The sequence below is a fragment of the Spermophilus citellus genome (assembly GCF_964194105.1).
Source record: "Spermophilus citellus genome assembly, contig: SCAFFOLD_263, whole genome shotgun sequence".
Classification (NCBI taxonomy): domain Eukaryota; kingdom Metazoa; phylum Chordata; class Mammalia; order Rodentia; family Sciuridae; genus Spermophilus; species Spermophilus citellus.
The window spans coordinates 219,209-291,297 of NW_027673137.1; the positions used below are offsets into that span (position 1 = coordinate 219,209).

At 38.0% G+C, this 72,089-nt stretch overlaps 1 long non-coding RNA gene across 1 annotated transcript; it reads right to left on the reverse strand.

Moving 5' to 3' along the window:
• Positions 1 to 2,721: 2,721 nt before the first annotated feature.
• On the reverse strand, positions 2,722 to 59,081 carry LOC308640064. The gene is made up of 3 exons (XR_014020163.1): positions 58,947 to 59,081; positions 3,780 to 3,899; positions 2,722 to 2,774 (listed from the first exon to the last, which is right to left on the reverse strand). It is a non-coding gene; the product is annotated as an uncharacterized lncRNA (long non-coding RNA).
• Between the last annotated feature and the right edge of the window lie 13,008 nt (positions 59,082 to 72,089).

Here is a 72,089-nt window from a genome sequence, read left to right on the forward strand (position 1 = left end):
GCAGAGGCTGGCCTCAATTTTGTGATTCTTGTGCCTTTGCCTCCTGAGTCACTGGGTTTAGAAATGTGTGACACCATGCCTGGCACAGATAGTTTCCTAATCTTACCTAGCCCATAAGCCTAGGTTTTGACCCTCTAAAACATCTTTCTTTTTATAACTATATTTGGCCTGCTGATGTGTATAGCAGATATAAAGAATTCGTGCAGCTGAATGAATGAAAGGATGTGAAGGAAAGTCAGGTACTGTCTGTAAACTTCATCAGAAGAAGCAAAACTAAAAGAGTAACCAACCTCAAGACAAAAAGTGTTTAGAGCAGAAAAATATCCTGAATGAGCAAATTATATTTAGAAAAAAATGAGAATAAGATATAAAAAAATGAGAATAAGTTTTAGGTAATCATGAATTATATTTTTCTGAGAATATAAAGAATGCATGTTTATTTCCTTGATTTAGTAAAATCAAATAGTTAATTTTCTATCATTGCATTTGCATGTTGGCTCCTAGTCTCTTGGGTCTTTCTCATCTCCCTGATTGGAAGCTTGTATAACTCTCTGGAGTTGTAGATCCCTTAGGGTGTACTACTACTCTATGAGGTGAAATGTTAAACTCATAATTCAAACTACGGATATCTGGGCATTATCTTAGTATCCCTAGGTCCTTCCTATAACTCTCTTAGTTTTCCCATAATTACAAACAAGAGAGTATATAATTTACATAAATAATATTCTCCAAATAATACTTGATTAAACATATGAAATAATTAATGAAGACATTATAGCATTATTTACCCAATAGAATGTTTTACTATTGCATCGATTCATTAGCAAAGTGAATAGTGGGAGATGTGTGACCTACTAACATCATTAAATGCATGACAAGGTTAACATTAAGAAATTCACACTTTATTTAGCAACAAATTGCATCTGAAATGAAATATAAGTAAAAACGCATGGTGGACCATGCTGTGACCCTAGGGATGTAAGAAGCTTTGAAAGTTCAAAGTCAGTCTCCATAACTTAGTGAGGCCCTATGCAACTTAGCAAACCATATCTCTAAATAAAAAAGAAAAAAAAAATCTGAGGATGTGATTTACTGATTAAGTGCCCCTAAGTTTAAGGGGCACTGAAAATTTTAAATTTTAAATTTCATATAAATCTTAAGAGACTTCTGAAATAATCAACTCTGAGTATTATTATTTCTCCAGTTGTGAAAAATGAGACTCTTTAGTAATTGTTGATTTATACTAAAATTATATCCTTTTAGGGATGCACAATTCTATACTTGTATTTCCTTATTTCTACAATATCAGCTAAAGATGTTAAGAAAAATTTCAGCAAATGTCAAAAGCAATTACGCATTTTCTACATTTAAATGATTTTTTTCCACCTAGGTCCCAAATACTTCAAGGGATGGGCTATACATAAGAAACTTACTACAATCTTTCTATTTGTCAAGATGTTTTTGTAAATATTTTGCTGTTATCCAAGGTACACACTTTGGACAAATGCTCCTCCACATTTGCTACAGATATGAGGTCAGAAATTTAAAAATGTCGGAAATTTGAATACAGTCTTGAACACATTCTTTGGGTTTCTATATGCTAAAAATCCTCCAGTGTTTTAAAAATATTTGATCAATGGCCAAAAGCTTTGCAAAAATTTTTCCGCATGTCCTCTCACTCATGTGAATTCTGAGGTGCTGAGTAGGGTGTGAACAACTATTGGAGACTCTGTCACCTATTTTACATTTATATAATTTCTGTGCTATCATGTCTCTGGTTTGAAATAGTGTTGAACTACTGTGAAATAAGGGTTGATTCATCCTTAAAGACACTGATGCATTGTTTTCATTGTAAAACTTCTCTCCAGTGTAAAATCTATAATGTTTAGTAAGATGTGATCTTCAATATTAAAAGCTTTGCCATTCTTCACATTTTTAGGACTTCTCTCTAGTATGGGTTCTCTGGTGTCGAGTAAGTGATGATTGTTGATTAAAATCTTTGCCGCATTCTCTACATTTGTAGGGCTTCTCTCCAGTGTGGATTCTCAGGGGCTGAGTAAGTACTATTTTTTGATTAAAACTTTTGCCACATTCTTTACATTTGTAGGGTTTCTCTCCAGTGTGTATTTTCTGGTGCTGAGTAAGTGATGACTTTTAACTGAAACTCTTGCCACACAATGTACATTTGTAGGGTTTCTCTCCAGTATGAATCCTGTTGTGGCAATAGAGATGTGAGTTTCTATTAAAACTCTTGCCACAACTTTACATTTGTAGGGCTTCTCTCCAGTATGAATCCTTTTGTGACAATTATGCTGTGAGATCTTATTAAAAGCTTTGCCACACTCTTTACATTTATAGGGCTTCTCTCCAGTGTGGATTTGCTGGTGCTCAGTAAGTGATGATTTTTGACTAAAACTCTTGCCAAACACGTTACATTTGTAGGGCTTCTCTCCAGTATGAATCCTGTTGTGGCGATCAAGATTTGAGATTCTATTAAAACTCCTGCCACACACTTTACATTTGTAGGGCTTCTTTCCAATTTGAATTCTCTGGTAATTTTTAGGGCTTGGTTTTTGACTGAAACCTTTGTAAAATTTTTTTACATATGTAGGGCATCACTCCAGAGTATGTCCACTGGTGACAAATAAGATTTGAACTTTTATTAGAATTTTTGTCACATTCTTTTCATTTGCATGGCATATCTTCTGTATGAGCACTGTGATGTTGAGTAAAGTTCTTGAGTGCATTGCATTCTTCACATTGGTAGGTCTTCTCTGCAGAATAAATTTTTTGGTGTTCAGTAAGGGTTGAAAAACTTTTTAAGGCTTTCCCACACTTTTTACATTTACAGGTCTTTCCTTCAGTATAAATCCTCTGATACTTAACAAGTTGTAACTTTTCACTAAAAGTTTTTTCACATTCTTTAAATTTGTAGAATTTATAACTGTCATAGTATCTGCTGTGTTTAAAATCTATATCAAAGCATTTGCTTGCTCAATATCTTCTATACTTATAGGGCTGTCTTTCTCTATAAATTCTCTTGTATTAAGAAAGCTCTGCACTGTGGTTAAGAGCCCTTTCAAATATCTACACTTGCAGGTTTTTGTCTTGGCTATGAATATTTTAATGAATACTAGTTTTTGATCACTGAAGCAAGACTTTCCTACATTTTTCATCATGGTAAATTTTCTTTAGAAAAGGACTAGGAGTTCTATATAGTCATAATTGTTATCACCAATGTAAATATACTTGTCATTACTCAGGGTAGAGACATGGCTTATTGTGTTCCTTATAGCATTATCTATATAGTGTGCTTTCCAGAAATCTGTATCAGTATTGTCAATGAACAATAGTGGGGAAGTAGAAACTTTTCTACAATTTTTAATATTGTCCATTTGGGAACAAGGAGAAATTAATCTTTGTTTCAGAAAAATGGATATTTTATAAAGAAACTCCCAAAAGGTTCACTTCGAGAAATATCTTTTCTGTGCCAATGTTTGACTGGAATTTTAACTCAGTGCTACTTTTTTAATTGGCCAAGTTAAAAACTGATGCATGGACTAGATTTCAAATTTTCCACATTGCCTTCCAGTTAAAAAATGGCTATGGATTTATTCTTAAAATACATATAAAACTCCTCAAAATAATTGGAACACATTGAATTTTTGTTTCAGATATTAATTTTCTCTGATGTCTTTTGACCATAAAATTTTTATCATAAATAGGATCTACTGATTGATTTTGTCTATTATAATACAATTTTTGAACTTTACTCTCACCTATATTTTCCCATTGTTTTCTTGGTTGTAAATAGTCAAAGTCACACTTTCCATATCTTCCCTCTCTCTCTTTTATTCCCTGCTCTGGTAAAATTTCTCAAGGATGATGAGAAGTCATGGCTGTAATAAATAAAAATAACAATCATGTTTACTTACTGTACTGGGATGAGTATATTTTGCAGACCTAAGAAATTACACAAAAAATAACAACAGTAGGACAGTGGATTATTAAATCCAAGTCTATCATTAATGTAGAAATATATAAATAAAATAAAAATACACACAGAGAATCACTTTGAAAATCTTCCTAATCATCTTTGTGTTCACAATATCCAAGATGAGTACATTACTATGGAGAGTAACATAGTAGAGAAAAATACATTGTGTTACACAAAGATTTTCCTCCTTTAGAATATATTTTCAAAATCTACCAACTTTCTTCTGTTTTATTAAAATACAAAAATATGAAACATGTGAATATTTAGGGACTGTTCAAAAAGGGGTTCCTGCTTACCAACAGAAAAAAAAACATGGCTAAATCAACTGTAAGGAAAGTTATGAATTACTCAAAGGGAATAGTCAATTATCATTTAAAAGAAGTTTACTGAACTAATCCAACACACAAAAAACAGAATAAAAATTAGTCAAGAATTGTTACTAGTAATAAGCAGAAAATGTATGTGTAAAGACTTTCTTTAGAAAATGTCTGAAAGAGTCAGGCGTGGTTGTACATAGCAACATAGGAGGTTGAGCTAGAGGATCAAAATTTGAAGACCAGACAAAGTAAAATATGCAAAGCGCTAAATCGCCCTTAAGTTCTCTTTTTAATACTAATAAACACATCTGAGAAAATAGGAAAAATGAAACATCCAAGCAGCTCAGTTTTCTCCAAGTTGTAAAGACTCAAAGTAGGTTTCAATCCAAGTTTAAAAACTCAGAATACTGAGAGCATCCAAGAGAAAAAGATGGGTCACCTAGAAATGTGTAACTATATAATTGTGAAATCCTTAGAAAAATCTTCACAACACAGGAAGTAATTTGAGTCTATCTATATTCAAGGGATGAAAGAATAAAATTATCAACCAAGACATTATATTCACAGCTACTACCTTTCAAAAGAGAAGGAAAATGAAGACTTTAAACATATAAAAATACACACACTATTCATCAACACTGGATCTTTTCTCCAAAATGTACTAAAGGTGATCCTTCATAATAAAATGTAAGTGCACAACATCATAAGTCATATGAAATTTTAAACATTTCTTGGCAAAAACAATTCTATTTTATTGTAATGACAGGTCTCCAAACGTAATTTTGCAATAGAATTTGAAAGAAAAAAGCATAACAACAATACTGTCAATAGGCATATATACCTGTAACAATAATATAATTTTAAAAGGACACATAAATATATTCAGTTTTTTAATAAAGTGAAGTCAAGTTGGTACTCATACAAAGTATGAGTAGGGGATTCTTCATTTTTAGAGTTCTTTGTTGGCAAATGCAAGATTACAAAATTCTGATCAAAACAAAACTTGGATATCTGAATTAACTCTAAATATTGCAACTGTAGGTAGTCTACAGGATACTCTAAATCTAAGAAAACACACATACTGAAAGCAAAAGTATATAATAATGACACATACAAAAGTGATTGAACAAAACCTGGGCTGTATAAATTATAGTACAGAAAACATAGTTTAAGACAGTCATAGGTCATAGAAGACGTTTTAAATTAAAAAAAAAAATTGAAAAGAGGCAAAAGAGAGAAAAGGACCCTTTCCCTAGGTTCTGAATTAAGAGTAAATACATTTGTTACTTACTTCATAGTTCCCAAACACACAAAGAAAACACTGAGGGGGTTGAATGTAAACAAAGAATCACTGCGATACTAAGAGACATCAATCCCCACTTACTGAAAAGGGAAATACAGTGAAGCAAAATGGTAATTGCAAAGCATAAGACTTTGAAAATATTTTGAAACTACTATAGATTTATAGAATTTATAGTAGGGGCAGAGCAGAGCCGCCGCCTGCACCCTGAACAGACACAGCGGCCCTCCGGCGTGGTAGTCACGTCACACCAATTGGAGTAGGGGTAGAGCAGAGCCGTTGCCCACACCCAGAACAGGCCCAGCGGGCCGCCGGTGTGGAAGTTACGTCACCTGAATTGGAGTAGGGGCAGAGAAGAGTAGAACACTTAGAAGATAGAACATCAGTCAATGAAGACATAGTATTTCAACTTGAAAAGAATATAGACAGCTCAGCAAGACTGTTAAGGAACCATGAGCAGAACATCCAAGAAATATGGGATAACATAAAGATACCAAACTTAAGAGTCATTGGGATACAGGAAGGTATAGAGGTCCAAACCAAAGGAATGAGCAATCTATTCAATGAAATAATACGAGAAAACTTCCCAGACTTGAAGAATGAGACAGAATCCCAAATCTTAGAAGCCTACAGGATGCCAAATGTGCAATATCATAAGAGATCCACACCTAGACACATTATAATGAAGATGCCCAGCATACAGAATAAGGAGAGACTTTAAAAGCTACAAGAGAAAGGAAGCAGATTACATTTAGGGGTAAACCAATCATGATAAGAGCTGATCTTTCAACACAGACTCTGAAAGCTAGAAGATCCTGGAATAACATATTTCAAACACTGAAAGAAAATGGGTTCCAACCAAGAATCATGTATCCGGCGAAATTAAACTTCAGGATGGAAGATGAAATTAAAACCTTCCACGATAAACAAAAGTTAAAATAATTTGCAGCTAGAAAACCATCTCTTCAAAACATCCTTGGCAAAACATTTCAGGAAGAGGAAGTGGAAAATAACAATGAAAACCAACAGTGGGAGGTAGGACAGTAAAGGGGGGGAAATAATCAAAGAGGAAAACAAACCATGTTTAGTAACATAAATAAACAAATATGGCTGGAAAAACAAACCATATCTCAATAATAACCCTAAATGTTAATAACTTAAACTCACCAATTAAGAGACACAGGCTAGTAGAATGGATCACAAAACAAGACCCAACAATATGCTGCCTACAGGAGACGCATTTGATAGGAAAAGATACACATAGACTGAAGGTGAAAGGTTGGGAAAAATCATACCACTCATATGGACTTCAGAAACAAGCAGGAGTGTCCATACTCATCTAATAAAATAGATTTCAAGCCAAAGTTAATCAAAAGGGATAAAGAGGGACACTACATACTGCTCAAGGGAACCATACACCAACAAGACATAACAATCATAAATATATATGCCCCAAACAACGGTGCAGCTATGTTCATCAAGCAAACTCTTCTCAAGTTCAAGAGTCTAATAGACCACCATACAATAATCATGGGAGACTTCAACACACCTCTCTCACCACTGGACAGATCTTCCAAACAAAAGTTGAATAAGGAAACTATAGAACTCAATAACACAATTAATAAACTAGATTTAATTGACATATATAGAATATACCACCCAACATCCAGCAGTTACACTTTTTTCTCAGCAGCACATGGATCCTTCTCAAAAATAGATCATATATTATGTCACAGGGCAACTCTTAGAAAATATAAAGGAGGAGAGATAATACCATGTATCTTATCTGATGATAATGGAATGAAACTCATACATCACTTGCAGAATGAACAATATAAAGGAGGAGAGATAATACCATGTATCTTATCTGATGATAATGGAATGAAACTCATACATCACTTGTAGAATGAACAATAGGTTACTGAATGATCAATGGGTTATAGAAGACATCAAGGAGGAAATTAAAAAATTCTTAGAGATAAATGAAAACACAGACACAGCATATCGGAATCTATGGGACACATTGAAAGCAGTTCTAAGAGGAAAATTCATTGCTTGGAGTTCATTCCTTAAAAAAAGAAAAAAAACAACAAATAAATGATCTCATACTTCATCTCAAAATCCTAGAAAAAGAAGAGCAAAACAACAGCAAAAGAAGTAGAAGGCAAGAAATAATTAAAATCAGAGCTGAAATTAATGAAATTGAAACAAAAGAAACAATTGAAAAAATTTACAAAACCAAAAGTAGGTTCTTTGAAAAAATAAATAAAATTGACAGACCCTTAGCCATGCTAACAAAGAGAAGAAGAGAGAGAACTCAAATTACTAGCATACGGGATGAAAAAGGCAACATCACAACAGACACTTCAGAAATACAGAAGATAATCAGAAATTATTTTGAATCCTTATACTCCAATAAAATAGAAGATAGTGAAGGCATCAATAAATTTCTTTAGTCATATGATCTGCCCAGATTGAGTCAGGAGGATATAGACAACCTAAACACACCAATAACAATAGAGAAAATAGAAGAAACCATCAAAAGACTACCCACTAAGAAAAGCCCAGGACCGGATGGGTATACAGCAGAATTTTACAAAACCATTAAAGAGGAACTAACACCAATACTTTTTAAGCTATTTCAGGAAATAGAAGAAGAGGAACTTCCAAATTTATTCTATGAGGCCAACATCACCCTGATTCCTAAACCAGACAAAGACACTTCACAGAAAGGAAATTACAGACCAATATCTCTAATGAACCTAGATGCAAAAATCCTCAATAAAATTCTGGCAAATCGGATTCAAAAACATATCAAAAAAATTGTGCACCATGATCAAGTAGGATTCATCCCTGGGATGCAAGGCTGGTTCAATATACGGAAATCAATAAATGTTATTCACCACATCAATAGACTTAAAATTGAGAACCATATGATCATCTCGATAAATGCAGAAAAAGCTTTCGACAAAGTACAGCATCGCTTTATGTTCAAAACTCTAGAAAAACTAGGGATAACAGGAACATACCTCAACATTGTAAAAGCAATCTATGCTAAGCCTCAGGCTAGCATCATTCTGAATGGAGAAAAATTGAAGGCATTCCCTCTAAAATTTGGAACAAGACAGGGATTCCCTCTCTCACCACTTCTGTTCAACATAGTTCTCGAAACACTGGCCAGAGCAATTAGACAGATGAAAGAAATTGAAGGCATAAAAATAGGAAAAGAAGAACTTAAATTATCACTATTTGCAGATGACATGATTCCATACCTAGCAGACCCAAAAGGGTCTACAAAGAAACTATTAGAGCTAATAAATGAATTTAGCAAAATGGCAGGATATAAAATCAACACACATAAATCAAAGGCATTCCTGTATATCAGCAACAAATCCTCTGAAATGGAAATGAGGAAAAACACTCCATTCACAATATCCTCAAAAAAAAAATAAAATAAAATACTTGGGAATCAACCTAACAAAAGAGGTGAAAGACTTATACAATGAAAACTACAGAACCCTAAAGAGACAAATAGAAGAAGATCTTAGAAGATGGAAAAATATACCCTGTTCATGGATAGGCAGAACTAACATCATCAAAATGACGGTATTACCAAAAGTTCTCTATAGGTTTAATGCAATGCCAATCAAAATCCCAACGGCATTTCTTGTAGAAATAGAGAAAGCAATCACGAAATTCATATGGAAAAATAAAAGATCCAGAATAGCAAAAACAATGCTAAGCAGGAAGTGTGAATCAGGTGGTATACCGATACCAGACTTCAAACTATACTACAGAGCAATAGTAACAAAAACAGCATGGTACTGGTACCAAAACAGGCGGGTGGACCAATGGTACAGAATAGAGGACACAGTGACCAATCCACAAAACTACAACTATCTTATATTTGATAAAGGGGCTAAAAGCATGCAATGGAGGAAGGATAGCATCTTCAACAAATGGTGCTGGGAAAACTGGAAATCCATATGCATCAAAATGAAACTGAATCTCTTTCTCTTGCCATGCACAAAAGTTAACTCAAAATGGATCAAGGAGCTTGATATCAAATCAGGGACACATCGTCTGATAGAAGAAAAAGTTGGCTACACTCTACATACTGTGGGGTCGGGCTCCAAATTCCTCAATAGGACACCCATAGCAGAAGAGTTAATAACTAGAATCAACAAATGGGACTTACTCAAACTAAAAAAGTTTTTTTTCTCAGCAAAAGAAACAATAAGAGAGGTAGAGAGGGAGCCTACAGCCTGGGAACAAATCTTTACTCCTCACACTTCAGATAGAGTCCTAATATCTAGAGTATACAAAGAACTCAAAAAACTAAACAATAAGATAACAAATAACCCAATCAACAAATGGGCCAAGGACCTGAACAGACACTTCTCAGAGGAGGACATACAATCAATCAACAAGTACATGAAAAAATGCTCAACATCACTAGCAGTCAGAGAAATGCAAATCAAAACCACCCTAAGATACCATCTCACTCCAGTAAGATTGGCAGCCATTAGGAAGTCAAACAACAAGTGCTGGCGAGGATGTGGGGAAAAGGGTACACTTGTTCATTGTTGGTGAGACTGCAAATTGGTGCAACCAATTTGGAAAGCAGTATGGAGATTTCTTGGAAAGCTGGGAATGGAACCACCATTTGACCCAGCTATTCCCCTTCTCGGTCTATTCCCTAAAGACCTAAAGAGAGCATGCTACAGGGACACTGCTACATCGATGTTCATAGCAGCACAATTCACAATAGCAAGACTGTGGAACCAACCTAGATGCCCTTCAACAGATGAATGGATAAAAAAATGTGGCATTTATACACAATGCAGTATTACTCTGCATTAAAAAATGACAAAATCATAGAATTTGGAGGGAAATGGATGGCATTATACCAGATTATGCTAAGTGAAGCCAGCCAATCCTTAAAAAACAAATGCCAAATGTCTTCTTTGATATAAGGAGACTAACTAAGAACAGAGTAGGGACGAAGAGCATGAGTAGAAGATTAATATTAAACAGGGATGAGAGGTGGGAGGGAAAGCGAGAGAGAAGGGAAATTGCATGGTAATGGAAGGAGACCATCAGGGTTATACAAAATTACATACAAGAGGAAGTGAGGGGAAAGGGAAAAATAGTACAAGGGGGAGAAATGAATTACAGTAGAGGGGGTAGAGAGAGAAGAGTGGAGGGGAGGGGAGGGGAGGGGGGATAGTAGAGGATAGGAAAGGCAGCAGAATACAACAGACACTAGTATGGCAATATGTAAATCAGTGGAAGTGTAACTGATGTGATTCTGCAATCTGTATATGGGGTAAAAATGGGAGTTCATAACCCACTTGAATTAAAGTGTGAAATATGATATGTCAAGATCTATGTAATGTTTTGAACAACCAACAATAAAAAAAAATAATGAAAGAAAGGTGTAAATATGAGAATTGGAACTATAAGATTCTTAGCAGAATACATGTAAACCTCTTGACCCTGCATTGGACAATAGATTCTTAGAAAAGACTATTTTCTTGTTTCTTTTTGGTACAAGGGATTGAACCCAGGGGAGCTTAACCAATGAGCAACACTCCCAGCCCTTTTAAAATTTTACTTAGAGACCAATTGCTAAGTCTGGCTTTGAACATGTGATCCTCCTGCCTCAGCCTCCCAAACTGCTGAGATTATAGGCATGTGCCAAAAGATACTGCTTATAATGTCATATATTTAGAAAGTATTACAGGATTTTAGATATGAGGTTTATGATGTGGCATAATAAATTTTGTGAAGGGTAAAGAAAAATATATTTATAATTTAGTCACTATGTTTTTTTTTAAATTATAGACTTCATCTAGGCTTCTGTATATACTATTTGAAATTTCACTGGTCCCAATGGGGACTTCTGTCTGAAATACTCCAGCTACATTTACCTTGTATAAGTCAAACCTGGACATCCATTTGTCTTAATCTATAGACTTAAATAAAATTGAAATTTCTCAAGAGTAAAGATTATTACTCTGGAGGCAAATGATCCATAGTATTGTGTGGAATCATATTAGCTGAAGGGCTGTCAAGCAAATAATATTGAGTAATTAACTTCTGACCCCAAACTAACAGCTATATACTTGTGGCTTCTTCATTTAGTCATTAATGTATTGTTGAGTCCAAAAAAGAGAAATCTTATAATTTGGTAGGCAAATTTTTTAACAAATTATGAATTATCATGAAAATGGTTAGCATTTTCACCAAACTCACAAAAGTGTAAACAGAGACAAGATTAAGCCTATTACATTCAGAAATGTCTTTGTTCCTTTAATAATTATTTGTTTGTACTGAAAATTGAACCCAGGGGTGCTTTACCTCTGAGCTACATCTCCAGTGCATTTGTTCATTTTTAAATTTCATTTTTTATTAGTGAATTTCAGTTACACATAACATTAAGGTTTATTTTGACATGAAATCATACAACTTTTAAACAGGGATTATTATAATTGAGTGCCATGATTAAAATAAATACAAAATATTAAATATCCATCACCACATCCAAAGTAACCAAAATTTGCTCAACTGTTTTTTGTGAGTTTTATGCTTCTAGCTATTAGACAATGGCCTTTGATTCTTTTTAAAAATTTTACTTTTGTATATTATGTGAGGTATGTATGCAAATACTTTTTTTTTCTTCTTGTGGATATCTAGTCATCCCAGGGCCATTTTTTCTTTAGCTTTTACTCTTGAAAAATATAAGCCGTGTGTGTGTGTGTGTGTGTGTGTGTGTGTGTGTGTGTGTGTGTGTGTGTGATCCCTCTGAACACCAGCAAATTGCCACCCCTAACCTGCACAGTGAGCTAAATTTAAGGTCACTCTTGTGAATTTACAGGGACACTAAATAAAACACAGTCACACTTTACCTTTACACAAACTTCAGGACGGCTTCTCCACTCTTGACCTCAGGCTCCCCAAAAGGGAGGCCAAGAGAAAGTCACAAGAGGCTGGTGAGAAAGTGACCACATTCAGAAGAGAGCTTTTATTGGAGGACTCTTGTTCCTAGAAAGTACTATTCAAAAAAGGCCAGAGGGGGCAGGGTTACAAGGGACACATAAGGGTAAGTCAACCCTCATAGGTAATGCCTACATCTGAAGACCCGCCTCTCTATCTGAGCTGGGACAATGCCCAAGTCACCACAAATGTAGTGACTGGTCAGAGCCTCCTGCTTCAGGACAGGAAGGCATGGGTCATTAAGAGGAGCTTCCCACATATCCATCCTTCTTTCTTTGAAAAATCAGGTGATGGGTCATTATTTAGAGTCCCTGATTTCTTCTCCTTGGGGCACAGTATCCTACTATTATAACACGAGAGAATTAGTAGCAATGAGAACAATACAAGGATATACCATGCAGAGTGATTAAGAATGTTTCCAGAGTTAAAGCTGTTTAATTCTTTAAGTATTTGATCAGCTAAAGAAGTAGGATCTGAAAAATTAATCTTACTTTTTGGTATATCTTGAATCTGATGATGCAGCTCCAAAAGATCCAAGCTGTCATCATTATTCTGTCAAATACCCAACAAATGGTTTTGAACCTTCTCCTAATGCCATTAAGAAGCATTACATTTGGCAGCAGTAACACACACATACTTATAGCTAGCATGACATTTAAGTCTTTCCTTGAATTTCAAAGTGGAAAGTTCATTATCTTTATTCATGACAGCAGCCTCTAAGGAATTTAGCTTGGTCTCAATCCTTTTATCAACATTTATTTGATGGTGAAGAGCCTTGGAATTATTCTGAGCCAAATTATTAAGAAAATTCACATGTTAAATATTTGAGATATGGCCACCAAAGCTGTGACCGTGACCACGGAAGTAATAAAAGAAAGCAAAGGAACAACCCCCACTATTATGAGTCCAAGAGTGCATTTAGGTCTCACTAGCTGGCCGTGTATTTGTTGTAAGACTTGAAAACCAGCATCAGCCTACCATGGCTCTGAAATATTTCCTGGTACTAAGACAAAAGAGGGTTGATGAAGTGTCAATGTTCCTTTTTCATTATTATTTCTGGTGAAACAATTAATTAAATTACGTTTATGACATGTAAAAAGATATCTATCATCTTCCTTTTTAACTTTTACATTTCCTGTAATTAAAACATCCTACTCGGCTTAAGGGGCCTGTTGCTATGGAAGATGTGTCACTCAGCTGCAGTATGACCTTCTGAGTCACAACTTAGAAAATTTTAAAGAAACAGAGCATGATTGAGGTTATTTTGGAGAGTCCAAGTCCGATCTCCCCCTTTTAGCTTTTGTAATTGTAGCTTAATAGATAAATGAGCTTTTTCTACAATAGATCGACCTTTCTCATTTGTAAGTTTTGAGGGTGGATTGTACGTCCTTTAATCACATGACCTAGATATTAAAAAGGAGAGGTCTTTAGCAAATTTGAGGTGCAATGCACAAACCCATTGCTGTGAGTGATGTCTCTAATTTGGCTAAAAGTTTTAAGAGTACATATGGGTAACCATGAGCTAAAAGTATGTCTTTCATAAAATGAATAATATATACTTCAGGGAATTTATCCCTCAGGGGCGTGATAGCCCATGTCACAAAACTTTGACATAGGGTAGGACTGCTACACATTCCCTGAAGCAACACTTTCTAGCAATACCTTTTAACTGGTTCTTTAAAATTAATTGCTGGGACACTGAAAGCAAATTCTTTACAGTTACCTGGGTGCAAAGGTATAGAGAAGAAGGAATCTTTCAGATCTATTATTATCAAATAACAATCTAAAAGAATAGCGGTAGGAAAAGGAAGCCAAGATTGTAATGCTCCCATAGGCTCTATAACACAATTAATAGATCTTAGGTGTTGTAATAATCTCCAGTCACCAGACATTTTCCTAAATACAAAGATGGGTGTGTTCCAGGGGCTAAGTGTAGGGGCTCTAAATGACCAGCCTGAAGTAGTTCCTCAACTAATATGTGGTCTATTTTAACTTTTCCCCTGTAAAGGGTCACTGAGAAACCCAGATTGGCTCTTCTGTGAGCCAATTGGTTTTTTTTATGGTCAGGGCCCTTTCCAAAAATTTGGGCTGGATGCATCAGTTAATCTCTGTTGGAGAGATTGGGTTACAGGTAGGTACTCTTCCTGTAAATCTCCCTCAATTTACCTAGGAGTAAACCCTTGATTAAGTCACTCAAATGACATGATAGTCTCTTTTAGAGAGCCGGATGGCATGTTCTAATTGCACAGTGATTTTAGACTATCTCAAAAATTTGAATCAATCAAACACTCCTGGCAATACCTGAATTCTGTTATTTACATTGTTTCATGCCAAAATTAGGCCTATGGTATGGGGGTAATGGCCCACGAGTCACCATAAATGTAGTGACTGGTCAGAGCCACCTGCTTCAGGACTGGAAGATGTGGACATTCAGTGTGGCTCCCCACAACATATCTTATTGTTAGGCTGAAAATTTTAAAATGCAGGAGTTCCCAATGACTCCCAAATTACAATGTACACTTTCTGTAGAAAAAATTAAAATTACTCCTCAGAACTAATTTATCATGCCTGAAATTACATGGAATGAATACAAGAGGAAAGGTAGAGGCATGACCCCTGGAAGAAAAGAGAATGACCATGATACGTCCATATCTGAAACCATAAATCAAGGATAACAGAAACATCATTACCATTACCTTGGTTTTCTTATACCTAAAACTGATCATTAGATTGTGACATTTACATATTCCAGTCAACTTAAATCAACATGTGTAGAATTTTTTTTTGAGCCAAAGCACTAACACATGAAAAAATATAGGCTAATCATGTGCTTTAACTTTTGAACAGGTTTGTACATTGTTAGCGTCTTATCTGAATAAGAATTTTGTTTTTCTCAGTGTGAGGAGAAAGATGAAAAAGGGGACAGATTTAGTTTATGTTGTCTTGTAAACAGTCTATTATAGAGAAGTTTGGGATGTCTATGCTATATACTGTCTACCCTGCCATCCCAAGTGTATAATTACCATTATATATTATAAAGTACAATAAAAGAGGTAGGAAAATACAAAGATATTTAATTAAGTAAATTATGAGGTGCCCGGCTAGCTCACTTGGTACAGCATGAGACTCTTATTAAATTATGTGGGAGGATTAAGTGCTCCATGTGTATGTCTCTTTTATATCCATATTATTGTACCCATTACTGGTTATATTTCCATGCTAGGGCTTCAAGAATAAATAGGAAGTCAATATTGGGGGAAAATATTTTCCTACATTCTTTGAAGTCAGTCAAGTATCCTCAGGGGTTACTTTTAGGGATTGCCTGACTTTTTCAGAATGTTTCTGCACATAAAGCGTCAAGAGCCAGGAAAGATCAACATGTAACCAAATTTCTCTTGAAAATATTGGGAGTATTTCTCTCCAATGACCCTCCTTTTCCCCGAAGATGTGCCAGCTGCTCTATGCCTTTGAGGTCTTTCTAATTACCCTGTTTAGGAGGTTGTGTGTCTCTCCAGAATTGCATGATAAAAATTTAAAAATTTGTTACTCAAGATACATAAATCTGGGGCTTACTTTCATATCCCCATACCTGATCTACACCTGTCTTTATTTCTCTAATGATGACAAGGAAAAAAAATGAACAAAGATATGACTAATAGGAATACTATTCTCTGAGTAAATTGAATAATTAATAATTAATAGAGATGTTATGCCATTATTTACCCAATAGTGTGTTTTTACTACTTGTTACTAAGAACATTTAATAAAGTAGAATGGTTTGATATCTGTGACATGATGATTCCATATAGAACAGTGTTAGCACATTAATACTTACTTTTATTTCCTAAAAATGCATATATAATGTGAAGAAAGTATTTAAAAGTCCATAGCATAGTCTCAACAACAACAGATTAAAATATCTGGGGCTGTGGCTGTAGCTTAGCAGTAGAGCACTCAGAGCCAGCCTCAGTGAAAGATGTACTAGGCTGCTCAGTGTGGTCCTGTCTCTACATAAAATAGTGCTAAGGATGTGGCTCAGTGGCTGAGTGTCCCTGAGTTAAATCTTCATCATCCTCCCCCCAAAAAAAGAATATCTGAGTCATTCTTTCAGGGAGGTTCTAAAATGTAGAATTAGTGTAGAATAAGTGTTATGGGCCAATCTCTGGAATGAATGTGCATGCATTTCCATCCAGGCTTTTATATATATTATACATTTGATGTTGATATACTGATGGAATATTTCCTACACAACACGTGTATGTGCTTTAATTCAAGTGTCTAAAATAGTAAAAATATATTTTGAATAATCTACAGCTACATATTGAAAAATAACAGTCATCAGAAAATCATGCATGTGAAGCTAGATCATTTCATGACTCTTTAGAACATGTAGATCTATAAGAGGAGATAGTAAGAGAAACAATAAAAGTGAAACATTCATGAATTTGGGATGCCATTTAAAAATCTGAGGTGAATGTGGGTCCAGAATCTGACTTCCATAACAAGATCCCTACAGCATAAGAATTAAAAACCAAGAATCGATAAACAGGATAGATTAAACCTAGAAGGCTATTTCTCAGCAAAAGAAACAATAATGTGAAGAGAGAACCTACAGATTTGTATAAAGTCTTTACCACACATACCTCAGATCAAGCACTAATCTCTAGGGTATACAAAGAATTCAAAAATTAACGAAAAACCCAATTAACAAATGGGCTGAGTAACTGAAAAGACACTTCACAGAAGAAATATAATCCATTACCAAAATACATGTCAAAAAACGTTCAACACATCTAGCAATTAGGAATACTTAGTCAAAATTAATTTATTTATCTCACTTCAGTCAGAATGGCAATGATTAATAATACAGGCAACAATAAATGTTGGTGAGGATGTGGGGAAAAGGAACATTCACATATTGCTCATGGGACTGACTGCAAATTTGTTCAACGACCATGGAAAGCAGTATGGAGACTCCTTGGAAAACCAGAATGGAACCACCATTTGACCCAGCTATCCCTCTCCTCGGACTATACCCAAAGGACTTAAAAACAGCATAGTACAGGGACACAGCCACACCAATGTTTACAGCACCACAATTCACATCAGCTAAACCATAAAACCAACCTAGGTGTCCTTCAACAGATGAACAAATAAATAAAATGTGATTAAATATATCCCCCCACCAATGAAATATTACTTACCTTTAAAGATGAATGAAACTATGGCATTTGGTGGTAAATTGAATTTAGTTGCAGAATATCATGCTAAGTGAAATAAGCCAACACACAAAAACACACACGCACACACACACACACACACAGAAGCACAAAGGCCAAATATTCTCTCTGATAAGTGGATGCTAATTCACAATGAGGGGTGGGGAAGAATAGTTACCTTAGATTAAGTAGAGAGGAGTGCAGGGAGGGGAGGGGATATGTGGATAGGAATGATAGTAGAGTGAAACAGACATTTCATATAATATATAATATATATGGATGCTAAACCTCTCAACAAGGGAGGGGGAGAGAATAGAAATTCAGTGGATTAGACAAAGCTGGAATGCAGGAAAGAAAAGGAAAATAGGAATACAGAGGACAGTAGAATGAATCAGACACAACATTTCAGTGTTCATATATAAATACACCACAAGTGAAGGTTCACACCATGTACACCGAAAGAATGGAATGCTAACTAAAATGAGTTTTATCCATGTATAATATGTCAAAATTTGCTCTACTGTCATATATACTTAAAAAAAGTTGTCAGAACCACCCTTCCGACAGAGGTTGAGGAGAATCACTAGAACAGCTAGTGAGTGTCTCAGGGCTGAGCGAGAGGGTAATTGTCGAGATCCAGCCCGCCACCAAGCCTGGTAAAAATCACACCAAGTCGGGAGATGATTCAGCCAAGATGGTGCAGCAACTCACTTTATTGTGGAGGGAGAGGACTAATATAGAGAGAGGAGACGGGGGGGGGGTACAAAGGCAGGGGCCAATCAGAGATTGGAGAGTCCCCCAGGTTAGGGTAGCCTAGGCACCCCAGTTACAAAAACAGAGCCACATTACCCTAGTTACAGAAACAATACCCCAATTGGTATGTGTGCCCCATTGATGGGGAGTTATTCTTTGTGTTTGCAGAAGCCATATCTTGGGGCCGTTCAGGCACGTATATGGAAGCCATTTCTCAAGGTCTAACTGTCATGTACATGGAGAATCACAAAACCAGAATCACAAGACTGAGAATTTCTTTTTTCCCAGTGATTGCACTTCCATGGTCAGCAGAGGTCCCAACAAAAAGTAAGAAATTTTAAAAATGATAAGGGAAAATTTGTATATAGAGAAGGTCTGTGAGTGAAAAACTCCTCAATAAATGCTAATGTCATTAAGGTTAAATAAAATTATAAAAGACTACCTTGAGCCCATACAAAATAATAAACAATGGCAAATAGAGTTGCCCAAGTCAGTCTGTGCAACTATCTATAATCCCAAAATTTTGGTTTGCAACTCTTTTCTATTTGTTTTACAAAGCAGCACAAGAGAAATACTTACAAGTTGAGCAGAGAGGAAACATTACATAGCAGTGTTGTGAATGCTATTAAGAATGCTGTGTGCACTCAAAGAAAGCATTCTCAATTTCCTCCCCCATGCAATAAAAAATCATGAATTTGAAAGACACACTAGTTACTGATTAGATAACACATGCATGTGTTTGTGACATTAAGCATGTGGGCAGCTGCTCATTTTGGCAGGTCAGGTCCAATAGATAAGTAAGACACTGTCTTCACACCAGACAGTGTTTCTTTGAGTAATACTATGAAAGCAAGAGAGAAAGCAAAAGTAATACACACAGGCAACTGTCTTGCCAGACTAGGACAACACCAAAACCAAACCTATGTACAAGGGAGTCCTAAACAGCTTTTCAGGGACCTTACTGAAAAGCCCTGGGAAGAGCTTCCTCTCCACAGGTGAGAGTCTGAAGTCTTGTTCTAACTTGTATTTAAAGTGTGCCTGAATCAATACAAGTTAGATCAAAGAAGGCTTCATTCTAACAGCTTGCATGACCTAGTGGTCCCATGAAGAAAACTACATCCTCCCAAGAACACATCAGATCCCAGAGGAGGCAGTGATAGCCTTGAGATGAGTAATTAAATTGGGGTTCCAACGAGTGAGCCACTGAGCCAGATTCATAGAGAAATCAGTATTCTTTAGCTGTTTAATCAAGGATATGCAGGCATAATGCAGGCACATGGAAAGGGAAGATCTTTAGTATTTTCCTTAGACTTCTAGTACTGAATCTTCCCTCAGGGCCTTATAAATAGTTAAAACTCTCATATGTAAAATTAAGAAGGTTTTCTGTGTAAAACAACATGGAGTGGAGAGAAGCATGAAAACTAGAGATTTACCCTTTGGAGTAAAAAATAGTGTGAATATTATTCTCCTAGAATTTATCATTATATTTCAATATTTATTTTCCCAAATGAAGTTCAATGACATGTTTGTGGGTGGTGTTTTGTTGACCCTAAGGGCTCACATATGAAGATAATATTGGGTTTTTACTTTTTGAACAGGACTTGTAGATGAGAATCTAGAGGTTTATTTCAATCAAAATTGTGTTTCTTCTCTGTGGTGTCATGGGGTCCTGGAGCTGTAAGATCTGAGGAAGGACAGGGTTAGTTTATAGTATCTTATAATTAGTGGGTTGTAGAGGAATCTGGGAGACCATGACACATGCTATCTATCATATAATCCAATAAGTATAGCAAGCATTATATTGTAAGTTATTAAATAGAATGAAAAAGGTCTATAAAATCAAAATATATAATGAAATAAAAAATGTGGGGGCATAAATGCTCCTATATAATGTCTTTTTCTTTTTACAGTCATCATTTTACATGTTTCTGGTTACACTTTTTTACTGAGTATCCAAGACTAAAGAGGTGGTCCTATATTGGGATGTTTTTCCTACACTTGATGTCACTCTAGTCTCCTCAGTGATGAACGTCATGGAATTCATGAGTAACTGCATGGTTTCTTCATTCCAAAAGCCAGGATGGGCCTTTGGACCACGTGGTTTCTCCAGGAAACATTGAGACTAATTCCTCCTTCAGCAACCCTCCAGAGGAAATATATTCTTTAAAAATGGCTGTGAATTTATTCTTAAAATACATATAAAACTCCTCAAAAGTAAGTGGAATACATTGAACTTTTTTCAGATAATAATTATTTTGGTGTTTTTTGACCATAAAATTTTTATCATAAATAGGGACTACTAATTGGTTTTGTCTATTTTAATAGAATTTTTGAACTTTACTCTCACCTATATTTTCCCATTTTTTTCTTAGTTGTAAAAAGGCAAGGTCATTCTTTCCATATCTTCCCAATCTCTCTTTTATTCTTTGCTCTGGTGAAATTTCTGGAGGATGATTAGAAGTCATGGCTGTAATAAATAAAAATAACAATCATGTTTACTTACTGTACTGGGCTGAATATAATTTGCAAACATAAGAAATTACAGCAATAAAGGAACATCAGCAGGCAGTGAATTATTAAATCCACGTCCATCGTTACTGCAGAAATATATAGATTAAACAAAAATTTACTTGGAAAATCACTTTGAGAACTTTCCAAATCATCTTAGTGTTCACGGTATAGAAAATGAGTACATTACTAGAGAGAGTAATATAGTAGAGAAAAATACATTGTGTTACACAAAGCCTTTCCTTCTTCACAATAGATTTAAAAAATCTACCAACTTTCTTCTGTTTCATTAAAAAATAAAATATGAAACATGTGAATATTTGGGGAATGTTCACAAAGGGGTTTCTGCTTAGCAACCAAAAAACACACAAAAAAATATGGCTAAATCAACTGTAAAAAAAAGTTATGATTTACTCAAAGAGGATAATAAATTATCATTTAAAAGAAGTTTACTGAACTAAACCGACACTCAAAAAATAAAATAAAATTAGTCCAGAATTGTTAGAAGTAATAAGCAAAAAATGTGTGTTGAAAGATTTTAGAAAATGTCTGAAAGTGTCATGTTGCTGTGTACAACCACCCCTAAGAGGTTGAGCCAGAAGAATCAAAATTTCAAGTCCAGCCAACATAAAAAATGAAAAGTGGTGAATCGCCCTTAAGTTCACTTTCCAGTACTAATAAACACACTTCAGAAAATATGAGAAATAAAACATTCAAGAAGCTCAATTATCTCCAAGTTGTAAAGACTCAAATCAGGTTTTAATCCAAATTTTAAAACTCAGAATATTGAGAGCATCCAAGAGAAAAAGATGGGTCACCTAGAAATGTGTAACTATATAATTGTAAAATCTTTAGTCAAAACTTCACAACACAGAAAGGAATTCAGGGCTGTTTTCAAGAGATGAAAGAATAAAATTATCAACCAAGACATTATATTCACAGCTACTATCTTTCAAAAGAGAAGGAAAATAAAGACTTTAAAGATATAAAATTGCATAGACTACTCATCAACACTAGATATGTTCTCCACAAAGTATGAAAGGTTATCCTTCATACTAAAATGTAAGTGTGCACAGCAACACAAGTCTATGAAATTCTAAACATGTCTTGGCACAAATAATTCTATTTTATTGTAATGATGGGCCTCAAAACATGTAGTTTTGCAATATAATTTGAAAGACAAAAGCATAAAAACAAAACTGTTAATAGGCATATATACCTGTAACAATAATATAATTTTGAAAGGACACACAAATATATTCAATTTATTGTTGATACTCATACAAAGTATGAGTAGGAGATTCTTCATTTTTAGATTTTTTTTGTTGGCAAATGCAAGATTAGAATATCTGATCAAAATAAACCTTGGCTATCTGAATTAACTTTAAATATTACAACTGTAGGTAGTCCACAGGATACTCTAAGTCTAAGGACACACACATACTGAAAGAAAAAGGATATAAGAATGTTCACATACAAAAGTGACTGAATAAAACTGGGTTGTCTAAATCATACTACACAAAACATAGTTTAAGACAGTTACATGATATAAAAGACATTTTAAATTTAAAAAAAAAAACTTTTGAAAAGAGGCAAAATAGAGAAAAGGAACCTTTCCCTAGGATTAAGAGTAAATACACTTGCAATGTACATTCTACTTGCCAAACACACAAAGAAAACACAGAGAGTTGAATAAAAACAAAGAGTCACGGTCATCCTAGGAGACATCCATCCCCACTTACTGAAAAGGGAAATACAGTGAAGCAAAATGGTAATTGCAAAGCATAAGACTATGAAAATATTTTGAAACTATTGTAGACTAATATAATCCCTGTTCTTAATCACAAGTGGGATATTATGTTGGATAGACCAATTTTATGTATTAATACAAAGGTAAATAAATATTTAAGTGATAGTTATTTTGTAACCAATATGGAATAAAAATTTGAATTGAAAAGTAAAAGGGATGTTCAAAAATCCTTAAATATGTGTCAGTTGATTGAACACTCTTGGGCATGCTGTTGTTCAAAAATTGAAAGTTAAAATTAAAAGATGCTTATTAAAATTAAAGTTAACAACAGGTTCCAGGTAATATTCATCAAACTCCCATTGTTAATTTTTTTCTTTTTTGCAGAGAAATCTATCCTTTAAATTTTAGGATTATCCCACAAAATACAAATAAAATTAGAAGAATATTTCCCTGCAAAAAATATACTAATAGTTACAGCATTCAATTGTAAATGCAGACATGGAGTTAGGTACATAGAGTTCTAAGTGAGTGTGGTAATAATCCCTCACATCAATAGCAAATTTAAAACATTGCACACCAGTGTTTTTACCCTGTTATTCAACAGAGCCATCATGGGGGATGCAAACCAAATATCCTTTGAAAAAAATGGATGAGACAATTTGGAATATAGAAAGTATAGAACTTTGAAGTCAAAGAATTTATTCTAATTATATATTTTACAATATGTATGTACACTAGGTTAACTGAAATATGTCACAGAAAGAATATCACAGAATTCTACGAATATGACATCTCTAAAAAAAGAAGCTTTCTGAACAAAAGAGAATGGTTTTGTGATGGGGAGACAGAAATGAGCCCTTGCTTTCTAGGCATTCTTTATTTTTTTTGAGATATAAACTTTGTAGAGATATGTTGCATAACAGTTTGAATTAATGATACTGAACTGTATATTTAAAATTTTGGAGGCAGTAAGTTTTATATTGTGGTTTTGATTAAAATGAAAATTAAAAGATAAAGAGAATTGCAACATTTCTCAAAGCTACATTTCAAATAATGTGGTTTTTATCCTATAAATAAGAACAAGCTCATCCATATACAAATGATGGGCATGCATGTAATCTCAGCTACTAGGAAGTCTGAGGCAAGTGAATTGCAAATTCAAGACATCCTCAATAACTTAGTGAGAACCTCTCTCCAAATATGAGTGAAAAGGAGCTTGGGGTATAGTTCATCATGAGAGTATCACTGCCATCAATCCCCATTACACTTATACATAGAAAACTTCAATTTCTATGTACATGGGCAGAATGAAAAGCCAATCAAGATAAAATACAAAAGTCATGGACAAAAGAGGCTTAATATTTAGACAAGCAAAAGCACATATAATATTATTGGCAATACAAACAAGAATCATACATATCTTAGTTTGTGAAGCAATTAACTGATATGAGGAAACCCAGTCTATAACATGGAACCTACTGTACACAATTTAAAAAACAAACAAAAAAAAACACAAATTGTAAATATCCACAGATGTATTATTTTACAAATCCTCTAACTCAAATAAAACTTACACCATCTCTCAAAACAGCAGTCTTTGTTCAACTTGACATTCATTCCATGGCAGATAATTTCACAGAAAATCCATTACACATATCAGAAAGAACACTGATAAGGAAATTTTAGTGAAAAAAAATGTACAAATAAGATTAGAGAAACTGACTTATGATAGTAATGTATTACAATGGGTGGACCTAGAGGTCTCCAGAAATGTGCAAAACTTTCCTGCAAATAATGGAAGAAGGGCTGGAGTTGTAGAGTAGTGTTAGACAGCTTGTCTAGCATGTGTGAGGCCCTGGGTTCAATTCTCAGCACCATATATAGATAAATAGGAAATTCATTAACAACTAAAAATATTTTTTTTAATTATAGAAGAGCTGTCAGATAATATTGACACTCACAAGGCAAGGGGAGTGTTTTGTTGTTAATTTGAATGTATGGAGATATTACTGGAAGAAAAGAAGGATACTACATAATTTTAAAGCACAAAACACAGGACAGGTTTTTCTATGATAACAAGAGAAAGAATTCAAAGCTTCTCAAAAATATTTTCTGCTGGATAATGTCTCAATGAACCTTTTTGAATTTAGACTTCCTCCTCTACCTCAACTATGTCCTCTACTATATGTGGGCCACAGGATTTGACATCACTGCATTCCTCTAAGTCAACCATATGTCAAGTGAAAGATATATATCATGCCACCAAATTAAAACATTAAGGATGAAAAGAAACATCATTAACATTTTCTTGTCAAAACCAAGAACTACCCCATCTTTTTTTATTGAAAGCATAAATCTGCAACACATTCTTGTGGAGAAGTTCCCAAAAGATATACTTCAAGGGAAGAAAACTAAATAGTGATAATTAGGAATTTTGAAGGAAAGTTATGCTCACCCACAAAGACTAGGTTGCTGTAGTTCTCCATCATCACTTCTCTATATAAATTCTGCTGAGCAGGATCCAGGGATTCCCATTCCTCCTTAGAGAAACTGATAGCCATATCCCCGAATGTCAATGGCTCCTGAAATAAAAATTCTTAGATCAATAGAACATGGACCAAACCATTATTCAGTTTTTAATTTGAATTAAGAGTTAGTAGAACTGACTATCATGTAGGAGAGTGACTTTAATTATGTAATAAGATACTTCCCTTTATCTAATTCAGAGGGAAATACATAAGTCTAAAAATAGTATATATATATTCCGTATCAGAGTGAAGTGAACTATATATACCATAATCCAAGCATTGAATAAAAGCCCAATTGCTAACTTTTCGACCATCAGTGAATGTGAAATTTGGCAGACATTCCAGATGCAAATCAGACATTCAAAGATATTCTCATAAGGAGATTGTGCACAAGGGAGACAAAAATACTGGTAAAAAAAGCTTTTGAAAACAGTCTGGTTCCTATTCTCTCTGCTTTCTATCCATGAGATAGATTGAGCTCCCCAATAAAATTAGTTTCAAGTATCATCCATGACACATTCCCAATGTGTAAAATATTCATAAAATATTAATGTTTGGAGACATGTAAAGTGACACTTCCACCTTGCGAAAAGACAAACTTGAAATATTTCAAGTTCTATAAGCAGTTCAATGAGTGAATCAATTTGGTACAATAGAATGAACAATGGGTTACAGAAGACTTCAAGGAGGAGATTAAAAAATTCTTAGAGGTAAACAAGAACATAGACACAACATATCAAAATCTCTTGGACACTATGAAAGCAGTATTAGGAGGAAACTTTATTGCATGGAGTTCATTCCTTAAAAGAAGAAAAAGTCAGTCATTAATCTCATACTTCATCTCAAAGCCCTAGAAGAACAAATCAACAGCAAAAGCAGTAGAAGACAAGAAATAATTAAAATTAGAACTGAAATTGAATTAAAAGAAACAATTAAACCTTGAAAAAAGTTGGTTCTCTGACAGACCCCTAGATATGCTAATGAAAAGAAGGAGAGAGAAAATTCAAATTACCAGCATACACGATGAAAAAGGTAATATCCCAACAGACACTACAGAAATAGAGAGGATATTTAGAAATTATCTTGAAAGTGTATACCCTAATAAAATAGAAGATTTTGAAGGCATCAACAAATTTCTTAAGTCATATGATATGCCCAGATTGAATCAGGAAGACATACACAATTTAAACAGATCAATACTAAATGATGAAATACAAGATGCCATCAGAAGCTTACCAACCAAGAAAAGCCCAGGCCCAGATGGATACACTGCCGAGTTAAACAAGACCTTTAAATAAGAAATTCAAAAATACCAATACTCTTCAATTTATTTCAGAAAATACAGAAAGAAGCACCACTTCCAAACGTATTCTATGAGGCCAATATCACCCTGATCCCAAAACCAGACAGGGACAAATGAAAGAAAGAAAACGTCAGACCAATATCTCTAATGAACATAGATGCAAAAATTCTGAATAAAATTCTGTCAAATTAAATACAAAAACATATTACAAAGGTCGTGCACTAAGATCAAGTGGGGTTTGTCCAGGGATACAGGGTTGGTTCAACATATAGAAATCAATAAAGCTAATTCATCACATCAATAGACTTAAAAATAAGAATCATATGATCATCTCAAGAGACACAGAAAAACCATTTGACAAATACACCACCTTTTCACGTTCAAAAAATTAGAAAAACTTGAGATAACAGGAACATACCTCAACATCATACTGGCTCTCTACATTAAGGCTCAAGCCAACATAATTCTAAAGGGAGAAAAACTAAAGGCATTCCCTCTAAAAACTGGAACAAGACAGGGATGCTCTCACTATTTCTATTCAACGTATTTCTTGAAACACTGGCCAGAGCAATTAGACAGATGAAAGAAATTAAAGGAATAAGTACAGGAAAAGAACTTAAATTAGCACTATTTGCTGACAATATGATTCTATCCCTAGAAGATCCCAAAAGCACCACCAGAAAACTTCTGGAACTAAAAAATGAATTCAGCAAAGCAGCAGGATATAAATTTAACACATATTTAAAAAAGGCATTTCTGTATATCAGTGACAAAGCCTCAAGAAGGAAATAAGAAAAACTATCCCATTTACAGTAACTTCAAAAAAAGAAAACATACGATACTTGGGAATCAACTCAACAAAAGATGTGAAAGATTTATACAAGGAAACCTACAGATCCCTAAAGAAAGAAATCAAAGAAGACCTTAGAAGATGGAAAAAATCTACCTTACTCTTGAATAGGCAGAATTAATATTATCAAAACGACCATACAACCAAAAGCACTACACTGATTTAATGCAATTGTGATCAAAATCCCAATGACATTTCTCATAGAAATAGAAAAAGCAATCATGAAATTCATCTGGAAAAATAAGAATCCCAGAATAGCTAAAGCAATTATAAGCAGGAAGAGCAAAGCAGGTGGTATCACTACAACAGACCTTAAACTATACTATAGAGCAATAGTAACAAAAACAGCATGGAATTGGCACTAAAACAGGCCAGTAGACCAATGGTCCAGAATAGAGGACACACAGACTAACTCACAAAATTAGAATTATCTTACATTCGACAAAGGTGCCAAGAACATGCATTGGAGAAAAGATAGCCTCTTCAACAAATGGTGCTGTGAAAACTGGAAATCCATTTTCAAAAAAATGAAATTAAAACCCTATCTCTCACCATGCACAAAACTCAACTCAAAGTGGATCAAGGACCTAGGATTTAAACCAGAGACTCTGCATCTAATAGAAGAAAAAGTAGGCCATAATCTTCATCACATTGGGCTAGGCCACCCCAACTTCCTTAATAAAATGCCTATAGCACAAGAATTAAAACAAAGAATCAAACATGGGATGGATTCAAACTAAAAAGTTTCTTCTCAGAAAAAAAATCTGAGGTGAAGAGAGAGCCCAAATCCTGGGAGTAGATTTTTATCCCTCACACAGATAGAGAACTAATATCTAGTATATAAAGAACTCAAAATGCTAAGCACCAAAATACCCAATAATCCAATCAACAAATTGGCCCAGGACCTGAACAGACACTTTTCAGAAAATGATGTAGAATCAATCAACAAATATTTTTTTAAAAAGTTCATCATCTCTTGCAATTAGAGAAACGCAAATCAAAACCACTCTAAGATATCATCTCACTCCAGTCAGAATGGCAGCTATCATAAAGACAAACAACAAGTGTTAGCAAAAATGTGGGGGAAAAGACACACTCATACACTGCTGGTGGGACTGCAAATTGGTGGAAACAACATGGATAACTGTATAGAGATTCCTTCGAAATCTGGGAATGAAAATACCATTTGACCCAGCTATTCCTCTTCTCGGACTATTCTCAAAGGACTTAAAAACAGCATAATACAGGGTCACAGCCATGTCAATGTTTATGGCAGCACAATGCAGAATAGCAAACTGTGGAGCCAACCCAGATGCCCTGCAGTGGATTAATGGATAAAAATATGGGGCATATTTACCCAATGCAATTTTACTCAGCAATAATAAAATCATGGCAATTGCACGTAAATGGATGGTATTGGAGAATTGAAGTTAGGCAAACCCAAAAAATAAATGTTGAATGGTTTCTCTGATATAAGGAGGCTGACTATAGTGGGAGGGGGAGCATGGGAGGAATAGATGAATTCTACATAGGGCAGAGGGGTTGGAGGGGAGGGGAGGAGGCAGGGGATTAGCAGTGATTGTGGAATGTGATGACACCATTATCCAAAGTACATGTATGAAGACACAAATTGGTGCCAACATACCTTATATACAACCAGAGATATGAAAAATTGTGATATATATGTGTATTAAGAGTTGTATTGCAGAAAGAAATGAGTACATATATAATGGCATAAATTAGCATGAATATACTCTCTATACAGAGATACGAAAAATTGTGTTCTATGTGTGTAATAAGAATTGTAATGCATTCCAATGTTGTATATTTAACAAAAATGAATTTTTAAAAAAGAAAGGTATTGAAACCCATTGTGGACAATATAAGCCTACATGGCTATATATCTCAAAACACAGAGCTGGAAGGGAAGATGCATGAACAATGTGAGAAACCAAGAATGAATGTGCCCGAAACAAAGATGCTACATTATTAGAATCCATGGTCAGAATAGCAGGATAAATGGGAGAAGGTACATAATTTTCTGTAAATTAAAGGATGATATGAGAGAAAATACAGGCAGCAAAGGATCATTTTGATAAAGAGCTACATAAACAAATACAGAAAGCAAGATTCCTTCAATAAGGAAATAGAGATTTTGAAAAAAAAAAACAACAGAGATTCTTGAAATGAAGGAAACAGTAAACCAAATTAAGAACTCAATAGGAAGCATCTCCAACAGAATAGATCACTTGGAAGACAGAACTCTGACGTTGAAGGCAAAATATATAATCTTGAAAAAATAAAGTTGACTCCAGTGAAGATGGTAAGAATCCATGAGCAGAAGATTCAAGAATTGTGAGATAATATGAAAAGACCAAATTTAACAACTATTGGGATAGATGAAGGCATAGAGGTCTAAACTACAGAAATGGACAATCTATTCAAAGAAATAATACCAGAAAAATTTCCAAACATGTAGAGTGAATTGGGAAATCAAATACAAGGATCATATAGGACACCAAATGAACAAGATCACTACAGGTCTACACCAACGCACATCATAATGAAAACACCTAGCATACAGGAGAAGCAGAGCATTTCAAAAGCCACAAGAGAAAGGAATCAAATTACATATGGGGCAAACCAATCAGGATCTCTGATTTCTGAACTGAGACCCTGAAATCTACAAGATCCTGCAACAATATAAACCAAGGTCTGAAAGAAATGGATGCCAACCAAGAATCATACCCAGCAAAATTAAATTTTGATTAGCAATTAGATTTCAATTCAGATGTTATTTTATGACAAAATAAAAACTTTCCATTATACACAAATTTAAAAGAATTTACAACCAGAAACCTGCACTACAGAACATCCTTGGCAAAATATTCCATGAGGAGGAAATGAACAACAATAAAAAATCAGAAAAGGGTAGTATCACTCTAAAGGAAAAACCTATCAAAGAGAAACTGACTTAGTTAAATACCAAAAATAAACAAAAATAACTGGGAATACAAATGTTGTCTCAATAATAACCCTGAAAGTTTAGTTCCAACTCAGCAATCAAAAGACAGGCAGACTGGATAAAAAAAAAAAAAAAAAAGACCAACAATATGCTGACTCCAAGAGACTCATCTCATAGGAAAAGACACCTACAGACTGAAGGTGACAGGTTGGAAAAAAAAAATATATCACTCAGGCTGGGACTGGTGCTCAGTGGTAGAGCACTCGCCTAGCACATGTGAGGCCCTGTATTCGATCCTCAGTACCACATAAAACTAAATAATAAAGGTATGTGTCCATATACAAAAAATAACTTATTAAAAAACCTACCACTCACATATACTGTGGAGGCAAGCAGGGGTTTCCATTCTTATATCAAATAATGTGGACTTCAAGTGAAAGTTAATCAAAAGGGACAAAGAAGGACACTACATACTGCTTACAGGAACCATACACTGCCAGGGACCAAAAGGGAGTTCTCCTTCAAAGAATAGCCTGACAGTGCCAGGGACCAAAAGGGAGTTCTCCTTCAAAGAATAGCCTGACAGTTACAAGAAACAGCCCCCTGGGAGACATCTTGCCTGGGAGACACCCTGCAGCCATCCATCTCCCTGATACATCGTGCGGCCATCTGTCTTCCTGAAACATCCTGCATTATCTCACCTTGTGAAGACTTCCAGCAACTGGCAATAAGAGAGCTTCCCCATCCCCAGCCCATAAATACCCCTGTGTGAACAATGAAAGTTTGCAGCTTGATCAGAACTTTTGTCTTGCTGTCACCTTTCATGTCTTTTGTCCCTTCATTCCTCCCCATCTAGGCTCGCTGCCCACGTTGATGTGTCCTGCCGGCCAGGACATTTGGTGCCCAATGTGGGGCTCAAGCCTTTGACTGAGGGGGACCGCCATCCTCCGGGAAGACTTGGCCAAGCGGGAGCGCGTGATCGCCTAGGCAGACACGACCGAGAGACAGATCCGGGAGGAGAGCGAGGACGACACAAGGTGAGTGACACACCATGGGACAAGCAGTTTTGTCACATGAGTTGTTTTTGTCAGGCCTCAAGGAGGCCCTCAAGACATGGGGGGGGGGGGCGCGTGTTAAGAAAAAGGACTTAAAATTATTCTTTTCATATGTAGGAGAATTGTGTCCATGGTTTCCCCTTGAAGGGACCATTGATGGTAAAAGATGGCTTAGAGTAGGAGACTGTTAAAAAGATTATTATGAATCCTTTGGCCCAGAAAAGGTGCCTGTTCCCACCTTTTCTTACTGGAACTTAATGAACTTCTTAAAAGTTCACCCTTTGATAATGGTACCTTAAAACTTGTCAGGATTGGGGAAGAGGCTATGCAAAAGACCTCTCGTCCCCCTCAGCATGCCCTTCAGTTAGTATAGACACAGATCCTTCTCAGTCTCCCCAGGACCCTGGGAACCTTCCTGGTCCCGCTCAAAACCCCACCCTAATAAATAAGGCTCCAACGGTTACCAACTACCTTTATCCTGTTTTAAATCCTGGAGACACATTGACCCCTGGAGAGGAGGCTACCTTCAAGAAGGAAGTAGCTCGCTACCATTCAAAAGACCTGCCACCTCTCAGGACCCTGCCACAGACTATAGGACTCACACATCCACCTCCCTGCTATATCCCTCCTGCCTTTTGTGCTCCGGTCCTTCAGGGGCCAACTGCCCCCTCAGATATTTTTTCTCCACTTCCCCTGCCTGACCTGGCTCCCTTGCGAGAGTCTCTCCAACATAGACGGGAACAGATCCAACTTTTAAAAGAATTAAGATCCCTTGACTCTGAGCTCCGCTCATTAGCCTTAGGCACGGAGTCAACCCGAACTGGCCCAAGGCGGTCTAATACAAAGGCTAAGCCATGCCATTGGCCTGTTCTCGCCTTCCCAGTCACCCGCAGTCAGACAGATAAGCCCGCCCAGGCTGAGGACAAAGAGGAGAAAGCGGAGGAAACAGATCTAGAGGAGGAAGCGGAGGAAACGGATCAAGGGGATGAAGGAGGGGGGAGGGCAAGAGAAAGATCAAGACTCAGAGGATGAGGAGTTCACCCCTAGGCAGGAAGTAACACAGAGTGTTTACAAAAAATTAAGCCTGCGCTTTCTTGAAAAACTTAAAAAGGCTTGTGCTCACTATGGACCCACTGCGCCCTACACATTGGCTTTACTAGAGAGTCACAGCACACAATGGCTTACTCCTAATGATTGGAAATTTTTAGCCTGAGCTACCCTCAGTGCCGGAGACTTCCTGTTATGGAATGCAGATTTCAAAGAGCACTGTCGGGAAATTGCTCAAAAAAATTTAACTAAGGCCTCCTCTAAATCCTAGACTTATGTCAAGCTAGTGGGAAATGCGCCTTTTGACATTAACCCTAAACAGGCGCATTTCCCTGCTGGACTTTTGGCGCAGATCCAGATGGCTGGCTTACATGCTTGGAGACGCCTCCCTCAAAAGGGCTCGGCTACCACTTCCCTAGCAAAAATCCGACAAGGGCCTGACGAGCCTTATAGCGACTTTGTTGCCCGGCTTAACCTAGCCGCGGAGCGCCTGCTTGGACCAAGCAAAATCAAGAGCACCTTTGTAAAACATCTTGCCTTTGAAAATGCCAACCCGGCATGTCACGATGTTCTTCAACCACATAAGGATAAAGGGGAACTTTCTGACTTTATTTGACTCTGTGCCGGGGTGGGTGCAGCCCATGCCATGGGTCTGGCCATAGGTGCTGCCTTTACCAAGGCCTTTCGCAATCCTGGCTCATGTACTTGCTTTACTTGTAAACAGCCTGGCCATTTTGCAGGCGAGTGTCCGACAGGCAAACAAAGCCTAGGGATAGTGTCTCCTCAAACTGGGGCTAAACCGCCCCCAGCCACCTTTTGCCCTAGATGTGGTAAAGGTCGTCACTGGGCCAGTGAGTGTAGATTTAAGGCAAATGCCCTTGGATAGCCTACTTCGTCCCGCTTCTCAGAAACTCCCTGCAGGGCCAGCCCCTGGGCCCGACCTCCCCCAGGACAAACCCAGGGGCAATAAGGTTTGTTCCCTCCTAAACTCCCAACCTACCTCAAAATCCTTTTCCCCCGATTGCCTCCCTCCAACGAGCCACCCCAGACAGTGCAGGATTGGACCTCTGTGCCAACACCGATACAATATTAGACTCCATGCAAGGGCCCCAGATAATACCCACTGGAATTATGGGTCCCCCTCCATCTCATACATGTGCGCTTGTTCTTGGAAGAGCCTCTACTATCTTACAAGGTGTTCAGGTCTTCCCTGGTATTATTGATAATGATTTCACTGGAGAAATAAAAATACTGGCCACAGCTATTAATGGAGTTGCGGCCATCCCAACAGGAACAAGACTTGCACAATTAATACTCCTTCCCTTAGATTCAGGAGGCACTTCCACCGCCCATACCCTACCACGGGGGACTGCCTCCTTGGGCTCCTCTGATGTGTATTGGGTTCAGCCCATTTCTCACAATAGACCCACCCTTACCCTACTTATTGAAGGAGAACTCCCTTTTGGTCCCTGGCAATACACCAACAAGACAGAACAATTATAAATATACACACCCCCAAAGCAATGGAGCATCTATGTTCAAACAGACTCTTCTCAAGTTTAAGGGACAAGTAGACCACAAGACAATAATTCTGGGTGACTTTAACAACACTTCTTTTACCACTGGATTGATCTTCCAAACAATATCCAGACAGAAACTATAGAACTCAATAATACAATCAATAACTTAGATTTAACTGACATACATAGACTATTTCATCCTTCAACAAGCAAAGACACTTTCTTCTCAGCAGCAAATGGATCCTTCTAAAATAGACCATATGTCATGCCAAAAAGGAACTCTAAGCAATACAGAAAAGTAAAGATACTACCCTGCATTCTATCAGATCATAATGGAATGAAATTAGAAATCAATGATAAAAATAGAAGCTACTCTTATACCTGGAGACTAAATAATATGCTAGTGAATGAACAATGGGCTGCAGAAAACATAAAAGAGGACATTTAAAAATTCTTAGAGGTGAATGAGGACACAGATACAACATATCAAAATATCTGGGACACTATGAAGACATTACTAAGAGGAAAGTTCACTGCATGGAGTTCATTCCTTAAAAAAAAAAGTCAAATAAATGACCTAAAATTATATCTCAAAGCCCTAGGAAAAACAATTAATCAACACCAAAAGCAGTAAAGGACAGAAAAGAATTAAAATCAGAGCTGAGATAAATGAAATTGAAACAAAAGAAGCAAATAAAAATTCAAAAAGTGACTGGGAATGGAACCACGATTTGTCCAAGCTATCCCACCCCCCGGTCTATACCCAAAGGACATAAAAACAGCATACTACAGGAACACAGTCACAATGTTTTTAGCAGCACAATTCACAAGAGTTAAACTGTGGAGCCAACATAGATGTCCTTCAGTGGATGAATGAATAAAGAAAACGTGGCATTTGTACACAATGGAATATTACTCAGCAATAAAAGAAAATAAAATCATGGCATTTGCAGGTAAATGGAAGGCATTGGAGAAGACAATGCTAAGTGAAGTTAGCCAAACCCAAAATAACAAATGCTGAATGTTTTCTCTGCTATAAGGAGGCTGACTCATAGTGGGGTAGGGAGGTGGAGCATGGGAAGAATAGATGAATTCTATTTAGAGCAAGGGATGGGAGGAATAGGGAGGGGAAAGGGATTAGCAAGGATGGTGAAATATAATAGACATCATTATCCAAAGTACACATATGAATACACGAATTGATATCAACCTACTTTATATACAGAGATATGAACAAATGTGCTGTATATGTGTAATAAGAATTGTAATATATTCCACTGCCATATATTTTAAAATTTTATTTTTAATTTTCAAAAAGAAAAGTTGGCTCTTATCCATGCTACTATATAGAAAGAGAAATACTCCAATTACTAAATCCATGATGAAAAAGGAAATATCACCAAGAACACTAGAGAAATACAGAAGATAGTTAGAAATTATTTTGAAAATTTGTACTGCAATAAAACAGAAAATATTGAAGTCATCAACAAATATCAAGAATCACATAACTTACACAAACTGAGTAAGTTAAACAGATCATTTTCAAGCAATGAAATAGAAGACACCTTCAAAAGCCTACCAACCAAAAAAAAAAACATAAGTAAACAAATCCCAGGACTCAATGGATACAAGACCTTCAAAGAAGAACTAACACCAATACACCTCAAATTATTCCATGAAATATAAAAAAGAGGGAGCACTACCAAACTCACTCTATAAGGCCAATATCTCCTTGATTCTAAAATCAGACAAACACAGAAAAGAAAGTATACTTCAGACCAAAACTCCTAAAAAGCAGAAGCAAAAATTCTGAATAAAATTCTGGCAAATCAAATACAAAAACATATCAAAAAGATGGTTCATCATGATCAAGTGGGATTCATCCCAGGGATGCAAGGTTGGTTCAACATACAGAAATCAATAAATGTAATTCATCACATCAGTAGATTTAAAGATAAGAACCTTATGATCATCTCAACAAATGAAGAAAAAGCATTTGACAAAATACAGCACCCCTTCATGTTCAAAACACTACAAAAACTAGGGATAACAAGAACTTACCTCAACATTTTAAAGGCTATCTATGCTAAATCTCAGGCCAACATCATTCTAGATGGAGAGAAACTGAAGGCATTCCCTCTAACATCAGAAACAAGACAGGGATGCCCTCTCTCACCCTTTCTATTCAATATACTTCTTGAAACACTGGCCAGAGCAATTAGACAGATGAAAGAAATTAAAAGAATATGTATAGGAAAAGAAGACCTTAAACTAGAACTATTTGCTGATGATATGACTCTGTACCTAGAAGACTCAAAAAAACTCCACTAGAAAACTTCTAGAACTAGAATTCAGGAAAGTGGAAGGATATAAAATCAACACCCACAAATCAAAGGCATTTCTGTATATCAGTGACAAATCCTCTGAGAGAGAAATGAGAAAAACTACCCCATTCACAATATCCTCAACGAATAAAAAGAAACTTGGGAATCAACAAAAGGTGAAGGATCTATACAATTAAAACTATGAGACACTAAAGAGAAATCAAAGACCTTAGAAGATGGAAAGATTTAACTTGATCTTGAATAGGCAGAACTAATATTATCAAAATGGCCCTACTACCAAAAGCACTCTACAGATTTAATGCAATTCTGATGAAAATTCCAATGGCATTCCTCAAAGAAATAGAAAAAACAATCATGAAATTTATCTGGAAAAATAAGAGACCCAGAATAGCTGAAGCAAACCTTAGCAGGAAAAGGGAGGCAGGTGGCATTGCTATACCATACCTTAAACTATACTACAGAGCCATAGTTACAAAAACAGCATGGTACTGGCATCAAAACAGGCTGGTAGACCAATAGTACAGAATAAAGGACACAGAGACCAACCCACAAAACCAAAATTATCTTATATTAGACAAAGGTGCTAAAAATATGCACTGGAAAAAAGATAGCATCTTCAACAAATGGTGATGGGAAAACTGGAAATCCATAGGCAGCAAAATAAAATTGAATCCCCCTCTCACCATGCATAAAAGTTATCTCAAAATGGATCAAGGATCTAGGAATTAAACCAGAGACTCTCCAAATAGAAGAAAAAGTAGGCCCTAATCTCCATCATGTGGGATTAGGCTACAACTTCCTTAATAACACTCCTATAGCACAGGAATTAAAACCAAGATTCAACACATGGGATGGATTGAAACTAAAGATTTTTATCAAAAAAATAGAATAGAGAGCCTACCTTCTGGGAGCAAATTTTTACCCCTGATTCATCAGATAGAGCACTAATCTCTAGGGTATATAAAGAACTCAAATGTCTTAACACCAAAAATAATAATAATAATAATAATAATAATAATAATAATAATAACCCAATCAATAAATGGGCCAAGGACCTGAAAAGACACTTCTTAGAAGAGGACATACAATCAATCAACAATTATATGAAAAAAATGCTCATCATCTCTAGCAGTCACAGAAATTCAAATTAAAACCACTCTAAGATACCATCTCACTGCAGTCAGGAGGGCAGCTATTATGAAGACAAACAACAATAAGTGTTGGTGAGGATGTGGGGAAAAGGTACACTCATACACTGCTGGTGGGACTGCAAATTGGTGCAGCCAATTTGGAAATCAGTATGGAGATTCCTTGGAAATCTGGGAATGGAACCACCATTTGACCCAACTATTTCTCTTCTCGGACTATACCAAGAAACAAAAACAGCACACTACAGGGACACAGCCAGGTCAATGTTTATAGCAGCACAATTCACAATAGCTAAACTATGGAGTCAACCTAGATGCCCTTCAGTGGATGACTGGATAAAAAAAATGTGGCTTATATACACAATGGAATATTACTCATCATTAAGAAAGAACAAAATCATGTCACTTGCATGTAAATGGATGGAGTTGGAGAAGATAATGCTAAGTGAAGTCAGCCAGTCCCCCCCCAAAAAAAAATGCCGAATGTTTTCTCTGATATAAGGAGGCTGAATCATAGTGGGTTAGGGAGCAGGAGCATGGGACCAATAGATGAATTCTAAATAGGGCAGAGGGGTGGAAGGGAAAGGGAAGGCACAGGGGATTAGCAAGGATGATGGAATGTGATGGACATCTTTATACAAAGTTCATGTATGAAGACTTGAATTGGATGTCAACATACCTTATATACAAAGAGAGATGAAAAATTGTGATATATATGTATATTAAGAGTTGTAATGCAATAAAGTACATGTATAATGGCATAAATTGATGTGAATATACTTTATATAGAGAAATATGAAAAATTCTGCTGTATGTGAAATAAGGATTATAATGCATTCCACTGTTGTCATGTATTTAAAAAAATAATAAAAACCATAAAAAATCATGATCTAAAACAATCTAGAAAGAAAGAAAGAAAGAAAGAAAGAAAGAAAGAAAGAAAGAAAGAAAGAAAGAAAGAAAGAAAGAAACTAACTGAGATAGGATGCATTTGGTGCTACATACCTGATATATCCACTGGTCTGGAGGCTGAGGCAGGGGGATCACAATTGTGAAGCTTACTCTAGCAACTGAGTGAAACCCTGCCTAAATTTAAAAATAAATAGGCAGTAGTAATTTTAAAAAATTAAGAAAAAATTAAATGTTTTAAATAAAAATTTTAAAAGGACTGAGGATAGTTTTCAGTAATAAGACACCCTGTTTCCAATCCCCAATTTCACAAAAGGAAAAAAAAAGAACGAAAAAAAGACCTTTTCAAAGTTACAGAAAAAATATTTTTAAATTTATAAATTGTATATATGAAAACAAAAATACTATTTCTCAAGTGACTCCATTAAAGAGAATAAGGAGAAGTGACAGATGAAAGAAAAAAATTGCCTCACCTTTAACCAAACTCTTCTAAGAAAGGAGAACAGAGACTACGAGAGAAACACAGGCAAGAGCCGTGAACAGCCCCTTCGAATAGCAGGTATCTAAATGTCCCTTCATCACAAAGCAATCAACGTCTTTATAAAGGAGGGACTATACCATAAGGTCAAAATGAACACAAATTGAGACAGTGTTGAAGAACATGTGGGGTTATCATGAAGGTCCACAGAAACAGATGTGGACCCTATAGCACCTGTTCATATGGGGACACAGCACGCTCCTCCAGAGTCGAGACCCAGGGCCTGGTGACAGAGAATGTCCATTTGGTAATAGATAAATAATAAACTATGGAAAATAACCATTTGTGGCAATCAGCCACATTTTGTTTGCCATATTGCATACAGTTTGACAAATACTATGAAACACTGTGTCAGTTTTACATAGTTGTCACATAAATGTCACATTTCACATATAAGCATACTTAAATAGTACATCTGCAGAATTTGAAAAAAAATACAAATTCAGATAAGCACATAAAAGACTGAATTACACATCCTGGGTATAGATGATAGGACTCCTCATTATAAAGAGGACAGCTTCCTTCAGGTTCATCTATGATAACACCCCATCAATATTTCACCGTGGTTTCCTTTTCATTGAAGAAGGGACCAAAGCAAACAGTTTGAAAATTCTCCTGGAAGGTTAAATCGATAAGAAATTAGCCACGAATTCTGAACTATAATAGCAAAAGCAGGAGCTATCATTACCAGGCACTAATGCATGTTATAAAATTATCATATTGCAGTAATTTGAGGACCAAAAAAAATCACAATGCAGAAATTTCATAGATGACTCCATATGTATGTAAATGTCAATTTTATTATGAAGTGCAATGAAAAGGCCTAGATAAATGCAACCATCTCCAGCAGAGGATTTGATGTGAATGAACAAGGCAACCCAACTTGAAGGGTGGTGTGGGAACTGGAGGCGCAGGACACTAGTAGGGCTTGGGTGCAGGACGTGCGTGGTACTGGATTACACTCCAGCATCCCAAAGAAGCACATATTGAGTAGGATTATATTTCAAAATTATACCAGAATAGGAGGATCCTGGATTCCCTTCACACATGGATACACCAAATAAACGCCTACTTCTGTTTTGAGTCCCTTTTAAATAAAGTTATAATGGACCGAGAGACCTATGCATTGGACCACTCAGAAAATCACTACTATCCAAAGGGCAGGCAAAGTTGGGGGACACGTGGGCATTAGTCCTGCCTTGAGCAATGTGCCACATAATTGGGACAAAATACCAAAATCCAGTGTCACCCAGAGTAGAGGAAAACTGATTGGCATCACAAATGGAGCACATGGGACACTAAATGACTTGTGGCTGGAAACACAATTTGTCTGGTGCTCATAGAAGAAAGAGCTGGATATACACAAGTATCAGGATGAGAGAAAGGGGGTGATTTTCGATGGCTGTGGAGGTACATGAGCTTTATCCATGGGACAATGGTAGAAGGGGAATGAGCTCAAGGGTCCCAGTTTATCCCTAGAAGGGATTTGCAACATGATCTGCAAACTGTGGTTGCTAACAGTTGAGCTCCTCCTTAGCCAGTCCCTAAGGGTAGACAGGACAAATGCAGTCCACCCAGCAGCCCTGCCTGAGCCCTCTCCCCACTACCTCAGTAATAATTCCAGGTCTAACCAGTTCTTTCTGGAAGAAGGAAATCCAAGTACTTAGGGTCCCAATATTTTTCCCTTTCCATGGACTCCATCCTAACCCACCAATCTTTGGGAGCAGTGTCAACTGTGCATGTGCATATCTCAGAAAGGAGGGGCTTCACATTAGTGCACAAGCACTTACCTGGACTATGATCCCCCCTCCCAGGAGGAAAGCAAAAGCTGTCAAAAGCACAGCTCCCTGTTTCTTTCTAGAATAGGCTCACACCACCTTCTTACAGTGAGCACAGGCAGCCTGGGTTCTAACCAATTGCATCAGGAATTCAGCCTCCAGCCAAGTAGGACAGCTTCTCAGTCTGAGTGCAGCTGTGGGAAAGGCTCCTATCAAACAGTCAAAGGAACCAGTCCTCCAATGACATGGATATGGAGAAAGACCCGCTCACACAGGGCTAGAATATAAGCTCAGTGCAGCCATTTTTGAAAACTGCATGGAGTTTTTTAAAAGCTAACAGAACAACAACAACTCTGGATGCATTCCCAGAGGAACTTGAACCAGTGTGTTAATAAATGGCTGCATGTCCATCACTGTTCCAGGATCCACAGGACCCAGGATGAGGGAACTTCTGAAGTGGCTCTGGCTAAGGAGACTCCTCCCAGCTAAAGGGCCATCACCTACACCCCTGAGAAACTACTTCCCCTAAATGCACCTGCTCATAGGTCAACAGGTGGCTGATATGCACCAGACGCTCAGGAGACCTCAGATGATCCAGGTGTGGGATCCTCATGTCAGGCAGAGCCAAAACAGGACCAGGAAAATATCACAGAGGGCATGAGAGCCCTAGGACACAGGGGGGACACTCAGCCCAAAGACATTCTGACAAGGTGTCTGGCCTGGCAGAGGAAGGTAGAATACACATGCACAAATACACACACACAAACACAAACACACACACACACACACACACTTTTTCAAATGTCAAGTGGTTTTGGTGTACTTTTCTTTCATGTGAAATGCTCATAAACAGAAAACAAAACCTTTGCTTCTTATTTTATTACAGTGGGGAGGAAAAACTGTCACTGGAAATGGGAACAGGGGACTGGAATTTGAGGAATTCATGGATACATGTTTATAGCTTTCGTCTGGGAGACGGGGTTGTGGATCTGACACTTTGCTTCCCTTACATTTAGAAAATTCAGGGGGACCCAGGAAGGAGGGCCACACCTGTAATCCCAGCCACTCCGGAGGCTGAGGCCCAAGTTCAAGGCCAGACTCAGCGTCTGTCTCAAGATAAATGATAAAAAGTAAGAGGGATGTAGCTCTGTGGGAAAGGACCTCTGTGTTCAATCCACTATGCTACCCATGCCCCCCCAAAAAGAAAGAAAACCTCAGGAAGGAGAAAACCCTGAGACCCCTGCAGATCCCAGCCCACTTGAGTAGGAAAAGGGCCCACAGTGTGGTGATTCTCATGGTCCCAACACTCTGAAATCCAGCACAGAAGAAATTCAGGGAGGAGACTTGAGCTGCCAATTTGTACAGGAGATACCCATGTGTTTTATTCTTTGAGAATAAAAGAATCCAACATCTTTAGAAATGTAAACTAAAGAGAAAATGAAATAGTATCAATGAAGATAGGAAACCATAGAATTCTAATAAACTTAAGGAGTTTAAGTGCTTCTTAACTATTTGTGGAAACTGTTTTGCCATTAAAGACACTTGATAATCCCCAACCGGAGTGCACTTACTCAAATCAGTTCACAGGATAATACATTAATAAAAATGGGATATTCAGATTAAAAAATGGTATAAAATGCCATGGGTAAGTTTTACAGGTGCCATATGCATGTGGTATTATGTATAACTCTGATGCACTAATAAACAATCCAGCATGCTTTACTCTTAATGGAAGCATTCAGTCCTAAAATTCATCTACAAAGTTAAATATATGTAAACTTAGCCAAGAAACTTTTGAATTATAAGAACATAAAATTATAAGAGAAAATAAAAGTTATTACCCAACATGTGCATTGGGAAGCTGTACTGATACAATTGTCATTGAGGAATCACGACGTCAACAGTGTCCACCCACGAACCCATGTGGAAGTGAAAATCATGCACTTAATTGCAACGGAAAAGTCATTATCAATTAAACCATAACAAGGCCAATCTCAGCAACTTAGCTACACCAGCGGGCAGAATAAAAACTAAAACGACCAGGGACATGGCTGAGTGGTAAAGCACCCTTCTGTTACCTACAAAACAAACAAACAAAAACAATAAAACAAACTCCACAAAAGTAGCTCAGGAATAAGCCAGGTCCGTGTACACCGCAGCTCCTCTCCTGCAGGAAAATCGTGTTTGGGGATTTGATTTATTATTTTTTTTTTATTTTTATTTTTCGGTACCAGGCATTGAACTCATTGGCCCTCGACCGCTGAGCTCCATATTTTGCATTTTATTTTGAGGCAGGGACACACTGAGTCTCTAAGTGCCTCCACAACTTGGAGAGGTTGGCCTTGACCTCCCAATCCTCCAGCATAACCCGCCCTCCCCCAGCCTCTGGGATGACAGGTGTGCGCCATCTCGCGGCTTGGAAATTGGATTCTGCCAGTGGTCCCACCTGTCAATCACCACAGCCCAGGAAGACGCCAGGCAGCAGCGCTCACCTGCCACATAGGACCTCACCAGGGGCTGAGGTTGCCCCCAAGGAATGGGGAGGCCGCGAGGGGTCTCCGCCACTGTCACACTCCCCATTCGGCTGGCCAGGGGGACTGAGGGGCGCTGTCCCCAATGGGCTCAGGCCTGTGTACGCAGAGAGTGCCCTGAGTCAGGGTCAGCCAGCTCAGGTTCCCACCACAGCCTGTCCTGCCAGACAGCCTCCTTGCCTCTCCTCCCTCCTGAGCCTTCCTGTCCAGGCACCAGGTGCCATTGCACACTCACCATCTCCTGGTGCCCAGCAGCCAAGCCTGCCCTGTAGAGCTTCAGCCTCTGCATGGCAAGGCCACCCAGGATTCCGGGCACGAAGCAAAGCCTGGAGTCCAACTGCAGAAGTCCTGGAACCGCGGACCTCGAAGAAATAAATCCCAAACCTCGCGCGGAGGCCCGGCCCCTGCTCACTGGCTGCGCTCATGATTGGACAGCGCTCAGCACCTGGCTTCTGATTGGACAGGGCGTCAGTCAGTCTCCGCTCCTCCCCGCCCCCCTCAGTCCAGCCAGGGAGCCTTCTTTTTGAGTGACAGCGGGCTGATATCTGTTCCAGGCAAGGAGGAGGCCAGAATGGCAGGGTTTGGGTGCAGCTTTTTTCTTTTTTTCTTTTCCTTTTGAGGTCTGGGCATTGGGTTAGGGTCAGGGAAGTTCTGTTGGGTTTTGATGTTAGGAAGTTGAAGTCATTTCTTGAAAGTTTCATCACCTGGACCTCCTCCTATAATAAGACCACCCAAAGCATCTTCGGGAGGCTGACTTGTCCACTGTTATGTGCAAAATTCTTCAAGTAGAACTGGCCTTTCGCTCAGTAGGAACTGCCCAATGCGTCATGGCCAGCGCTGGTGGAGGCTCACTGGGGGCCTGGCAGGCGCCCTGCAGGAGTTTACCACCCAATTGGCAGAGTGAGAGGTCATGTTCCTCCAGCTGAGTTGAATCTATCTGGAGCCCATTTTGAGGCTGGAGAATGAGTAAGGCGATCAGCACAGAAGAAACCCCCAGAGAGCAGACCTGGGTAAACCCCAGCTGCACCTGAGCTCCTGTACTCTCTGGCGAACTGGGGGTTGAATTCAGAGGCCTCGACCTCTGAGCCCCTTCCCCAGACCTAGCTTGAAGTTTATTTAGAGACAGGGTCTCACTGAGTTGTTTACCACCTTGCTTTGGCTGAGGCTGGCTTTGAATTTGCCATCCCTCTGCCTCAGCCTCCCTAGCCTCTGGAATGACCTGAGTGTGCCACATTTTTTTTTACCTGCCGTGGCCACAGGATAACAGCCTTGCACACATCAAGGCCACCCTGGTTCCTGACAGTCCCCTGGATTCCAGGCAATGGGATCCTGCCTCCTCCTAAAACCAGAGATACCCTGCCCAGGTGTGCATCCTTAGTATCAGCTGAATACTCTGCACTTGACAAGAAAGAAGAAACAACAAAAAGACCCTACCTGCTTGTCTTGATGCAAACAAAGTCAATGTGTTTCCAAAGACAGCTCTGGTCTTGTCCCCCCAATTCAGTGGTGCAAAAAGTCACATAATACAGAGAAAACTTCTCCTTAAGAGGGGCTCAAGGGTCTCTCTCTTTAAGGCAAAACAATTTGCGTTTGACTGGGAGTCCAGGAAAGACAACTCCAGGTTTTCCTAATTTGGTAAATAACTCCATAGACTCCAGTGCACCGGGCTCCTCTCTGCCTTTGTTAACCATAGAGGCCTCGAGATTACCGGCCCCCTGGGACCCCTGCACCTGCAGATGAATGGGGGGTCCTATCTTCTCCATGCAGCTCCCTGAACCTCCACCTTCTCACAGACTCCAACACCTTTGGCAGCATCCAATAGGGGAGTGGTTTAGTAAATTCTGGAATGTACCTAAAGACATTTCCTTATCTGGCTAAGATGCTATCAAGTTGGATCCATGGTCCTTTTAAGTACTTTTTATCTTTTTCTATTTTATTCATCCTTTTTAGTTATACATGACCATAGAGTCAATTTGATAAAATTATCCAAACATAAAATATACCTATATACCTTATTCTCCTTAGTACCCCATTTGTGTGTGTGTGCATGATGGACTGGCTCACTTAGGTATTTTCATATATTTAAATAGGAACATTACGGTTGATTCATGCTACTGTCTTTCCTGTTCTTATCTCCCCTCACTTCCTGTTGTTCCCCTTTGTCTAATCTACTGAACTTCTCTTTGTGCCCCCCCCCGTTCCTTGTGATGTAGATATCACATATCAGGGAAAACATGTGACTTTTAGATTGGGGGTATTGCCTTATTTTACTTTAGAATGATAATCCCCACATCCATTCATTTACTGGCCAATGTTATGAAGTCATTCTTTTTTAAAGCTGAGTAATATTCCACCATGTATATATACCACAATTCCTTTATCTACTCATCTGTTGATGGGCATTTATGCTGGCTCCATAGCTTAGCTATTGTGAGTTGTGCTATCATAAACATTGATGTGGCTGTGTCCCTGTAGTATGGTGATTTTATGCTGAGGAGTGGGATGACTGAGTCAGATGGTGGTTCCAGTCCGAGTTTCTTAAGGAATCTCCAACCTGCTTTCCAGAGGGGTTGCACCAACGTGTAGTTTCTGTAACAATGTGTGAACATTTCCTGTCCCCCACATCCTCACCAATTTATTGTTACTGTATTCTTGATAATTGCCATTCTGACTGGAGTGAAAGAGAAGCTCGGTGCAGTTTTAATTTGCATTTCCCTAATTGCTAGATACATTGCCTTTTAAGTATTTATTTTTAAAAATATTTTTTCTAGTTGGAGTAGGACCCAACACCTCTATTCTATCCATTTATTTTTCTGTGGTGTTGAAGATGGAACCCAGGGCCTCACACGTGGTAGGCAAGCGCTCTATGACTGACCCCCAGCCCCAGTCCCCATCTTCAGTATTTTTTACTTTTGCTTCACAGTAACAACAGCCCAGGTATTTGGGGGACCAGTTTTGCTGCATTTGTGAAATGGGAACATTTCTCTTGAAGGAAGACTGAGAAGGTCAAGGCACATGCCCAGGATTCCAGAGATGAGCAGTATCCAGTTGTCTGGCCCATGATGAGAAGATTATGTGGGTGAGAAGAAGGAAAGAGCTGGGGACACCTTGGGACCAGAACCCCTCCTTCCCCCATGAGGGATATTATTCTTGCTGTTAGTTTTCTTAAACAAAATTAAAAATTTTCCTAAGCTACCAGTGCCACTAGATATAGGTCCCTGGATGGAGCTCAGATTTGTCTTGAGAGGCAAGGAAAAGTGAATAACCAACCCAGTGGTTCCAGTAACCAACAAGCTAGACCTTGGGCTCCTTGGGGGCAAAATACTGGGGTTTACCTAATAATTAACAATTCAACAGCACCTGACACCTAATTAACAGGGGACAGAGAATTGGATCAGTGGGTGTGGGGGTCTGTGGGTGGCCAGCTGCAGGAGCTTGCCTCTGGGGTGCATTCCTTGCATCTGGGATGGTTTTCAACACCAATGAGATAAACAAAGTGGTGAGAACACTGACAAAACCCTCTGCAATATTCTAGCCAGGAAAATTCATAAGCACTTTAAAAACATCTTAATGTTTACCCTGGGTCAAATGTGCCTCAATCCGAATGAAACCATTTGAAAAGAGTTGTCAACATGAAAAGTTTCTGAAATCTTCTAGTTTGTGGATCACTGCAAATCCATATGAGTCCATGGCTAAATAAATAAGTAAAAATATAAATGTAATAATGAGCATTTTCTTAAGACTTCTGTCCTGAAAACCCTGCCCTATCTGCTTTGATAACTAAATGATCATTTAATCATTCCTCTAGCAACACTTGAGGTCCATAAAGAACTGTGGAACATTTCTGGTTGGGACAGAAATGTTGGGATCCCAACAAGAAAGTTTCACTGAACCTCAAAGGAGAAGGTTCATAAATTACCAGAATGCAGGAATGCCCACAAAACTTGAAATGAAAAACAAGGGACTGGGGTTGTGGCTCAGTGACAGAGCACCTGCCTAGCACCTGTGAGGTACTGAGTTCGATCCTTGGCACCACATAAAAAATAAATATATAAAATAAAGGTATCCTGTCCAAATAAAAACTACTTTAAAAAATAAAGATCAGATTTAAAATAAAAAAGAAAAGCAACTCCCTGAAATGGAGCATTTCTCCTAGACCAGCTTCCTCGACCCCCATATATGAGCATGATGTGAGCAAGCTTAGAAAAATGGGTGAGAATGTACAGAAGTCTTATCTGGCCCCATCTCTAGTCCAGCCCAACTTAAATGTCCCTCTCCAAATAGCAACACCTCAGACGACGTATTTGCTGTCTCTCTGTTTAGGGCTTTCTCACATTTTTTTTCCTTTCTTTCTTCTTGTGGTGCTGGGGATTGAACCTGGGACCTTGTGCATGCAGGGCAAGCATGCTACCAACTTCACTGAATTCCCGGCTCCTCACTTTTTTCCCTGAATGTGCATCTGCTTTTCTAAATAGGTGTATCCATGCACCTGACAAATGAATTTCTTTTCTGCCATGAAAACCAAGGAACCTACTTTTTCTGAGCTGCTGTCCCTGTCTCTACCTGGAGTCCCTTCCCATTACACAACCTCACACAGCCAGAGTCAGACTTGAGTTTTGGAATTGTGTGGGTCTTTTATTGTTTGGGGTGTGATATCACATATACCAATGGAGGATGCTAACCAGCAGCTATGCACTTTTTTTAATAAGCAAAGGACAAGGTTTGGTAGCACATGTCTGTAAGGCCAGGAATTTGGGAGGCTGCTTCAGGAGGATCTCAAGTCAGAGGCCACAGTTGGCCTCTTAGCAAGACCCTGCCTCAAAATAAAACATTCAAAGTTCTGACACTGGGTGAGTCTTCATGAAAAATGAAGGGTCAGAATTCCTGTTTCAACAGTCTCCCCTTAGGATGCTGTGTGTAGGTATGTGACGGTTACCTTCCAACAGGAGCTAGAGCTGTTGCTGTGTCCACCTATATTAATAAATAGACTAAATGAAGTGAGTAAATAAGTAAAGCAATAAAAAAATCTGACATTGTTGCTGGTTGTGATCCCAGAGATACAAAGGTTATGTTGTGTTACTTGGATCTTTTGTTCTTGCAAGAGTGAATTTTAGATAATACATAAAATGTAATCAAAGTAGAGCAAAGTTTATTGGCCCGCACGTCCTCTCCCTTGTATGAATTCTGAGGTGCTGAGTAGGGTGTGAACAACTGTTGGAGACTCTGACACCTATTTTACACTTGTATGTTTTCTGTGCTATCATATCTCTGGTGTGAAATAGTGTTGAACTACTTTGAAATAAGGGTTGATTCATCCTTAAAGACCCTGATGCAATGTTTTCATTGTAAAACTTCTCTTCATTTTAAAACATATAATGTTTTGTAAGATATGATCTTCAATTCGAAAAGGTTTGCCATTCTTCACATTTATAGGACTTCTCTCTAGTATGGGTTCTCTGGTGTCGAGTAAGTATTGATTTTTGATTAAAAGCTTTGCCACATTCTCTACATTTGTAGGGCTTCTCTCCAGTGTGGATTCTCTGGTGCTGAGTAAGTGATGTTTTGTGATGAAAACTTTTGCCACATTCTTTACAGTTGTAGGGCTTCTCTCCAGTGTGGATTCTCAGGTGCCGAGTAAGTACTATTTTTTGATTAAAACTTTTTCCACATTCTTTACATTTGTAGGGCTTCTCTCCAGTGTGGATTCTCTGGTGCTGAGTAAGTGATGTTTTGTGATGAAAACTTTTGCCACATTCTTTACATTTGTAGGGCTTCTCTCCAGTGTGGATTCTCTGGTGCTAAGTAAGTGATGTTTTGTGATGAAAACTTTTGCCACATTCTTTACACTTGTAGGGCTTCTCTCCAGTGTGGATTCGCTGGTGATGAGTAAGTGATGATATGTGATTAAAACTCTTGCCACACAATTTACATTTGTAAGGCTTCTCTCCAGTATGAATCCTGTTGTGGCAATAGAGATGTGAGTTTGTATTAAAACTTTTGCCACACACTTTACATTTGTAGGGCTTCTCTCCAGTATGAATACTTTTGTGCCAATTACGCTGTGAGATTCTATTAAAAGCTTTGCCACATTCTTTACAGCTGTAGGGCTTCTCTCCAGTGTGAATTCGCTGGTGCTGAGTAAGTGATGATTTTTTATTAAAACTCTTGCCACACACTTTACATTTGTAGGGCTTCTCTCCAGTGTGGATTCGCTGGTGCTGTGTAAGTGTTGATTTTTGATTAAAACTCTTGCCACACACGTTACATTTGTAGGGCTTCTCTCCAGTATGAATTCTGTTGTGGCGATCAAATTTTGACTTTGTATTAAAACTTTTGCCACACACTTTACATTTGTAGGGCTTCTCTCCAGTATTATTTCTCTGGTGATTTTTAAGGCTTGGTTTTTGACTAAAAGTTTTGCAAAGTTGTTTACATATGTGGGGCATCTCTTCAGTGTGTGTCCACTGGTGACAAATAAGATTGGAGCTTTTATTAGAAGTTTTGTCACATTCTTTGCATTTGCATGACATATCTCCTGTATGAACACTGTGATGTTGAGTAAAGTTTCTCAGTGTGTTGCATTCTTCACTTTTGTAGGTCTTCTCTGCAGAATAAATTTTTGGTGTTGAGTAAGAGTTGAAAAATTTTTGAAGCTTTGCCACACTTTTTACATTTACAGATCTTTTATTCAGTATACATCCTCTGATGCTTAACAAGTTGTAACATTTCACTAAAAGTTTTTCCACATTCTTTAAATTTATAGGGTTTATCACTGTCATAGTATCTACTGTGTTTAGAAGATGTTGAGCAAGCCGATGCTTTGATATTTTATTTAAAAGTATTGGGCTCTCATTCTCTATAAATTCTCTTGTATTGAGCAAGCTCTGCACTGTGGTTAAGAGCCCTTTCACATACCTTACACTTGCAAGTTTTGTCTTGACTAGAAATATTTGGATGAATATTAGTTTTGGAGCACTGAATCAAGACTTTTCCACATTTTTCATCTTTAAATTGTTTTTACAAAATTACTAGGAGTTTCTCTATATTCATAATTTTTATAATCAATGTAAATATCCTGGTAATTACTCAGGGTAGAGACATGGCTAATGGTGTTACTTATAGCATTATCTATATAGTGCACTTTCCAGAAATCCGTATCAGAATTGTCATTGAGCAATAGTGGGGAAGTAGAAACCTGTCTACAATTCTTAATATCATTCATTTGTTTTGTTACAGAAAAAAATGGACATTTTGTAAGGAAACTCTCAAAAAAATCACTTTTAGAAATTTGTCTTAAATATTGTCTCTGTGCAAATGTTTGATGGGAAGTTTAACTCAGTGCTACATTTATAATTGGCTAAGTTAAAAACTTATGCATGGACCAGATATCTTCTCAAATTTTCCACATTTCCTTTCAGAGGAAATATAGTCATCAAAATTGGCTGTGAATATTTTCTTAAACATATATATGTTTAAAAAAAAATATATATATATATATATCCTTAATACTAATAGAAATACATTATATAATTTTTCAGATATTAATTGTTTATGGTATATTTTGGCTATAAAATTTTTATTGCAAATACAGACGACTAATTGGTTTTGTCCATTATAATACGATTTTTGAACTTTACTCTCACCTATATTTTCCCATTGTTTTCTTAGTTGTAAATAGTCAAGGTCATACTTTCCACATCTTCTCTCCCTCTCTTTTATTCCTTGCTCTGGTAAAATTTCTCGAGGATGATGAGAAGTCATGGCGGAAATAAATAAAAATTAAATAAAAAACAATCATGTTTACTTACTGTATTTTGCAAACATAGGAAACTACAGCAATTAAGGAACATCAGCAGGGGAGTGGATTATTAAATCCAAGTCCATTGATATGGCAGAAATATATATGAATCAAAGAAAAATCTACGCAGAAAAATGCATTGAGAAATTTTCAAATCATCTTACTGTTCACAGTATCCAAGATGTGTACATTACTGTGAAGAATAATACAGTAGAGGAAAATATATTGTGTTACACATAGCCTTTCCTCCTTTACAATATATTTTAAAAATTTACCAACTTTCTTCTGCTTCATTAAAAAATATGAAACATGCAAATATTTGGGGACTGTTCAAAAAAGGGGTTCCTGCTTACCACCAGAAAAAAAAAAAACACAGCTAAGTCAACTGTAAGAAAAGTTATGAATTAATCCAAAGGAATAGTAAATTATCATTTAAATGAAGTTTACTGAACTAAACCAACACACAAAAACAGAATAAAAATTAGTCAAGAATTGTTAATAGTAATAAGCAGAAAATGTGTGTTGAAAGTATGTCTTTAGAAAATGTCTGAAAGTGTCAAGGAGGACACAGCAACATAGGAGGTTGACCAGAAGGATCAAAATTTCAAGGCCAGCCAAAGTAAAATGAAAAAAAAAAAAAAGAAAAGTGGGAAATAATCCTTAAGTTTTCTTTCTAGTACTAATAAACACATCCCAGAAAATAGGAAAAATAAAACATCCAAGCAACTCAATTTTCACCAAGTTGTAAAGACTCAAAGCAGGTATTAAACTAAGTTTTTAAACTCAGAATATTGATAGCATCCAAGAGAAAAAGATGGATCACCTAGAAATGTGTAACTATATAATTGTGAAATCCTTAGTTCAAACTTCACAACACAGAAAGGAATTCAGGGCTATTTTCAAAAAATGAAAGAATAAAATTATCAACCAAGACATTATATTCACAGCTAATATATTTCAAAAGAGAAGGAAAATGATGTCTTTAAAGATATAAAAATGCACACACTACTCATCAACACTAGCTGTTCTCTACAAGTATGGAAGTTAATCCTTCATACTGAAATGTAAGTGTGCCCAGCAACACAAGTCATATGAAATTTTAAACATGTCTTGGCACAAACAATTCTATTGTATTGTAATGATGGGTCACAAAATATGTAATTTTGCAATAGAATTTGAAAGACAAAAGCATAAAAACAAAACTGTAAATAGGCATATATATCTGTAACAATAATATAATTTTGAAAGGACAGATAAATATATTCGTTTTTTTAATAAAGTGAAGTCAAGTTGAAACTCATACAAAGTATGCGAAGGAGATAATTCAGTTTTTAGATTTTTTTGTTGACAAATGCAAGATTACAAAATTCTGATCAAAACAAACCTTGGCTATCTGAATTAACTCTAAAAATTACAACTGTTGGTAGTCCGCAGGATACTCTAAATCTAAAAACACACACATACACGGAAAGCAAGAGGATATAAGAAGGACACATACAAAGGTGACTGAACACAATCTGAGCTGTCTAAATTATTGTACACAAAACATAGTTTAAGACAGTAATAGGACACAGAAGACGTTTTAAATTTAAAAATAACCTTTGAAAGAGGCAAAATTAGAGAAAAGGAACCTATCCCTAGGTTCTGAATTAAGAGTAAATACATTCACAACAAACATCCTACTTTCCAAACACACAAAGAAAACATTGAGAGAGTTGAATGTAAACCAAGAATCACTGTCATACTAAAAGACATCAATCCCCACTTACTGAAAAGGGAAATACAGTGAAGCAAAATGGTAATTGCAAAGCATAAGACTTTACAATAGTTTCAAAATATTTTCAGACTTATATAATCCCTGTTCTTAATCACAAATGGGCTATTATGCTGGATAGACCAATTTTATGTATTAAAAAGGGTTAATAAATATTTAAGTGATAGCTATTTTTTAACCAACATGGAATAAATATTTGAAGTCAAAAGTGGTAGGGATTTTCAAAAATCACTCAATATGTGGCAGTTGATTGAACACTCTTGGGCATGCTGTTGTTCAAGAATTGAAAGATAAAAATTAAAAGATGTTTATAATACTTGAAGTTAACTAGAGGCTCCAGGTAATATTCATTAAACTCGCATTGTTAAAAAGTTTTTTTTTTTTTTTTGCAGAGAAATCTGTTAAATTCTATGAATATCCCCCCAAATACAAATAAGACTTTTCCCTGCTAAAAAAATATACTAAAAGTTACAGCATTCAATTGTAAATGCAGACATGGAGTTAGGTAAACGGAGTTCTTAGTGAGTGTGGCAATAAGCCCTCACATCAATAGCAAATTTAAAACATTAAAATCAGTGTTGTTACAATGTTATTCAACAGAGCCATCATGGGGGATGCAAACCAAATGTCCCTTGAAAAGAATGGATGAGCCAATTTGAAATATAGAAACAATAAAATTTTGAAGTCAAGGAATTTATTCTAATTATATATATTACAAAATGTATGTACACTAGGTTAACTGAAATGTCACAGAAAGAATACTGCAGAGTTCTAGAACATGACATCTCTAAACTAAAGAAGCAGTTTTCTGAACAAAAGAGAATGGTTTTGTGATGGGGAGACAGAAATCAGCCCTTGCTTCCTAGGCATTGTTGTTTTTTGTTGTTGTTGTTGTTGTTGTTGTTGTTGTTGTTGTTGTTTTTGAGATGCAAACTTTTTAAAGATATATTGCATAACAACTTGAATTAATCCTACTGAACTGTATATTTAAAATTTTGGAGGCAGTAAGATTTATTTTGTAGTTTTTATTATAATAATAATTACAAAATTTCATAAAAGAGAATTGCAATATTTCTAAAAAAGCTACATTTAAAATAATGTCTTTATTATTTATTAATGTCTTTATCCTATAAAAAAGAACAAACTAATCAATATACAAATGATGGCCATGCATGTAATCTCAGCTATTAGGAAGTCCGAGGCAGAAGAATTGCAAATTCAAGACATCCTTAATAACTTAGTGAGAACCTCTCTCCAAATATGAATGAAAAGGAGCTTGGGGTGTAGTTCAGCATTTGAGTATCACTGCCATCAATCCCATTACATTTACATATAGAAAACTTCAATTTCTAAGTACATGGGCAGAATGAAAAGCCAACCAAGATAAAATACAAAAGTCATAGACAAAAGAGGCTTAATATTTATACAAGCAAAAGCATATATAATATGATTGGCAATACAAACTAGAATCATGCATATCTTAATTTGTAAAGCAATTCACTGATATGAGGAAACCCCGTCTATAACATGGAACCCTCTGTACACAATAAAAACATACTGAAAAAATTAACCAACCAAATTGTAAATATCCACAGATGTATTATTTTACGAATCTTCTTATTCAACTACAACTTACACCATCTCTCAGAAGAGCAATCTTTGTCCATCTTGACATTCATTCTATGGCAGATAATTTCACAGAAAATCCATTACACATATTCAGAAAGAACTCTAATAAGGAAATTTTAGTGAAAAAAAATGTACAAATAAGATTAGAGAAACTGACTTATGATAGTAATGTATTACAACGGGTTGACCTAGAGGTCTTGAGAAATGTGCAAAAATTTCCTGCAAATAATGCAAGAAGGGTTGGAGTTGTAGACTAGTGGTAGAGTGCTTGCCTAGCATATATGAAGCCCTGGGTTTGATCCTCAGCACCATATATGAATAAATGGGAAATTCATTAACAACTAAAAATATTTTAAAAAGTTATGGAAGTGCTGTCAGATAATATTGACACTCACAAGGCAAGGGGAGTGTTTTGTTGTTAATTTGAATGTTCCGATACATTACTGGAGGAAAAGCAGGAGACTAGGTAATTTTAAAGCACAAAACACAGGACAGGTTTTTCTATGATAACATGAGAAAGAAATCAAGGCTTCTAAAAATCTTTTTTGTTGGGTAACTTCTCAATCAACCTTAATGAATTTAGGCTTCCTCCTCTACCTCAATTATGTCCCCTAATATATGTGGGCCACAGGATTTGACATCACTGCATTCCTCTAACGAAACCATATGTCAAGTGGTAAATTAGGCAATTAGATGTTTTCTTTTTCTATTTTTCTTTTTTTGTTTGATGCCCTCGAGATTAAACCCAGAGATATTACTACTGAGCCACATCCCCAGTCATTTTTATATTTTATTTTGAGACACAGACTCACCAGGTTGCATAAGGCCTCGCTAAGTTGCTAAGGCTGTCCTCAAATTTGCAACACTCCTGTCTCAGCCTCTGGAGCAGGAAGGATCACAGGTGTGCACCACTGTATCTGGCTGTAAGCTGGGATTTTTAACAAAAAAAAAAAGGTGGATTTTAACCCAACTCTCTCTTCTTTAATAATAGTCCATCCCATTTGGCTCTGAATAAATAAACCAGGGCCTCAGATAAGGGAGCATATCATTTCAAAGTGATACACAGAAAGCTTTGGTGCTGAGGAAGCACAGATGTGTCAGGCTAAAGGGGCAGGGAAGGTCCCTGACAGCTGGGACATGCTTCCTCCTGGTCTTGCTCATAGAAAGCATCCAGGATCACCCTCCCAGGCACCTGGACCATGACTCCAGTCTATGAGGCTTTTCAGGTTTGCACAGCTCTGTACTGGGGTGGGTGGTCCTTATGCTCTGGGAGAGGTTTTGCTCCTTCACACCATGAGAGACTAAAAGGGCAGGAGTCACTGCTCACCTTGACCCTCAGCACCAGCATCCACAGGCCGACTGTCCACCTGTCTCCAAATAATGGGAACAGAGCTTGGGGAAAACAAGGTCCCAAGGAAGTAGCTGTTTAGATGAGGCCTTTTCCAGGAGATTCCTTAGCCCAGGGCCCCCAGCAGCTTCCCTGAGAGCCTGCCCCCCACACATCAGGCTGCCCTCTAGGGGGAGCTGACCCAGGGCCTGAAATTCTGTTCACCCTGCAAGGCACAGGGCAGTTGTGGGCACTCTGTGGCAGCTCCAGGAGAGGACAGTGGCTGAGGACATGGGACTTTGGGAGGTGCCCAAAGGGAACCTCTGCCCAAGAAATCTGACATGGTATCTACACCTAAGGAAGATCAAAGAAAAAGCACAAGATTTTTACAGCTGTGAACTCAAGTTCTCTATACAGTTGCATCTACAAAGAACCTTCAGAGTACTTGACTTTGGCTAACTAGACCACCATGAGGGTGGAAAGGCAGGGTTCTGTATGGAGAGCAAACATTATCTTGGGCTATCTTAAGCCCTTGAATAGCCAATCATCTTAATTTCTGTATCAGACCACAATCTCAAAACTTCTCAGAATATATCACTAGCCTTACCAGACGTCTCCAAAATCTACCAACACTCACAATGCAATAACAGACATACAGAAGAAATTTTCTTTATTTTTTTTCTGTACCCCACCAATGTGATGTTCCTACCAATGCAATTGGTTAATGCAGTGATACACAGTTTCTTTTATAAAAGTTCATGGAGGCCAGGCACAGTGGCACACAACTGTAATCCCTGCAGCTTGAGAGGCAAAGATAAGAGGATTGCTAAATTTAAAGCCAGACTCAGCAATTTAGTGAGACCATCAGGAACTTAGTGACATCATGTCTGAAAATACAATATAAAAGGGCTGGGAATGTGGCTCAGTGTTTAAGTGCTCCTGGGTTTAATCCCTGGTATATTAAAAAAAGAGAAAAAAAAAAGAAAGAAAATTAGAAAGAAAGAAAGAGAGAGGGAAGTGATGTAATCTCTTCCAGAAAGGGACACACACATCATTCAGGGTAACTTGAATCCATGTTCCTTAGTATAATAATTAATATTTGGGTTAAAATGAACTATGTTCTGTAGCTGGGGTTGTCGATGCCTTTAATCCCAACAGATTGGGAAACTGAGGCAGGAGGATCACAACTTTCAGGCCAGGCTGGGCACCATAACCAGATCCTTTCTGAAAATCATACTGAAAAGAGCTGGGGATGAAGGACACTCAAGGAATCGGACATTATTGTGGTGGCATCCCCTCTTTTCACAAAAAAAAAAAAAAAAATTAACTAGGATTCTCCAGAAATCTTCACCATGGCTAATTTTAGGACTGTCAACAAAAGAGTGTCCACAAAAAAGTTCAGTGTAGATAAACTTCCTATTTTTGTGTTGCCCTATTTTACTGGGCTGCTAGTCTGGAAGAAATCAGCACTCCAGGTGCTGGACTCCCCCTTACTAGTTTTCTACACACTTGTATCCAGTATAATAGTTTGTAGAAATGTGCAAAAAAGGCCTCCGGCCTTGAGCAAGGTTTCACAGAGAAGTCACCAACTGGGCTCCATGGGAACAGCTGGTGGGGGAGGAAAGAAAGGGGAGAAGAAGCTCTCCCCTCCTCAGGTGCTGTCCTTGAAGGGTTAACTTGGCCAGAACAGAGAAAGAAAAACCTGCTTTTATGTGTGTGATGCGACAACTTGACTATGGTGACTCCACTTTGTGAACTCAGCCATGACACTCAAAAAGCTCATGACTGGGGCCGTTTGGATTCTTTTGTTCATGAAAATTCCCCAAGAACACAGAGTGATCTATGGGGCCAACTGGAGACTAACTGACCACAACATTCAGGCTTGCTTACGTTGCCTGGACCCCCAAACTTCCCTTTTGTGGTTTTTGTGCTTAAATATGGAGCCAACTGAAGGCAGGGGCACCACTCTGACCATCTCATTCTTTCGAGAGCAGAGTGTCTGCCACTGGCCAGCAATAAAGGCTTAACTGGAATGAGACTGTGTGGTCTGAGAGTTATTTGGGTATCCTGGTATTACAATGTGAACTTCTGAGCCCCTCCCCTTACATGCTGAGTATAAAATTCTGAAACCACCTGAACTCAGGGTTCAGGGGATGAATGGATTGATTACAGCAAAAGCATTGCCCTCTGAGTCTGGCTACAGCCAGATAAAACTGTTTCCAGCTATCTTCAGTGCCTTGCCTCCTTTGTCCCTACATTATTATTACCCAGTGTACTTACCTAACTACAGGACTGGTGTGACTCTACATCATGGACTATCAGAAAAATGAGCACTTATACTCTATTAATGTAGCCCAGAATTCCATATCCCTGGGATCTATAAACAACCCCCTTATTTCCTTTAAAGCAGTTATTCTGACCAAACACAAGGAAGTGTTAAGTGATCATTCTTTCCCCTCAGGATAATATTCACAAATAGAAAACAAGTGCTTTCAAAAGTGTTGTTCTTGCCAGGGACATTGGCACAAGCCTGTAATCCCAGATACAGGGGAGGCTGAAGCAGGAGGATCACAAATTGGAGGCCAGCCCAGACTCCAACACAAGGGGAAGGGAGGAAGGGAGGGGGGAGGGAGGGGGGAAGGAAGATTGATTGATTCTTTCCAATATTTCACTAAGCGATAATGACAATTAGCAGACAGTGTCTATTTGAAACCAGTGGGAAGAAGGAATGTCTGGCTGAGCTGCGAGGTGGAGGGAAGGTGGCCTTTTAGAAGGCAGGAGGCGCCTGCAATTTGGAGGACCTCCACTGGGTGGAGCTCCACTGGGAGAAGGAAGGTGCATTTGTGGCCCTGCTTCCTACACGTTGGGAAAAGTGAGTGCGGGCCACAGGTAGGAAGCAAAGGGGACACCTGGGACCTGAGCCTCCCTTCCAAACCCAGGGAACCAGGGGACAGGGCCCAGGGCCACCCGACAGCGGCGACTCCACGCGCCACTCAGCAGCTCACCCGCCCGCCGGGCCCCAAGGCAGGTGCTGACAACGTACCTTCAGCGAACTCACCATTTTTGGCTTCTCTGGTGACCTGGCGTCCTCTGGAGGAACCTCCGGGCACCCGAGATCCCCGGGAACACGGGCAGCGCAGTCACCCGCGTCCCTGGAGCAGAGAACACGGGGCCTGGAGCAGTAGTAGCCCAGTCGGTGAGGAAGAAAAGCCCGCCAGAGTGCGGAAGCCCGCCCTTCCCCTCCCTCTGCGCACTGATTGGACAGTTCCCCCCAGCGATCCGGATGGATGGCCTCCAGGCCCGCCTCTGGATTGTGACTGACAGCTATCGTCTTCCAATCACTGGCTGAAATTGGGTAGAGTAAGAGATTCTTGGCTCCAGCCCTTTTCAGGAGGAGCTTCCCCTCTGTGCTGGGAACTAATCCAGGTGGGAAGCCTTGGCTTAGCCTCTGGGACAGAGGTGACACTTGCCGCTGAGGAAGGCTTCAGCCATAGAGTGCTTTCCGAGCATGGCGGGGGCCCTGGGTTTAACCTCAACACAAAAACAAAGCACAGCTTCTCCAGGAGACTGAGGCTGGAGAAGCCCAACGTCAGGTCAGCACCTGCAAACAGTGAGACCCTGTCTTCAAATAAAATGAAAAGGTGGGGATGGAGCTCAGAGGACGGGGTCAAGCCCCATTGGGTTTATTCCCCAGTACCTTAAAAAAGAAAGAAGGATATTTTATTATATATTATATATATAATCTATATTTTATATATTTTTGTATATATAAAATATATATCATATTTTTTATAAAATATATATATTATATATTTATATATAAAATATGTATTTTATATAATATATTCTATATATAAAATGGATATTTTATATAATATGTTTTATATATAAAATATATTTTTATATGTAAAATATATATTTATATATATATATTATATATATATATATTTCTCACACCAAGTACATCTAATTAGAATATTATCTATAATATATTATATATATTATACATAATATATATATATATATATATATATATATATATATATTTTTTTTCCCCCCAGCTGATGCGACCTCAGGTGACTTAGAAAGACACGGTCTCCAAATTTTTGAAACACTTTTTAAAGATATCATATATATGACCCATATATAATATCTAAAAATGAAAACAATTTGAAAACTATTTAGTAATTCTTCTCACCTCCTGGCCTCTGTTGTTTTCAGGAGGCTCCTGATCTATGAAAGGAAGCAACTGGGGTTGGCTTTGATGCTCAAGGCTCCCTCCCCAGCAGAAAGGGTGGGGGAGGAAGGAAGGCAATCCTCTAGGGCAGCAATGTGCTGTGGAAATAAAATGGGTGCTTTGGGCTTAGTGTCCATGTTCTACTTCGACTGTTAGGAAGCCTTATGCAGAGATGTGACTCTGGTGACCCCACAGGTCTGGTCAGGTGTTCACCCAAAACCAAACAGAAAAGGTTATGATGCAAAGCAGGAAAGAAACTTTGACCAGTGCAGCTACACCAGGAAGACAAGGAAACCCTGTCCTTACCCTGTCTTCAGATGCTGACAAGGACTTTGAGGTTTTGTCGAATGGGTAATCATAGGCATGCATGGATAGGGGAAATTGATTCTAGGATTTAGTATTATCTGTAGGATTTAAGCTTCAGGCATCTGTGGTCTTATAACTTGTCTGTGAGCTCACGCTCACTTGCCCCCTGGATGCATGTCACTCTATTGCAAAGACTCACCTCACTTTGTCAGGAGGAAGTCCCCCTCCAGTGTATTCTTTCCATGTCAAGGTTTTCAAGAAAAGCCACAAGCCCTAGGAAGCAACATACCCCCAGGTGCTGACCCAGCACTCTCAGCATCCTGGGTTTCAACTGATAGTCCAACCAGAAAGAAACCAAAACCCTGCTCAGCTGGGCCCATTAACCCTGCATATAAACCATAAAAAATTGCCACTTGGGGCCAATACTGCCTGTCATGTCTATCCCCCTCTTGGAAATTAGGTACAATTTTTTTCTCTACTCTTAAGTTAGGCTTTGTGAAGTGTTTCACATCCTGCTCACTGTCCCAAGTTCATTCTACCTATCAATATTGCCCATGGACTAGGGGGCTATTGGGTAAAAAGTCATATTTCCACAGGTGTGGAAAATGGACACATAGTTGCCCAGGGCTGAGAACTGAATTCCAGGTGCCTTTATTGTCCCCCATGGTAGAGACTGAATGGAGGGCAGGGCACTTTGCCACTGAGCATTGCTTTTATTGTGGTTCAAAGAAGGTGGGTGTGAGCAGAACTGTAATGGGCCTGAGAGAATAACTCCAGATGGTGACTCCAAGCTACAATCAATCCAATGAAGAAGTTGACAAATCAAGGGTGAGACCAAGCATAATTGATCATGCCTGTAATCCCAGAGGCTCAGGAGGCCGAGACAGGAGGATTGCCTGTTCGAATCTAGCCATCAGCAAAAATGAGGTGCTAAGCAACTCAATGAGAGCCTGACTCTAAATAAAATACCAAACATGGATGGGTATGAGAATATAGTATTTTGCTTTAAATGTAGAATTGAGACGTAAGAAAGGCAGCCTGAGGGCAAGGAGAGCAAAATGGAGAGTCACATGTACAGCCTCAGACTGTGGATGTGGCAGATCCCGAGTCCATGCACCTGAACCACCCTGGACCCACAGGAGGTAGGGGAGGGGTCACCCTGACAAAGAGAGAAAGAAACTGTGTTGATTTAGGTAAAGTCAAAAGTGTCTAGCTCCAAGATGCACTCAATCCAAGAAGACTTTCCCGGCACAAAAGGACAAAGGGAGTTGGGGACAACTAAGGGTGTATTGCTTTATATACAAATATGTGGGGTTTTTGATACCAGGGATTTAACTGAGCACTGCCTAGCCACTGAGCCAAAGTTCCAGCTCTTTTTTACTTTTACACAGGGTCTGGCTAAGTGGCTTAGGGCCTCCCTAAGCTGCAGAGGCTGCTTCAAACTTGCAACTTTCCTGCATTAACCTCCCAAACCAGTGGGATTTCAGGCATGTGCCACTCTGCCCTGCAGCATGCTTCTTTAAACAGCCCAGTGGGACACAGTGAAACCCAGGTGAAGATCTGGAAGTTGGTGCACCCCGTAGTACTTTACCAAAGAGGAACTGGGGTGGGAAGCGGGGACCCTTGTGAACCAGAGGATAGAATGCTGACTGCAACTTGCCTGCTCGCCCACATGTTCCATCCTGAAACACTGTCAGCGAAAGCTGTGCTTTTTCTGTACCTGTGTCTCTTAGTCTTTTAGGGGACACACACAAGAATGGTGAGAACAGATGGTTAAGAGAATAATCCTGGAAAATGGGCCCACCATGCTGACCTGTACGTGCATTCTTTTCCAAAAAGCAATTTACCTGCAACTCTGCCTGGCCCAAGTGGACAGGAGATGTCACATTCCTCAGCCAACTACCTGTGATCTGCATGAGAAATGCAGGTAGGAAAACCCCTAAGAGGAACCCAAGTGGCTATGCGGGGACAGACTTTGTGACTCTTTCCACAGACCAGATTTTGGAGGAAAGGATAATTCTTTGGATAAGAATCCAATTAGAATGGCTCAGCGTGGGCCAAGGTGACATAGAGTTGCCATGACCATAGAGTCTTGAAAGTATGATGTCACCCTGCTTTCAAAAGTCAAAAAGTGCACCTGGGCAGGAGTCTCTGGAAATTTCACAAGGACTCCAATAAAACTAGAGTGCAGAAGAGGCACAGGGTCCGTCTGCTTTCTGAAAGGACCCACTCTCGCCCTTGAGAATGTCCCCTTCCCCTTCAAGAAGTTCATGCCTGTTACAGGGTGACATGTCTGAAAACTTTCTGATGTGATTGCAAAATCAAGGGTTCAAGGGGGTCTTTTCACTGCCTCAGTTTCTCAGGAGGTCCCAGCTCTATAATGAGTTTATTCTCTCTAAAAATAAAATCAGAAACCTTCATTAACAAACAGCAAAACAAAACAAACAAAAATAGATCAGTAATCTGCTAGAGCAGCCTCCGCAATTTAGCTTCACTCTGTCTCAGAATAAAACTTGCAATAGAGATGTAGTTCAGGGCATGTAGTTCAGAGGGCTGGGCTTGGTGGTGCACACTTCAAGTCACAGGAGCTTGTGAGGCTGAGGCAGGAGGACCATGAGTTCAAAGCCAGAGTCAGCCATGGTGAGGTCCTAAGCAATTTGGTGAGACCCTTTCTCTAAATAAAATACAAAATAAGGCTGGGGATGGGGCTCAGTGGTTGAGTGCCCCTGCATTCTATCCCCAGTCCCCACCCTCCCTCCAAAAAGACATAAGAAAATAGAATGTAAAAGGGCAGATATAAAACTAACGACATCAACAGTGACATTATATGGGAATTGACTGAGCGATCCTATCCAAAGGTAGAGGTCATTAGAAAAATAAAAATAAAAACAATGTCCAATTCTACGCACCTGAGACCCAGATCATAAAATGTAATGAGCAACTAGTCCCATCTTTGCCCCAGATCTCCCTCCTTGCTGCCTGATTCCTTTTTCTTTGGGTTCTATGATGTCTCCTCTGACCTTAAGGGTTCACAGAAAGAGAGAACGAGAAAGAGAGAGAGAGAGAAGAGAGAGAGAGAGAGAGAGAGAGAGAGAGAGAGAGAGAGAGAGAGAGAGTTTCAGGGGTTGATGTAGTGATCTGTCAGAGCCTCTTGCTTCAGGACTGGAAGGCAGGGAGTCACTCAGAGTCGCTCCCCACATATCTCCTCTTCCTTAATATTTGAAGGCGATTGGGAAATTGTATCTTTCAGTCACTGGATTCTTGGTCCGAGGTCATCATGATCTACTATTGAAACACAAAAGGCATTAGTAGGAAACATACTATCTCTGGGACATAGGCAACTTGGAAGATCCAGGTTAGTAGTAGTAGTAGTAGTAGTAGTAGTAGTAGTAGTAGTAGTAGTATTCTGCCAAACACTCATCAGAAGATTCTTCATCTTTTCTTGATTTTATTGGGAAGCCTTGGACTTTGCAATGGTAACATTGACATTTTCATTTGGCATGACGCTTCAGCCTCTCCACAAACCACGGAGCAGAGGGCTCAGTCACAATATTTATCACAGTGGCCTTTTAGAGCATTTTAACTCAGTTCTAGTTTTACCAACAACATTTATCTGACTATGAAAGCTCTTGGAAGGAATTTAAGCCCGATGTTAAGAGAATCCTATGTTGTAAGTTTGAAACAGAGCCATAAAGACTGTATCATAGAAGCAAGGGATAATATTTAAAGTGGTCACTTCATGAGACCAGGAGATGGCCTAGGTCTGGATAACTGGCATGCACCTGTTTCAGACCTGAATCTTAACTTCAGCAGAGTGTAGCTCTGAAATATCAGCTGGGAATAACTAAGATGAGTTGTATTCATACAGGCGACAGGATAGTCATCATCCTTTCTCTTAATTCTCACATTTAAGGAATCTGTTAGGTCTGTCAGTGATGTAGATATTCTGAAGGCAGAAGACAAACATCCTAACATCCTTTTGGGTGCCATGTCATGAGAGTTAGGGTATTACCAGTAAAACCTCCAGGTGACAGGCATCCTCCTGTAATTGTTCTTGTCCATTCTAGGAGACCAGCCTAAATGCATCCACTATTTCTAGTCCTCTTGTGTGGTCCTGACTAGATATTTGCATAATACTCAGGAATACTCAGGAATAATAATTAGGAAACATGCCAATTTCCATTGTAGAATTATCAGGGCAACCCTAGGTTGGTGGATACCTTATGGAAATAACTGGCCTGTAGAGAAAAATTCTATTTCAACAATCCTTCTCTTTGGACAATGGTCCAGATAAGGAGTCTTAATTTCCAAGGGCCAACATGATTGTCTGGTTTAGGTTTCTCGTATGGTTTCTTTTCCTCAAATATAATCCCAGACAACTTGTTTGCCATAGGATCGACATATAACTGGGCACTACAGTCAGTAGGATTAATCTAGTTTCATGGGTGGGATTTCCAGTCCACACTACAATGTACATTAAAAATGGATCTGAGTGTTGGGGTGGTGGCTCGGTGGTGGAGCGCCTGCCTAGCACTTGCGAGGCCCTGGGTTTGATCCTCAGCACCACATGAGAAAATAAACAAAATAAAGGTATTGTTTCCATCTACAACTAAAAAAATTAATTTAAAAAAAATAGATCTGAGAAATGGGTCCATAGAAGTCTCTTCATAATTTTTGCTTACCTGACAAGCTCATGATGCTGCATGGTTGGAAAATCTGCAGTTGGAAGATTTACCTTCCTGTGTCAGGTTTTTCAGTCATTTTCATGATGACAGGTTTAAATTCTATCTTTTCAAATCTGATTTAATTTACTGAATCATATTCAGCAGCAGTCAACATGATTCAGTAAATTCAGCAGCAGTCTCAATTTTTTTTTGGGGGGGGATGGTGCTGGGGATTGAACCCAGGGCCTTGTGCATGTGAGGAAAGCACCCTAACAACTGAGCTATATGACCTGAGATTCTCAATGTTTCAATTAAGAAAAAAATTAAATATTTTGTAAGATCTAGTGTGTGCCTCTGGGGTCCTGTGTTCCCCATTTTCTTTATTTAATAAAATTGAGTAAAGACTTGGCATAAGCCATAGTATCATCAGTTTAAGTTATGGATAGTAGTACAAGTATTTAAACGATCAGATTTAACTTGTATTGATTATTGTAATTTCCCAATATATATACTAGTTGATCCATTCTAACAATTTACAAGGAATCCTCAATCTCTTTCTGAGAGAAGGTCTCAAAATATCTTCATGTCTCAGAATATTATCCTTTAAATAGGTGTCTCTTGATTGTCTTTTTAAAAATGTCATTAAGCATTATATAAATCCTACCATATTTTTATGGATAATAGGTCCAGTCAGAGAACTTCTATCATGTCCATGAATTTTCAACAAGGTTTGCAACTTTTATTGCTCAAAACTAACGTACAACTTTAATTTGGAGAACCTCAGTCCTAATAAAATCCCCAGATCTCAAAATGATTCAACAAACAAAATATGCAAGAATAGACAGTCTTTGAATCAATCAAATTTAGTCTCCAAGGAGAATTGTAAAAATTAGAATCTAAGTCAGCGGTTTAATGTATTTAGTGTTTAATCAAAGATGTGAATTTATTCACCCAAATTAATCCTTGCCTTAAACAATAAGAATCATTAGGCAATAAAGACTTTGCTTAACAGAATTAAACTTAATATTTTAATACGTCTTTATCATGTCAAAATATGAACAAAAAATATTAGCTCAGTATCAGCATAGAGAGTAAAATCAGGGAAATAGCCTGAAATATCCCTGAATTAATCAGTTAAAACTTTTAGTCAGTCCAGTACATACAAATCTTTTTTTTTACATTTCTATATTATCTATCTAATTAATAATATAAATATATTTATATTTAGGAAAATATTTGTATCATAAAAACCTAGAATATAAAGATCTTGGTTTACCCAAAGATGATTTCTTTCTACTTAGGTCCTCCAGTGTGTGCTTCTCCTCTGTTGAAATTCCTTTTAGAATTTTTCCTGGTTACACTTTGAAATGATTTCTGAAAATAATTTCTGAAAAATAATTATCTTTGTACCTTGATAAAAAAGAAATATCAATGAGGGCTGGTGTTGGGGTTCAGTGGTAGCACACTTGCCTGGCATGCATGAGGCACTGGGTTCGATTCTTGGCAATGCATACAAATAAATAAAAAAGGAAAAGGCCCATCAACAACTTAAAAAATATATATATTTTTTTTTTACAAAAAAGAAAAGAAATATCAATGTAAATATAGTTAAAGTCCTTGGATATTTCTGTAGATAAGGCATAACCTATAATTAATACAGTAGAATTGATTAACTTTATGTAACCACGTGGTTCTTAAGATATTTTGGATCCATTTCAATTTGTTTTAACTAGGAGTGAACGCTTTCATGTGACGTCACGTGATGTAGCTGATGATCCTTGTGTATACATCTATTTATTTCTTGTAATTATATAGTCAGGAACAAGAAGAGGGATTCGGGGGGCCATCCCAGGAACATAGATGGCTTTGTTTCTGCGATAAGCAAATGCATCCCCGAGTTACAGCCATCTGATCTAGTAGGAGATTCAGAAAATACACACACACACACACACACACACACACACACACACACAGGCTGAACCCTTTTATTGAGGAGAAGCCATTCAAATGAGGCCAGGGGTCAGGTTTCAGGGGGCTGAGTCTAGCTTCCTGATGTCTTGTCCACAAGAGGCTTGGTTTCAGCTTTGGAGTTGTTCTGTATCCTCACTTGCAGGGAAAGCATGAATGAGAGACCCCATCATTCCTCCTCCAATTAAAAAAATCCTGCAGGAGAAGGGTGGAGTTGTGGGAAGGGCGCCCCCTGCCGGGCTCTTGCAGGGACACACAGCTGCAGAGTTCTTAGGGTCCCTGTTAGCCTCAGATTGTGTCACCTGAGCAGCAAGTGGAGACCTACTCTAAGATCCCCCAGATTTCAGAGATGGGGGTATTTGCACAGAGCATATCAATAACCTTTGGAAAACATTCATTAGTAAAATAATGTTATACTGAAGTATGCATAGATTTTGGAATGCTTCAGTCTAGAGACTGTTTTCACATTCTTTATGGTGTTTGAAGAGAAAATTCTTATCAATTTGATGAGGTACTCTTTATCAAATTTTCTGTTCTTGCTGGTGTAGTGGTTCATGCCTGTCATCCCAGCAGCTCAGGAGGCTGGCACAGGAGGACTGCGAGTTTCCAACCAGCCTTGGCAACTTAGTGAGGCCTGAAGCAACTCAATGAGATCTTCTCTCTAAATAAAATATAAAGAAGAGCTGGGCATGTGGATCAGTGGTTAAGTGTCCATAGGTTCAATCCTCCATACCAAGAAAATCAAATAAAAAATAAAAATTTTTAAAAGTGGTTTCTGATTGTACCTTCACTATGATTCTAAGACATCTATCCTCTCTCAAGATCCCCAAAATTTCCTCTTGTTTTTTGCCTTGATAATTCGAGTAATTTCAGTATTTGCATTTCTGTGTGTTCCATGACACTAGAGTATATTTTGACACATTATACATACATACAGTGTAACTTATTCTGCTTAGGATCCCAGTCTTTTAGTTGTACATAATGTGGAGTTACCCTGGTCTGTAGTTATATATGAATATAAAAAAATGTATCCCATTCAGTTTACTCTCTTTCCTATACCATTCCCCTCCCTTTCAATAAGTTCCCTTTATCTAATCCAATACACTTTTATTTTTTTCCCTCCTCAACCTCCCTGTGTGTGTGTGTGTGTGTGTGTATCACATTTTCTTTATCCATTCATCTGTTGAAGGGCAACTAGGCTGATTGCATAGTTGAGCTATTGTGAATTGAGTTGCTGTAAACATTTTTGTGGCTGATTTTTAAGTCCTTTGGATATAAATCAAGAAGTGGCATAGCTGGGTCAAATGGAGGTTCCATTTCAAGTTTTCCAAGGAATCTCCATACTGCTTTCCAGAGTGGTTGCACCAATCTGCAGTCCCACCCACAATGGGTGAGTGAACCTTTTCCCCACCTACTTGCCAATATTTAATGATACTTGTATTCCTGAGAATGGCCCTCCTGACTGGAGTGAGAGGAAATAGTTTTAACTTGCATTTCTCTAATTACTAGAGATATTGAACTTTTTTTTCATATATTTGTTAACCATGGATGACTGTATGTTTCGTGTGTCACTGGTGCTGGGGCTGCAGCTTCATCATTCTGCAGGACAACTTTTGAATTTTCTAGAATCATCTGTCCTCATTGAAATTCTTGGTCCATTTACTATAATGAATTGTTCACAGTTGTGTGCATCATTCCATCTTCAAATACTCCCTGTGGTTTATAAGAATCCAATCTCAGGTTAGAACTTTGTGGTTTGTTCACTCTAGTTTTTCAGTAAGAATTGATGTCACTGTGCTGAACCACAGAGTTTTGTCATGTATTTGAAAGAGTGGGTCATAGTTTTGGTTTTCTTCACAAATTGATGTGGGTTTTAGGGAACTTGTCAATTTCTCTCCAAGTTTGGAGAATACACTGAATCCTTATGCCAATTTGTGGTGCACTGTTTTCTTTTACTTTTTTTGGAAATTTAAAAATATATTTATAAAAACTTATGTGACTTTTACAAAACAATTATAGAATTCACAAAGATTTAACAAAATTCAAGCCCAATTGAAGTTCATTACAATAATCTTTCCTAGACTTGTTAGGCTCGAATCCAGGACCCCCCAAAGACCACCAGAGACCAAGATCCTTGTAAGCAGCAAATAATTGTTTATTGGGTGCTAGCTTGGTCCTCCATGTGCATCCAGCAACTTGTGATGCTGAGAGGCCCCTAGCCCAGGGTTTGCAGCAGTTTTATACACTCACTGGGGAAGGCAGGGACTTCACATACGTCATAGCATCTCTTGGCAAATCATCACGCACCGCGGGAAAATCATAAAACAACTCTAAAACATGATTAGCACATTCACTGGTGGGAACAAGTTGGGTAGGGGTGATTGATTAGTACAGAGGGGATTCATTTGAACTTGTTGGTTTAGGCCACGAGGATTGTATGTGCTGAACTACATGGTTTCCCAACATGTTATCAACCACCATAAACTACTGGGAGGGTCATCTGGCATCCCAGGTATTTCCCTATCTCATGCTGATTGGTGGCTGCTAGGGGGTTGCTATGGGTCCCCACCTAAACTGAGTCAGGGACACCTGGCACAGCAGATATCTCCTGTTATTTGCAGAAAAACAACTCAGCAGGGTGCATTTATGCCTAGGAGTGCTCTGTGGGTCTTTTAAAGGACAAGGGTCATGCGCCTTCCTTGGACAGGCTTTGCTCTGAGGTACAGGCTGGTATTTCAGACTCAATGGCATTTTTGTAACAAAGGTTGGGAGATCTCTGATCTCTGTGCCCTTCAACAGATGAACAGATAAAGAAATTTTGGTATATATACAGAATGGAATACTATGCAGCCTAAAAGAAGAACAAAATGATGACATTTACCAGCAAATAGATGGAAATGGAGAATATCATGCTAAGCAAATAAGCCAGTCCCAAGAAATCAGAGGCCAAATGTCTTCTCAGATATGCAGATCTAATTCACAATAAGGGTGAGGTTCTTGGGAAGAATAGAGGAACTTTGGATTAGACAGAGGGAAGTGAAAAAGGGGGAGGGGCTATGGAGGTAGATTGAAAGTAAAATAAATCAGATGTCATTACTCTCTGTACATATATGACTTCATGACCAGGGTAACTCTATATCCTGTGCAACCAGAAAAATGAGTAGGTATAATCCACCTATGTAGAATGTGATGACCAAATGATTCTGCTGTCCTGTGTAACTAATTAGAATCAATAAAAAAAAAATTTCAGAAGTTCATCGTACAATTTTGTATAAAAACAGTATCAAGTACTTGGGAAATAATTCCCAAGTATTTAAATGAAATTATGAAGATGTATAGACGGTAGTTTAGCAAGCAGAAAGCAGTTAAGATTAGAATGCGAGTCTTGAATCAATCATCACTCCTAGCAAATTAAATGTAGAAAACCATAATAACAGAAAGAAAAGAATTCAGAATCCAAGTAGGAAATAGGAGTCACATCCTGAATGTGAACTTGGACCCTGGGAGTTCAGCTGTCCGTCAAAGCACTGGTCTCTCCACCCAGCCACAGGGTGCATTTGTGAATGGGCTGCAAACTCTTCCTATTTTCTGTGTTTTCTGCCCGAGGATTTCTGCTGAATGCTGTGACTAAACATTTGACCACTTGTCCTCAAATTCCACTTCAGATCTACTTCTGAAGAAAACGTTTCTCCTCCCACATGAAGAATGATATAAACATTTCAATGGCTTAAATATGTTTAATTACCCCCACCCTCAAATCTCACTGCCTTGCTAACCCGTGCCCAATGAACAAGTCACTTTCTGGGTTTTTTTAAACTTCTTGACTCTTTTTCAAGCACATGTACCTCTTTCTAGCTCCTCTTCATCCTCACATTGTAGGAAACTCCGTGGAGACTTGGGACAGTCTCCCTTCACCTGTGGGCTGAGGCCAATGATTTGCTTTTATTCATGAGGGTGTCTCTGGGACCTGGACCAAGGAGGCCTCATCTGTGACACAAAAAAGCCCTGGGCCCAGGTTGAGGAGTGAGGTTCAGCAAGATATTGAAATGTTTTCAAGATAGGTCAAGGGGCGACATGGTGCACAGAGTAACAAACATACTAACTGAGATTGTCCCAGTATTACTCTGTCCCTATATTTTATTTTTTTAGGTGTAGTTGGATACAAAACCTTTATTTAATTTTTATTTATTTTTATGTGGTGCTGAAGGACAGCAGGTTGCAAGTTCTGAGCAGCCTTCAAAAGGAATCTGCTGCCCTTACAGGGGCCTTTATTTTTATATCATTTTTGTAGATATCTTTCCAGGTAGTTAATAAATAGTCTCAAAGCCCCAAACTTATTTGATGTCCATACTTTTCAAGAGTCACAATCTTTTCTGACATATTGATTATCTAAGATATATTGAGGACATGGTTTAGAATATTTTCCTGTAACCTTTGGCAATCAGGATTAAATATTTACATTTTTACCTTAATCACTAGGTGCACACTGTTGTGGGGCAGGTCACTCAGAAAACACACCAATTCCCAGTTCTGTCCAAATGGACAGAATTTACCTGGCCAGCCAGGGACAGCTCCCTGCAGGACCTATAACTGTCTCTGCAAGGAATAGACCCAAGCCTCAGCATGGGAGAAGCATTTCTTACATGATATGAAGTCTCAGGGTAAAATGGAGTCTGTTTGGTCATTGCCCATACAACCTGGCCCATAACACTATACTACACAACTCGACTACATGTCTCCTGGTCTATTATTAACTTTTAACTTTAAATCATATGTATAATTACTTCATTAACCTTTAACTTTAAAGCACACCTATAATCATTAGTAAGCTTTCTTACTTTCAATCTAAAGTCCCAGTAAAACACTCTTCAAATAGTGAAACACACTTAAAATAGTGAAAGCCTATTATTCCGAAGTGACTCTAAAATATATCTATATTAATTTTACATTATTCTATTTTTAATTTCCAAAGTAATTTCCTTTATTTATATATGACCTATTTAACTGTTTTCTTAATGTTTCTTTG